General features: G+C 46.1%; 3 protein-coding genes across 6 annotated transcripts; 2 read left to right on the forward strand and 1 right to left on the reverse strand.

The window, feature by feature from the left end:
• Positions 1–10,309: 10,309 nt before the first annotated feature.
• On the forward strand, positions 10,310–13,134 carry LOC123090935 (tubulin alpha-3 chain). Its single transcript, XM_044512290.1, has 4 exons — positions 10,310–10,565; positions 11,499–11,733; positions 11,834–12,204; positions 12,318–13,134. The coding sequence occupies exons 1-4, from the start codon at positions 10,473–10,475 to the stop codon at positions 12,972–12,974; spliced, it is 1,356 nt and encodes a 451-aa protein (XP_044368225.1). The 5' UTR covers positions 10,310–10,472; the 3' UTR covers positions 12,975–13,134.
• Positions 13,135–18,408: 5,274 nt separating this feature from the next.
• Positions 18,409–24,825, forward strand: LOC123090936 (inositol-tetrakisphosphate 1-kinase 3). Of its 4 annotated transcripts, XR_006442667.1 has the most exons (11): positions 18,409–18,774; positions 20,461–20,542; positions 20,697–20,729; positions 20,892–21,012; positions 21,696–21,788; positions 23,165–23,272; positions 23,361–23,534; positions 23,645–23,700; positions 23,781–23,865; positions 24,255–24,345; positions 24,433–24,825. XR_006442667.1 is itself a non-coding variant. In XM_044512291.1 (10 exons), the coding sequence occupies exons 1-10, from the start codon at positions 18,581–18,583 to the stop codon at positions 24,540–24,542; spliced, it is 1,056 nt and encodes a 351-aa protein (XP_044368226.1). In that variant the 5' UTR covers positions 18,409–18,580; the 3' UTR covers positions 24,543–24,825. The 4 variants fall into 4 exon arrangements, 2 of the variants coding, with proteins under 2 accessions (XP_044368226.1, XP_044368227.1); XR_006442668.1 differs by lacking the exon at positions 24,433–24,825 and having other exon boundaries at positions 23,781–23,974; positions 24,173–24,343; XM_044512291.1 differs by lacking the exon at positions 24,255–24,345.
• Positions 24,826–26,949: 2,124 nt separating this feature from the next.
• On the reverse strand, positions 26,950–31,412 carry LOC123094394 (CSC1-like protein RXW8). Its single transcript, XM_044516409.1, has 11 exons — positions 31,152–31,412; positions 30,460–30,800; positions 30,196–30,342; positions 30,045–30,108; positions 29,728–29,937; positions 29,220–29,411; positions 28,743–29,041; positions 28,330–28,606; positions 27,937–28,212; positions 27,519–27,752; positions 26,950–27,427 (listed from the first exon to the last, which is right to left on the reverse strand). Exons 2-11 carry the CDS (start codon positions 30,741–30,743, stop codon positions 27,173–27,175), a joined length of 2,238 nt encoding a protein of 745 aa, XP_044372344.1. The 5' UTR covers positions 30,744–30,800; positions 31,152–31,412; the 3' UTR covers positions 26,950–27,172.
• Positions 31,413–71,932: the final 40,520 nt, after the last annotated feature.

Consider the following 71,932-nt stretch of genomic DNA (forward strand, 5'->3'; position numbering starts at 1 on the left):
TTCTAGCATGAATAATAAACATTTATCATGATATAAGGAAATAAATAATAACTTTATTATTGCCTCTAGGGCATATTTCCTTCAGTCTCCCACTTGCACTAGAGTCAATAATCTAGTTCACATCGCCATGTGATTTAACATCAATATTCATATCTGTATATGATTAACACCCATAGTTCACATCGTCATGTGACCAACACCCAAAGGGTTTACTAGAGTCAATAATCTAGTTCACATTGCAATGTGATTTAACACCCAAAGAGTACTAAGGTGTGATCATGTTTTGCTCGTGAGAGAAGCTTAGTCAACGGGTCTGTCATATTCAGAGCCGTATGTATTTTGCAAATATTCTATGTATTTAATGCTTTGCACGGAGCTACTCTAGCTAATTGCTCCCACTTTTAATATGTATCCAGATTGAGACTTAGAGTCATCTGGATCGGTGTAAAAGTTTGCATCGATGTAACTTTTACGACGAGCTCTTTTATCACCTCCATAATCGAGAAACATCTCCTTAGTCCTCACTAAGGATATTCTTGACCGCTGTCCAGTGATCTACTATTAGATCACTATTGTACTCCCTTGCCAAACCAGAACAAGGTATACAATAGGTCTGGTACATAGCATAGCATACTTTATAGAACCTATGACTGAGGCATAGGGAATGACTTTCATTCTCTTTTCTATTTTCTGCCGTGGTCGGGATTTGAGTCTTTACTCAATTTCACACCTTTGCAACACAGGCAAAAACTTTTTCTTTGACTGTTCCATTTTGAACTATTTCAAAATCTTGACAAGGTATGTACTTATTGAAAACTTATCAAGCGTCTTGATCTATCTCAATAGATCTTGATGCTCAATATGTAAGTAGCTCTGCTCAGGTCTTTCTTTGAAAAAACTCCTTTCAAACTCTCCTTTATGCTTTGCAGAATAATTCTACATTGTTTCCGATCAACAATATGTCATTCACATATACTTATCAGAAATGTTGTAGTGCTCCCACTCACTTTCTTGTAAATACAGGCTTTACCGCAAGTCTGTATAAAACTATATGCTTTGATCAACTTATCAAAGTGTATATTCCAACTCCGAGATGCTTGCACCAGTCCATAGATGGATTGCTGGAGCTTGCATGTTTTGTTAGCACCTTTAGGATTGACAAAACCTTCTGGTTGCATCATATACAACTCTTCTTTAAGAAAACCATTAAGGAATGCAGTTTTGACATCCATTTGCCAGATTTCATAAATTGTGGCAAATGCTAACTTGATTCGGACAGACTTAAGCATCGATACGAGTGAGAAAATCTTATCGTATTCAACACCTTGAACTTGTTGAAAACCTTTCGTAACAAGTCGAGCTTAGTAGATAGTTACACTACTATCAGTGTCCGTCTTCCTCTTGAAGATCCATTTATTTAACATGGCTTGCTGATCATCAAGCAAGTCAATCAAAGTCCATACTTTGTTCTCATACATGGATCATATCTCAGATTTTATGGCCTCAAGCCATTTCGTGGAATCTGGGCTCATCATCGCTTCCTCATAGTTCGTAGGTTCATCATGGTCTAGTAACATGACTTCCAGAACATGATTACCGTACCACTCTGGTGCGGATCTTACTCTGGAAGACCTACGAGGTTTGGCAGCAACTTGATCTGAAGTTTCATGATCATCATCATTAACTTCCTCACTAATTGGTGTAGTAATCACTGGAACTGATTTCTATGATGAACTACTTTCCAATAAGGGAGAAGGTACAATTACCTCATCAAGTTCTACTTTCCTCCCACTCACTTCTTTCGAGAGAAACTTCTTCTCTAGAAAGGATCCATCTTAGCAACGAATAACTTGCCTTCGGATCTGTGATAGAAGGTGTACCCAATAGTTACCTTTGGGTATTCTATGAAGACGCACTTCTCCGATTTGGGTTCGAGCTTATCAGGTTGAAAACCTTTTTTTCATATAAGCATCGCAACTCCAAGCTTTTAAGAAACGACAGCTTAGGTTTACTGCTAAACCATAGTTCATACGGTGTCGTCTCAACGGATTTATATGGTGCCCTATTAAACGTGAATGCAGTTGTCTCTAATGCATAACCCCAAAACGATAGTGGTAAACCAATAAGAGATATCATAGATCGCACCATATCTAGTAAAGTACGATTACGATGTTCGGATACACCATTAAATTGTGGTGTTCCAGGTGGCGTGATTTTGTGAAACTATTCCACATTGTTTTAGTTGAAGACCAAACTCGTAACTCAAATATTTGTCTCCGCGATCAAATCACAGATACTTTATTTTCTTGTTACGATGATTCTCCACTTCACTCTGAAATTCTTTGAACCTTTCAACTATTTCAGACTTATGTTTCATCAAGTAGATATACTCATATCTGCTCAAATCATCTGTTAAGGTCAGAAAATAATGATACTTGCCATGAGCCTCAACACTCATCGGATCGCATACATCAGTATGTATTATTTTCAATAAGTCAGTTGCTCGCTCTATTGTTTCGGAGAACGGAGTCTTTAGTCATCTTGCCCATAAGGCATGGTTCGCAAGCATCAAGTGATTCATAATCAAGTGATTCCAAAAATCCATCTTTATGGAGTTTCTTCATGCGCTTTACACCGATATGACCCAAACGGCAGGGCCACAAATAAGTTGCACTATCATTATTAACTTTGCATCTTTTGGCTTCAACATTATGAATATGTGTATCACTACGATCGAGATCCAACAAACTATTTTCATTGGGCGTATGACCATTGAAGGTTTTATTCATGTAAACAGAACAACAATTATTCTCTGACTTTAAATGAATAACTGTATTGCAATAAACATGATCAAATCATATTCATGCTCAACGCAAATGCCAAATAACATTTATTTAGGTTTAACACTAATCCCGAAAGTATAGGGAGTGTGCGATGATGATCATATCAATCTTGGAACCACTTTCAACACACATCGTCACTTCACCCTCAACTAGTCTCTGTTTATTCTGTAACTCCTGTTTCGAGTTACTAATCTTAGCAACCGAACAAGTATCAAATACTCAGGGACTACTATAAACACTAGTAAGGCACACATCAATAACCTGTATATCAAATATACCCTTGTTCACTTCGCCATCCTTCTTATCCACCAAATATTCAGGGCATTTCTGCTTCCAGTGACCATTTCCTTTGCAGTGTAAGCACTCAGTTTCAGGCTTTGGTCCAGCTGTGGGCTTCTTCGCAGGAGTGACAACTTGCTTGTCATTCTACTTGAAGATCCCTTTCTATCCCTTTGCCCTTTTCTTGAAACTAGTCGTCTTGTCAATCATCAACACTTGATGCTCTTTCTTGATTTCTACCTTCATTGATTTCAACATCACGAAGAGCTCGGGAATCGTTTTTTTCATCCCTTGCATACTATAGTTCATCACAAAGTTCTACTAACTTGGTGATGGTGACTAGAGAATTCTGTCAATCACTATCTTATCTGGAAGATTAACTCCCACTTGATTCAAGCGATTGTAGTACCCAGACAATCTGAGCACATGCTCACTAGTTGAGCGATTCTCCTCCATCTTTTAGCCATAGAACTTGTTGGAGACTTCATATCTCTCAACTCGGGTATTTGCTTGAAATATTAACTTCAACTCCTGGAACATCTCATATGGTCCATGACGTTCAAAACGTCTTTGAAGTCCTGATTCTAAGCTGTTAAGCATGGTGCACAAAACTATCAAGTAGTCATCATATTGAGCTAGCCAAACGTTCATAACGTCTGCATCTGCTCCTGCAATAGGTCTGTCACCTAGCGGTGCATTAAGGACATAATTCTTCTGTGCAGCAATGAGGATAAACCTTAGATCACGGATCCAATCCGCATCATTGCTACTAACATCTTTCAACACAATTTTCGCTAGGAACATATCAAAATAAACATATGAAAGCAACAACGCAAGCTATTGATCTACAACATAATTTTGCAAAATACTACCAGGACTAAGTTCATGATAAATTAAAGTTCAATTAATCATATTACTTAAGAACTCGCACTTAGATAGACATCTCTCTAGCCATCTAAGTGATCACGTGATCCAAGTCAACTAAACCATGTCCGATCATCACGTGAGATGGAGTAGTTTCAATGGTGAACATCACTATGTTGATCATATCTACTATATGATTCACGCTCGACCTTTCGGTCTCCGTGTTCCGAGGCCATATCTGTATATGCTAGGCTCATCAAGTATGACCTGAGTATTCCGCGTGTGCAACTGTTTTGCACCCGTTGTATTTGAACTTAGAGCCTATCACACCCGATCATCACGTGGTGTCTCAGCACGAAGAACTTTCGCAACGGTGCATACTCAGGGAGAACACTTCTTGATTATTAGTGAGAGATCATCTTAAAATGCTACCGTCAATCAAAGCAAGATAAGATGCATAAAGGATAAACATCACATGCAATCAATATAAGTGATATGATATGGCCATCATCATCTTGTGCTTGTGATCTCCATCTTCGAAGCACCGTCATGATCACCATCATCACCGGTGCGACACCTTGATCTTCATCGTAGCATCGTTGTCGTTACGCCATCTATTGCTTCTACGACTATCGCTACCGCTTAGAGATAAAGTAAAGCAATTACAGGGCGTTTGCATTTCATACAATAAAGCGACAACCATATGGCTCCTGCCAGTTGCCGATAACTTCGGTTACAAAACATGATTCTCATACAATAAAATATAGCATCACGTCTTGACCATATCACATCACAACATGCCCTGCAAAAACAAGTTAGACGTCCTCTACTTTGTTGTTGCAAATTTTACGTGGCTGCTACGGGCTTTAGCAAGAACCGTTCTTACCTACGCATAAAAACCACAATGATAGTTCGTCGAGTTGGTGCTGTTTTAACCTTCGCAAGGACCGGGCGTAGCCACACTCGATTCAGCTAAAGTGAGAGAGACAGACACCCGCCAGCCACCTTTAAGCACGAGTGCTCGCAACGGTGAAACCAGTCTCACGTAAGTGTACGCGTAATGTCGGTCCGGGCCGCTTCATCTCACAATACCGCTGAACCAAAGTATGACATGCTGGTAAGCAGTATGACTTGTATCGTCCACAACTCACTTGTGTTCTACTCGTGCATATAACATCAACGCATAAAACCTAGGCTCGGATGCCACTGTTGGGGAACGTAGTAATTTCAAAATTTTCCTACGCACACGCATGATCATGGTGATGGCATAGCAATGAGAGGGGAGAGTGTTGTCCACGTACCCTCGTAGACCGTAAGTGGAAGCATTAGCACAACGCGGTTGATGTAGTCGTACGTCTTCACGATCCAACCGATCCAAGCACCGAACGTACGGCACCTCCGAGTTCAGCACACGTTCAGCTCGATGACGATCCCCGGGCTCCGATCCAGCAAAGCTTCGGGGATGAGTTCCGTCAGCACGACGGCGTGGTGACGATGATGATGTTCTACCGGCGCAGGGCTTCACCTAAGCTTCGCGACGATATGACCGAGGTGGAATATGGTGGAGGGGGGCACCGCACACGGCTAAGGAATGATCCGTAGATCAACTTGTGTGTCTATGGGGTGCCCCCCGCCCCCGTATATAAAGGAGCCAGGGGGGAGGAGGCGGCCGTCCAAGGAGGGCGCGCCAAGGGGGGAGTCCTACTCCCACCGGGAGTAGGACTCCCTTCTTTCCTAGTTGGAATAGGAGAAGGGGGGAAAGAGGAGGAAGATGGGAAGGAAAGGGGGGGCGCCGCCCCCCTTCCCTTGTCCTATTCGGACTAGGAAGGGGAGGGGCACGCGGCCCCCTCCTGCCTCCTTCCCTCTTCTCCCTCGAGGCCCATGTAGGCCCAATAACCCCCCGGGGGGGTTCCGGTAACCTCTCGGTGCTCCGGTAAAATGCCAATTTCACCCGGAACGATTCCGATGTCCAAATATAGGCTTCCAATATATCAATCTTTATGTCTCGACCATTTAGAGACTCCTCGTTATGTCTGTGATCACATCCGGGACTCCAAACAAACTTCGGTACATCAAAACTTATAAACTCATAATAAAACTGTCATCGTAACGTTAAGCGTGCGGACCCTATGGGTTCGAGAACTATGTAGACATGACCTAGAACTATTCTCGGTCAATAACCAATAGCGGAACCTGGATGCTCATATTGGTTCCTACATATTCTACGAAGATCTTTATCGGTCAAACCGCATAACAACATACGTTGTTCCCTTTGTCATCGGTATGTTACTTGCCCGAGATTTGATCGTCGGTATCCAATACCTAGTTCAATCTTGTTACCGGCAAGTCCCTTTACTCGTTCCGTAATGCATCATCCCGTAACCAACTCATTTGGTCACATTTCTTGCAAGGCTTATAGTGATGTGCATTACCGAGAGGGCCCAGAGATACCTCTCCGACAATCGGAGTGACAAAACCTAATCTCGAAATACGCCAACTCAACATGTACCTTCGGAGACACCTGTAGTACTCCTTTATAATCACCCAGTTACGTTGTGACATTTGGTAGTACCCAAAGTGTTCCTCCGGTAAACGGGAGTTGCATAATTCTCATAGTTACAGGAACATGTATAAGTCATGAAGAAAACAATAGCAACATACTAAACGATCAAGTGCTAGGCTAACGGAATGGGTCATGTCAATCACATCATTCTCCTAATGATGTGATACCGTTAATCAAATGACAACACATGTCTATGGTTAGGAAACGTAACCATCTTTGATAAATGAGATAGTCAAGTAGAGGCATACTAGTGACACTATGTTTGTCTATGTATTCACACATGTATTATGTTTCCGGTTAATACAATTCTAGCATGAATAATAAACATTTATCATGATATAAGGAAATAAATAATAACTTTATTATTGCCTCTAGGGCATATTTCCTTCAGGTCATGTATGTGACTTGCTAGAAAACTATGGTGGACTTGCTAGAGTTTTATGTGTGACTTGCCTGTTGTTTAGACAAAAAGATTGTGAGTTTTCTGTTCCACATGCATAACTTATCTTCCTCCCTAACCCCCCTTCGTAACCCCTCCCCCCCCTAAAATGTGTGCCTGAGATGTCACTTACCTGACTTTTCTCTGCATTTTTATATTTGGTTGACTTCTATTTCTTCAAGTTGCTTGATTTGTGAGTACCAATTACCTGGTCTACGTATGTGGAGTTGCCTAACCTTGATGTGTATATGTTTTCTGAATTATCAGTATAGTGGGAAAACTGGTATTTTACTTCAATTGTATTAAGTTGCTTGATCTGTGTGTTTCATTTGCCTGGTCTAGATGTGCGGAGTTGCGTTGTAGCAAATAATTTATCATTGAGTATATAAATGAAACAAAAAGATGGCAAGTTTTGCACCATTTTGAGGCAACTTCAAACCAATGGTTAGGCAAGTTGAAAAAATGGACAAAACACAGAAAAGTCCATACTCCATGATAGGACAGAGATCCGGCAAAAAACTTGTTTTGCAAAACAGAAAAGTCCATACTCCATGATACACCTTTGAATTATTGTATGGTTTTTACATCACTATTTTCCTTTCTATGGTTTTTGTAGTGCACACTAGTTTTACTGTCGTCACTGGAAAAAATTGTAGGCAAGTTCTGAGGTTTTTGGCATGTATCGACTACCAAGATGAGGATCAACTGAAACCCCTATAGCCACAGTCTATCATCTAAGTATATAATGAAAAGAGATGGCAAGTTTGCATCATTTTGAGGCAACTATAAGGCAATGGTTAGGCAAGTTAAAAAAATCATTCCAATGTAATGTGTGTTGTGTTTGTGAACTTGGATACATGTAATGTGTGTGAGGTGCCTGAAAAAAAAACAATGGGGATGTTTAAACAAGGGGGAGAAAGTGCTTACCCGCAGCTTGCCCTCTGCTTGTTGGTCTTCAATGACAGTAAATGCATCATGGTCAAGAGCAGTCATAGGCTGTTCATGCCAATTCGGTTTTTTGCTCCTCCTGGCCATCTTTCCCACTAAAAACAGGAAAAAAACATCACCATAAATACATATTCAAGTGACGTGTATGAAACTTCCAATACACTAACTAAAAAGAACTAGCAAATTCTGAACCATATGATGAAATGCAGTTGGGCAACTCATGCCATCATCTCTGGCAACTCACTATCATGCGGTGCGCAAGTTTTAGATGCCTTCGGCTCAAATCATCAACGATTCTAGCCACCGCATCCCCAAGTCGTAAACCACCGCCACGCTCGAAATCATCGATTTTCTCAAAAAGCCGGGACCCTGCACACCCCTCTTCAACCTTCCTATCTAGCCTCTATCACATAGAATCATAGATTTGAGTAGAAGAACACGTGCTTAGGGGGTCGATTTCGAGATACTTACCAACGATTTGTGGTCCATTCCTCAACCACTGGTGACAACACTTTTTTGGCTCTAGCTCCTCCCCGCTAGGTGGTCGTAGCGCATGGATGGCACTGCCCTCTTGATTGTTCCTCTTGCCTCGCTTCCTGGTCGCCGACACTCTGACACCTCTCTCCTCCCTCACCTTGCTAGTTGCCGCAAATCCTATGCCAAAAAATATGGAAAATATTATAGGCAACTTTCTGACATTATTAGTCAAGTTAGTGTAGAAATCATTGACTACAAGAACGCATATTTTTGGCTAGAACTCAATGCTCAAAAAGGTTATAGATTGTAAATAAACACATACATGATGCATGCTCACGGCTTCACGAGCCTACAAATCCATTGGATGGTTAAGAAAAGAAGAGATACAAAGAAGAAGACAAAAGAATCACACTGAGTGTATCACCACATGACAAGAAATTCCATTGATTTGTTTTCCTCCTATACATGTAATTTGTCTCAGAATATAATCAAGGCTGGAATTAATGTAGCAGCAACAGCAAATCGAGCGCTAGGCCAAATGAAATGAACATAGCTAAAAATCGAGACCAGATGTGCTTACCAAAGGATTGCAGAGAAGGATTACTCGCCCTCTACGCGACTCTGCCCTCTGCGCCAACGGCACGTCGCTCGCGGCGGCCGTTCCTCCCGTGTCGCGCCTTGGCTACTGCTTCCCTTCCTCCGACCGGCTCCTCGCCGCAAACCAGGCTACCCTGCGCTTCTCTTCTTCCAGAAAATGCTGCACGCACCTGATGGTCGCACGCCCCTGGTCACCGAACAACCCTCTAATCGTGGCATGCGGTGAACCGCTCCACCTTCGGCTGAAAATCGGCCGCGGATTCGCCGAACTCATCGATGCCCACGGGATTGAACCTCGCCTGATTTGGGGGATCTGGGATGGGAGAAACGCATGAGGAGAGAGCACTGGAGGTTGCAGTTTCGAAATGAATGTCGGTAGTGGGAGGGGGTGGACGCGACGAGGAGAAGTGGTGGGCCCCGGAACCGCCGCTCCCACCCAACGGGCCACAGGCCGACCAGGTGCCACATGCGCGCGCGACGCGAATAGACAACGCGGTTCCTGGTGTACACGATGACGATCCGACGGTGCAGAGACGCGTGTGCTCTCTAAAACAAACGAGCCAACGCCCACTTTTTAGGATTTAGGTTTTTTTAAGGATGGAGGAAGTACTCCTCCTCCACGGCCGTTCACGGCGGGGCCACAGGGGCAGAAGAGGCTCCGCAGAAGATCCACGCAACGCGCTCAGTTCGTTCTCCCGCTCCCCCATTTCAAAAATCGAAATTTCTCGAACCTGCCCGACTCCCCACGGCGGCACGAACGGTGGCATGGAACCGTCCATCCCAACCACCACCGCCCGCACCGGACGGCTCATCACCTCACCGAACGGCGGGGCCCACCTCACACCATGGCCCACGGCGCAGGCGAGACATCCCGTCGTGGGGAACAGCGCCGGTGGTGTTTCAGTCTCACCAACGAGGATGACTGGACGAGGCGCCCCCGCTACCCACCGATTGTTTTTCACATTTTGAAAAATGCCAATCTCCTACATCAACCCAGCTCGACCGCACCCACAAGTGCACACACGCTCGCAACAAACCCTGGACCCACACGTCAGTAGCGCAGCGGGTGGGTAATCCCTCTGGCCAGGTGCTAACAAAAAGCGTGCTCTCGGCGCAAATAATTCCACCAAGCCCCCTAAGACTTCGCATATTTTTGTAACGGCACATGACAGCCTGATCCAACCCAACCACCCGACCGTTGCCAGGCACCGAGTAAATCGGGAGGGTGCGGATGCAAAAACGCCCACCCGTCCCATCCCTTCGCCCGCACTCCATCCAGCCTGTGCCGCGCTATATAAGGAGCCGAGTGTGGGCAGCGGAAACCCTAAGCAGAGCATCGCAGAGACCGGCGTCTTCGTACTCGCCTCTCTCTCGCGCTTCCGAGCTTTGTCCTTCGTCCTCCTCCCCCGACCTCTCCAGCAGCGTAGCGTAGCGCCCGCTTCCGCCGTTCCGACCCGCCGCCATGAGGGAGTGCATCTCGATCCACATCGGCCAGGCTGGTATCCAGGTCGGGAACGCGTGCTGGGAGCTCTACTGCCTCGAGCATGGCATTCAGGTACGGATCCGTTCGTTCCCTTTCCCCGCTTGATCTGCCATGCTTCGCCTTAGATCCGCGCTAGATCTGGGGGTTCTAGTGGTTGCTGGGCGTGCTCGGCGTGGATCTGACTGCGACTGGTCTGATCCTGCGTTTGCTAGAAGGGGAATTCTAGATCTGACGGAATGTAGGGGCATGCGGTTGCTTCTGTGGGTCTGTCTGGTGTTGTGAAGATAGCAGATAGTTCGAATTTGAATTTTAGGTGTAGATTTACTTGTATAGCGCTGCAGTTCACTGGATCCCAGATGGTTCGAATTTGAATTTTAAGGTGTAGGTTTACTTGTGTAGCGCTGCAGTTCACCTGTTTCGGGTTGCAATTCTGTATGCGATTGTCACCTGTTTCGGGTTGTGCTGTTTGTTCATGTGGCAGATCTGATCAGTGCTCTCTAAATTGAACTCATCGTTCTGAAATAGATAGATAAGAATGTAGACATTGTAGAAGGACATAACCTCTTCAATCTGTTACTTGTTACATTGGACGCTCACATGACGTAGATCCATTATTATTATGTTGCAAGCATCACTGATTGGCACACACTTGTTTGTTTGAAATGCCCTGTCCTGTACAATTTAGATCTGTTCGAAATCTGCTAGATACAGTGATATCTGTTAATGCATGTCGTGATATATCCTTACTGGTTAGATCTGTTCGAAATCTGCTAGATACAGTGATATCTGTTCATGCATGTCGTGATATATCCTTACTGGTGGTTCTGAAATGTACATTGCCTGCTCATATGGAAATGCATCTCTAATTAGTTATTACAATGCTGATGTTGCTATGAATTGATCTATAATGCAAACTGTTTTGTGAATGTTTTCCTGTTCTGTTGCTACAAAATCTAGTATATTTAGCTTTGCACCTTTTAACACTGTGTAATCCCCCTTGTGCAGCCTGATGGACAGATGCCCGGTGACAAGACTGTTGGGGGAGGTGATGATGCTTTCAACACCTTCTTCAGTGAGACTGGTGCTGGGAAGCATGTCCCCCGTGCTGTCTTTGTTGATCTTGAGCCCACTGTGATTGATGAGGTGAGGACTGGCACTTATCGCCAGCTCTTCCACCCTGAGCAGCTTATCAGTGGCAAGGAGGATGCAGCCAACAACTTTGCCCGTGGTCACTACACCAGTAAGTGCCGTGCTCTTTGTGTGCAGTGCACTTTGTGTGTAATGATGCCAATTATCGCTGTTGCTGATCATGTGGCTAACTTTTGGTGCCACTTGTGCAGTTGGCAAGGAGATTGTTGACCTATGCCTGGACCGTATCAGGAAGCTTGCAGACAACTGCACTGGTCTTCAGGGATTCCTCGTCTTCAATGCTGTTGGAGGTGGAACTGGCTCTGGCCTTGGTTCTCTTCTCCTGGAGCGGCTCTCTGTTGACTATGGAAAGAAGTCCAAGCTTGGGTTCACAGTGTACCCATCCCCTCAGGTCTCCACCTCTGTTGTCGAGCCATACAACAGTGTCCTGTCCACCCACTCTCTCCTTGAGCACACTGATGTGGCTGTCCTCCTTGACAATGAGGCCATCTATGACATCTGCCGCCGCTCCCTTGACATTGAGCGCCCAACATACACCAACCTCAACAGGCTCGTTTCTCAGGTATAGCCCTGTTTCTGCTTAGTACATGTTTTCTGTTTGAAGTTTGATATATGTTGCACTGTCTAATAATGTTATATTGGGATCTAATACATTGGTGAACAACTAATCTGCAGGTCATCTCATCCCTGACTGCTTCCCTGAGGTTTGATGGTGCTCTGAATGTTGATGTCAACGAGTTCCAGACCAACCTGGTGCCCTACCCAAGAATCCACTTCATGCTTTCCTCCTACGCCCCAGTGATCTCAGCCGAGAAGGCTTACCATGAGCAGCTCTCTGTTGCCGAGATCACCAACAGCGCCTTCGAGCCTTCCTCCATGATGGCCAAGTGTGACCCCCGCCACGGCAAGTACATGGCCTGCTGCCTCATGTACCGTGGTGATGTTGTGCCCAAGGATGTCAACGCCGCTGTGGCCACCATCAAGACGAAGCGCACCATCCAGTTTGTGGACTGGTGCCCCACTGGTTTCAAGTGTGGTATCAACTACCAGCCACCCAGCGTTGTCCCAGGCGGCGACCTTGCCAAGGTCCAGAGGGCCGTCTGCATGATCTCCAACTCCACCAGCGTTGTCGAGGTCTTCTCCCGCATCGACCACAAGTTCGACCTGATGTACGCCAAGCGTGCCTTCGTCCACTGGTACGTGGGTGAGGGCATGGAGGAGGGAGAGTTCTCTGAGGCCCGTGAGGATCTCGCTGCCCTGGAGAAGGACTATGAAGAAGTTGGTGCTGAGTTCGACGAGGGTGAGGATGGTGATGAGGGTGATGAGTACTAGAGCAGCTGAGATTGCGACCTGATGATCTGCCCGAGTGGCTTTATCTGTTTTCTGTCTGTTTGAATTGAATGTTTGCTGTGTGGTGTTTGGTTTACAACCTGTTGTGTTGTATGAACCTGCTTCGCACCTTGGTCAATATGCATGTTATCCGGTTTGCCTACACCATAGATCTACTGCTCCGTCACCATTTCCCTGTTTCAGTATGTGTATTGTTTCTTCGTGTGATTTGGTTTGGTGTCGTCGCCTGGATGATCTCTACTTCAAGGGTCACAGCGATCAGCGGTGTCTTTGAAATGCGTCTGTGCTATGCCTGTAACTGTTGTAGCTTCCAGTCTGTAACAACTGAGCTGAACTGCATAGCCGTCTGTAGTCCCTGCATCTGGTCTGTTGAACTTTGTCTCCAATACAGTCATCGTCCCATCTCCAAGCATATACGTCTAGTGCCTGTTGCCTTCGCTGTCGGTTGAAATCTTCCTTGTCTGATGCACCTTGCTTTCTCTCTTGTGCTTGTACTATGCGGACCTGTGCATCGGAGGAAAGTGGTAGCGGAAAACATGTGCCGTTTTCCCCTGTTTTCAAGTACTGAGACTGACCCCCTTCCATAAATCATTTCTACCACTCTTCTTTCACGTCCCTGCATTTCTCGAGATCCCGATAGTTCAGAGAAATATCAAAGATGCCGCGACATATCCCTGTGAGCACCAGCAAGCTTGTCGATAAATACCTTTCATCTTTTGGCCATGGGCACTGGTCATCGACATATCCCTGCAGGCAGCCTCTTCTGAAGGTCCACAGCGATCAGCAGCACACTACTGTTTCTGTTCTACGAGAGCTCCACCCAGGCAGTATTGTACTCCCACGGTTGGTTCCTTCCAGCCATAGCTTAGAGAGTAGACTATACTTCTTTAGCAATCACCAATCAGTGTGTGTGTGTCTCGGCATAGTTTAAGCAAGAAACATGTTTGTTTTGCCACAGTTCTCATGCTCCTGATTGACCCCCTTCCTATCCACAACAATATGACCTAACTTTGAGAGAGTGGATATGCATGCTTCTTGTAATCTTGTTGACAGCCCACTTCAGAAAAAGATGAACGGGATGGATAGGCATCCTGTGGGCGTGGCGAGGTCAAATCTCCCTGTGCGCCGAGATATTTGTTGTGCCACTCGCTGCTCTTCTCCCGGTCCACAGCCCAGCTCGGGCCGGGCTCGGGCTTCTCTTTTTCTATTTTTCGGGCCGGGCTTTCGGGCTTCGGGCCGGGCATGCACGTACACGTATTAAAAAACAACGTTCGGACCGGGTTTTCGGTCTTGATTTCGGGCCGGGCTCGGGCTTGAAATCAGGGAGTATTTCAGCCTTCAGGCCGGGCTCGGGCTTGAAATCAGGGAGTATTTCAGGCTTCGGGCCGGGCTCGGGCTTGAAATCAAGGAGTATTTCAGGCTTCGGGACGGGCTCGGGCTTGAGAAATGAAGGTCGGGCTTTTACAAGCCCGGCCCAAAACCCGGCCCGGCCCGACGTTTGCCCAGGTTTAGCCCAGCCCCCCTCCCTGCTCCGAGGGGCATGATGGCAACGCGATGATGCCATCCTGAGTTGGTGCAGCAGTTCCACCTTTGTCTACATCGCACAGGTTTAACTACTACGGACCCCACGGCCGTATTTTTGAATATATATAAGGTACTTCCTCCGCAAAAAAATATAAAAGTAGTAATCTAAACGCTCAGTGATCTAAATGTTTTTATATTTGTTTACAGAAGAGGGAGTAATACAGAACTTCTCTACGCTTCTGTTCAGTAAAAGAACAGAAAAAAAAAACAGGTGTATATTACAGTGTCAGACACTCCCCTTCCCACTCTGAATTCTTCCTTTATTTTCTGGGCGGTTTTCCGTTCTTGAAGTCTGGACGGGCGCTTTGCCTCTATCATTCTTCACGCAAATCGCATCCGAAGATCTTGATGGTGGTATGTTGGTGGGCCCAGAATTTCTCTACGCCTGAAGATCTTATTTTGTGAAACACATGGTGCTGCTCTACGTCCTCTGCCGTCTCATTCTTTGAGATGACTTGCGATCGAGAACATCCAGCAGGTCCACGTGAACTTAAAAATTCATGTCATTTTGTGCAGTCACCTTCACGTCTCTGCGGCAGACCCTTTTCCTTTACCGCGACTAAATCTACTGCAACTTGCCACCAGATGCTTGCTTGGGCGAAGGATGTGGGAATATAATCATTTAAAATCCTGTGATCGATATCTCCTGGTTAATTACAGCTCTCCCTCATCTTACCAGCTAGGTTTTTTTTTGTCTGGATGGTGGTCTGTTGCTAAACCCTGAAGCTCTGGAGCACTCCCATTTGAAGCCATGCCATGCATGATGCTTGGCACTCACGTCACGTACGCGTCACAGACAACCCGAAGCTGGAGGCGATAGGGATTAGCACAGGATATGAGAGGGGAGTGGGAGTGGCCGAGCCACTTGGGAGAAATTGCAGCTGCAGGGATCACATATATCTTGTTGCAGCCCTGGTCAACTCTCATCAGCCGACGGATATGGATTAGCTAGCGTGGTGCTCCTCGTCTAGAGAGATGGGTGTGGACGGATTTGCATGAGCTCCCATGGCGACGGATTTGCATCAACTCGGGGAGGAGACGTCCACGAAATCACGAGGCGAAGAAGCGCTGGCAATTGCTTCTAGGACACCCCGTACGTGGCAGCGGCAGCTTCCTCGTTGAAGATCTTCCACACAAGTTGGACCCCGGGAGGGGATAGCCGTGCGGTGACGCATTGTATGGTACCAAAACAATTTGTTTTTTTTACTGATCAGAAGCCACGGAGGCAGAAATTCGGCCCCAAAACAATTTGTTTTTTTACTTTTTTTTATACTAAAAACAGGCATTTAGAGAATAGATCCAAGTATGTGCGTTCGATTTTGAAACTTAAACATGACCATTTACGACTTGTGAAAAAAAATCACGATTTGGTTGTTTTGGTAGTACTCCCTCCGTCCGGAAATACTTGTCATCAAAATGAACAAAAAAAAATGTATATAGAACTAAAATACGTCTAGATACATCCTCTTTTATCCATTTTTATGACAAGTATTTTCGGACGGAGGGAGTAACTTATAACTTGCACTGTTTCTTGACCATTTTGTGAATTTCGCACAGGACGCAAAGACACCATACCTGTATCCATTATCGACATGCATGTTTTTTTTTCTGTACTTCCTTAAAACTTAAATAATGTGATTTTAGAATAATTTCCTATAGAGATCATACATGCCTACATTCTATAAATCTGCTCTAGTTCGGTGGACAGTATAATTCAAGCGGACGAAAGGCAATTCATATGATTATTCTCTACCAAGGAAAACAAAAGCACATAAAATTACAAATAGCTAAATCCAAACACAATGCTACAAGTTTAACATGTCCCATCGAGAAAAAGAACTCGATTTATGCCGTCATACCAATAATTGGAGTAAATGATTGTTTGTGCCGTGTCGCACAATTCAATTTTTTTAGTCCCCAAAAAAAATGTTTAGTTTCTTTTGTGCATAACACCAAGTAATTCAACATTGTGCTTCTTTTAGGACAAGTCTTACTATAAACCTAAGTACAATGCATACATGCCTAGGTGTTTTTTCATAATCTTTAAAAACATAAATAATGCGTTTATGGCCAAGTTTCATATAGGGGATCATACATGCCCAGGTTCTAATAATCCGCTCTAGTTTCGTGGACAATATAATTCAACCTGACAAAAGGCTCAAATTCATGTCATTATTTTCTAAAAGAGAAAACAAAATCCTAGATGATTACAAATGGATAAATCCAAACACCATGTTACAAGTTTAATATGTTCCATCTTGATTTATGCGGTCGTACCAAATAATTGGAGGAAACAATAGCTTGTGCCTGGCACACAAATCAATTTGTTCCTGCAAAAAATGTGTTTAGTTTCTTCCGTGGGTCGTGCTTCGTTTGGGGCAAGTTTCGCTAGAAACCCGAGTACCAGACATGAACACATTCACACATCGACTGTTGATGACTAGAGTCGCGGAGATTCAAGATTGACAAAGTCAATATAAACGTTTCGCACATCACCCCACACAAAAAAATCACTTTTAGTGAGACACATAAAGTGTCGTACCTAAATGTTAATCCATGGCATGACAACCTATGGATATAACCACTCTCTTAAACCATCCAACCCATGGTTGGGTTTTTTCCCAGTAATTTCCATCTTCGACCAGCCACCTTCACCATAGGAAGCCGATGATGACACTTATATTCACATGTAAAAAGTCCTAATGTAATGCAAATATACTATCTACTTCTACTACTTGTAAAAGTATGAGTTTGGTGAATCCAAATGATCTCAACCATTCAATCACCTATGTCCAACGTCTCATGCTGCTCCAATGATGTATCTATCACATCACTAGTATACTGGAAATAACAATTGCTCTTGGAAACACCATTAATTGCATTATTTCCAATTAATCTTGAAAAACAACACTAATTATAGAAATATTCTCCGTAATGGCATGCTCTAATGCTTTATATCCCCTCAATCGTACCAGGACACATCCAGTAATTTGAATAAGGACGGTGTGTGGAAGAGTCTTCCTACATCGATGCATATGATCACGGGGACTGTATGCCTCGCAAACCCCCAAGATCCAGCAGAAGTACTCGGTCGAGCCTTCCAATCGCCGGTGCATGTGGAGGCATCACCTAGAGCTCGACCGGAGTAGTTACGAAGCAGCATCGCCTCGACAACCCATATGTCGCGAGCCAGGACCTTTTTGCACTGGGGAGTGAGACTGAAGGGTGCACCACATCTTTTGAATGGAGAAACGAGGGTGCCGCGGCAGGTATGCATACGATGCAAAGTCAGGACAACCAAACCACCACACACAACATAGCTCGGATTCCAGAATGAGCAAACATAAGCAACATTCGTGCAACGAATGAGGAGAGTCGTCACAGTGGGCAATGACTAGGTAACGCCCCTTGACATGCTATTAAAGTGAATGCACAATCATCACTAGTTACCTTACGTGCGTGACAGGATGCGGGAGCCATGGTCCTAGAGGGACGGTAAGACATACACAATCTAAAGGCTTTATTTCACTGCTTTATCCACACATTTCGTTTCGAAGAACTCTTTCCCCGCAAAAAAAACAAAAACAAAAGATAAGACGTTTCCCTTGTAGTATGTTTGTTGGCTAGTAGTAGCAGCCAAGTAAAGAGAAACCTTAAGCATAAAGAAACTGAGAAAATATGTAGTAACAAGAAGGAAATTGAGAAGAGAAAGACAGAGAAAATAAAGAGAAAACGCCAGGGGCAAAACCGTAATCCGGCGACACTTTGTTTCCATGTCCCAAAGGCGAAGTTGCTCCCGTCCTCCACCTACAAATACGCACACGCCCCCCATCCGCACCCCCCTCTCTCTCTCTTCCTCCTCCCCTCTCCCTCTCTCTCCACACGGCGCCCTCACGCGCACGCACACACATACACCTGTCTCCGCCTCCGCTCCGCTTGTTCCCGAGTGCGCTCGCCGCATTCCGATCCCGCCGGCCAATTGGTTCGGCGCCGGCGCGGGGGCGATGGTGTCGGGCGGGTGCGTGGGGACGGAAGGGGGCGCGGAGCCGGAGGAGTCCGCGGCGGCGGCGGCGGTAGCGGCCGAGGAGGTGGTGGCGGCGACGGCGCCCGCGCGCGCCAGGGAGCTGGTGGTCGGGTACGCGCTCACGTCCAAGAAGGCCAAGAGCTTCCTCCAGCCCAAGCTCCGGGGGCTCGCCAGGTACCGACGACGTCGCCTGTAGATTTGTCCGGTCGCGTTCGTTTCAAGTCCATCTAGGTGCGGAGAGATAATCTGGTTGGAAATGCGCCGATTGTTTTTTGGAGACGATTAACATGTCCTGCATTGGGGGGAAAGCGCTTGGTGAGACGGCCCTTGTTGTTTGTCCGTGTGGGTTGGATGGAACAGGAAAAACAATCTTGCCCAGGTTTTCGCACAATTTGGAAGATATAGCGGAAATTCATGATCCTTCTGGTCACTCCGTCTGCAAGAGGAGAACTTACTGAATGATACATATATCGTTTCTTAATGTTATTGCGTTAATTAACACATCGTTCATTGACCTCTGTTCTTGATCGGAGCAGATTCCGGACACACGGGGCCCCCTTCTTTAATCTGCATAGGGACGGAAATGGCTAGTGCATATCATTGTCCCACCCATTAATTGTTTGTCCGAGTTAAGAGATTACAAAGCTGTTGAGCACAAAAGGAAGGGGAATACTTTAGCTTCAAATAGGATTAAAAGTGGGAAAACGTTTTTGTCAAGTTATAGTCCAAAAGGTGGTGAAAAGGGTTTCTTGATTGATACTCCCGATCGTGATATCCATTAGAGTATTATCTGCTTTGTTTACCTTGCACGGTATGCTTTATAGGCTTTTATTTTTGGTTTATTATGCATTATGGAGGTTTTCTTGGCATCTGTTTCAGTAATTACCAGCAATTTCAGATAATTTTAGAACACCTGTTTATTCAATCAATGAATCCGAGTCTCATTTTTGTGGTATCATTGTGCGCACTGACTGAAATTAGTCTATTCAAGCACGTCTTTGTATTGATGCTGTTTTCTTTGGGATAGGATAGTGACATCGATGCACTCCCTGTCTTATGGTAATATTATATTCGCTTCCAGTAGTGACCCTTTCTTAATTTTTTCACTAAACCGTAAATTAAGTAGATCCCTGAACTAATGCAGGAAGCTGCCACTGAAATGCTCTGTTTTGACATTCTTCAAGTAATTGTGTGTAACCTTATTACAAAATGTTTGTGTTATTGACTGGTGTGACCAAGTGTGTATGGTAAGCAACTGCAGGATTCCAAGTTGTCTTAAATACACCAGAGATCTAAAATATGTCATCATTTTGCAAATTGCAGTTACATGCTCAGTTTTTTACTTGGCAGCTTGTGCCATCCTCACATCACTAGGACAAGAGCAGGATGTGGATTGCCGAATATGAAAATAGTATAGGTCCAGCATGATAAGATTCTGATAATAGTTAAAGGATCCACATGATTTAACATGTGCAGTACCTTCTATCATGCAAATCAGCACATCACTACTGCTCAGTGTGGACTAAAAAATTCATTCTAACATAATTATCATTAAACTAGGTTCGTCTATCTTATATAGTGTTCAATATTCAATATAATATAACCCGTAAGCATTCATTTCAAGACAATTTACTGCTCATTTTCCGTTGTCTGAGCATTTATTAACGTACAAGAGGTTGGAGACTTTAAATATTTGCATTGTTTTAGGGGAAATGCTTTTAAGTTGTAATTTTAGAACTTGGGTTAATGTGTTGAAGTGTGGCTAGCCGCCAATTGCTTACGTTGGGCAACTGGTGCTGCAGACTTATTTCTTAGATTTTCCAGATTATTTGCTTCTCATCCTTACAAAATTTAATGCAGGAAGAAAGGCATTCAATTTGTTGCAATTGATCAAAAGCTTCCACTGTCAGATCAAGGCCCTTTTGATGTTATTCTGCATAAGGTAGCTATATGCGGACTATATTTAACTCCTACCCATGTATTTTATGTCAAGGGAGTGTTAAAACTTTTAGTACTGTTCTCTGACATTTCCTTTTTTCGCAAAAAGTATTTTCTTATTCATTAGCAACAAAATGATAACATTGTATTTTCTACAGTTGACTGGAAAGGAGTGGCAACGACGGTTGGAGGTCAGTAGCATACAATATGTTAAAACCACTGTTGAACTTCTCTTTGCAAGACATGTTCAATATCTTTGTAAGACATTTTCAATATGGTTATTTAAATATTATGCACCTTCTGTCTTTTTATCATTTTAAACTTCCACTGATGGTTTTGCATAATTTTAATAGGAATATAGAGAGACACACCCAGAAGTTACTGTTCTTGACCCACCAGGTGCCATAGAACATTTGCTGAACCGCCAATCTATGCTTCAAGAAGTTTCTAAACTGGACCTTGCGGATTGTCATGGTATTTTTTATGAATTTTCTTCTAACTCATGTTTGGAAGTAACCCATCATCCTTACTATGATTATACAGAAATTCACTTGCCTTTTCTGGTTGAACAAAATTAAGTTCGTTATATTTGGATTAATCTCGTATTAACATGTTGCAAATACTAGTTCAAGTAATGATATGGGTATGTTAAGCGTATTTGATATGCTATTAAATGTAGTATTAGGCAATGTGTTCCACTCTACTGTACATTTGGTAGACGTGAACCCTTTATTCTCTTGTAACCTGAACTATCATATTTTTTGTCACGCTGACCCCTTTACTGTTGAAGCTTGTGATCCTTTTTGATTGTTCATCTTTTATCTTTACACACTTTAATTGGCAGTAAGCTTTTATCTGCTTTCATCGAAAATTCCCTCCACTGTCAGTAGCTTGGATATCACAAATCATTTACATATAACGATTCACTACCTTTATGAAAAATCAATTACACCAGAGTGTTTCCGAGGGCGAATCCACTTTGAATTTGATAAATGTATTGCTTGTGAAGTATGTGTTCGCGTATGTCCGATAGATCTACCCGTTCTGGATTGGAGATTTGAAAAGGATATTAAAAGAAAACAATTGCTTAATACGGGTTGGTTCTTGGAACCTTCTCAAAGGCTGATTTGATCACCATGTGCAGTTGATTTTTGCAGGTAAAGTTGGTGTTCCGAAGCAGCTCTTTGTTAACACAGACCCACTGTCAATACCAGCTGCGGTTATGAGGGCTGGGCTATCGCTTCCTCTAGGTAAGTCTGCCTTATAAGGGCAGTCTTCCTCTTTTCAGCTACCATAAGACACTCTGTATCATAGAAACAAGATTCAGGTCACCATTGCCATCTCTCACAGGTGAATAGTCATGCTTTGTCCTATTGACTTCTGTGAGAATTTTGTACATGCTAGAGCAAGTGTTCATTTTCCAGCATCTTTCCTCCATTTCTTGCCTGGTTGATCGGTTCATATGATTGTCATGTTGAACTAAAACGACGACGAGTAAATCGGAACGGAGGGAGTAAATATTACAGCTAACATGACAATCATATGAACCGATCAACCAGGCAAGAAATGGAGGAAAGATGCTGGAAAATGAACACTTGCTCTAGCATGTACAAAATTCTCACTTCTGTAGTCTGTACATTTGATGGATAGGTAGTAGGTTGCAGATAGCTTGAAGGATGCAAATCCAATCCATGGTAAACTAACTGGTTAGGTCTTCTCTATGTAACCTAATAATAGACAAAATAAAAATGAAGGTCTATTAACATTAGACATTGCTATGCTTTTTGTATGGCTTGATCATTCCAAGGTGTCTCTAGGATTTTCTGTAAATCGATTGGAGTGCTCCCTGTTCTTTTTTTCTGTTCTGAATGAGATATAAGCAAGGCATCTTTCAGTCTGAAGAGTAAATTGCATTTCTCGCCAGATATCATGTCAGTACTCGTGAGTTCACCCTGTATGTTCACATCATGCACATAACATAAGTTGGCTTTCTCTAGTTTTGATACCACCCCTACAAGCACACCCAAATCCACAAAAAGAAAAAAAACCCCACAGAAACTGGCACAGATGCAGAAGCTTTCGAGGGCACTCCTCGAGCCATAACTTTCCTCCGGGGCCCTTCCTTTTGACCCATCGAGGATTTAGTGAGAGCTCTTTACATCTCTAGGCTCCACCGTGCGGCCTGGACAGAAGGAGCAGCAGTTTGACCCTTTTTAGGGTCTGACTTCATAGGCTGTTTATCCCGAGAATGCTTGACATGGACCTCCTCCTGCATGTCAACTCCACGTGTCACCTGACTGCTTGCGCCACTAGTTTTTCTCTTAACCTGGACTGTACCTGGTTCAAAGCACATAACTAGAGCGAGTTCAGTGGTGTTATATACCTTGTTTAGATGGCGCAACTCGAAATTAGTTACTCCATGCCTGCTCCAGGATGCAATTACTCCAAGTAACGACGGCGAGTGTTTGACATTGTTGTTTGAAATGAAGTTTAACATAAATTTAGGCTGAGTTAGTGTTTATACCTAACTGGAGTATTTAATTATTGGCATTACTGGGGTCTGTTTTAGATCTCCTGGCAATTTGTCTTTCCAATATGGCCTGTTAACCACTTATACTATGTGCAGTGGCGAAGCCTCTGGTGGCGAAGTCTCATGAGTTGTCTCTTGCTTATGACGCAGCTTCCTTGACGAAGCTTGAGCCTCCGTTGGTTCTTCAGGAATTTGTTAACCATGGTAATATACTTGAATTTTATCTGGTCGTTCCTACGAACATTTTTCCAGTTCTGTATTAACCTTATGTTTTTGTTTCTGTCATTTATAGGCGGTGTCTTATTTAAGGTCTACATTGTTGGAGATGCAATTAGGGTAGTGCGTAGGTTTTCACTGCCTAACGTGGATGAGGGTGATCTATCAAACGCCGGAGTGTTCCGGTTTCCGAGGGTCTCTTGTGCTGCAGCCACTGCGGAGGATGCAGATCTTGACCCCCATGTTGCTGGTAGACTTCCATTGGGTTCTCTTGTCTTAGAGTAGTTGTTGGCATGTTGCCCTTCTACATTGATTTCAGAAAGTACATTTGTCAACTGATGTTTTTACATATTGCATCAGAACTTCCTCCAAGGCCACTGCTTGAGATATTGGCAAGAGAGCTGCGGCGCCGACTGGTACCAGAGATTCTTGCACTTGTTAGTTCTGCTTCATTTGATGCCATATGATTAATATCATCTGTATACCTGATTGACAGGGTCTTAGACTGTTCAACATAGATATGATCAGAGAGCATGGGACAAGGGATCGGTTTTATGTTATAGACATGAACTATTTTCCTGGTATGTGATCAAACTTGTTTCAAGAGTGTCTAATTTATCTGATATCAGTTTGAGCTGTCTTCTGCTTACGAGTTTTGAATAGCACATGAATTTGTTAAAATAAATAAACATTATTACTTGAAGGGGAGCCTTGGCGCAGTGGTAAAGCTGCTGCCTTGTGACCATGAGGTCATGGGTTCAAGTCCTGGAAACAGCCTCTTACAGAAATGTAGGGAAAGGCTGCGTACTATAGACCCAAAGTGGTCGGACCCTTCCCTGGACCCTGCGCAAGCGGGAGCTACATGCACCAGGTTGCCCCCAAATAAACATTATTACTTCTTGGAGAACATTCTGGATTATCACTTTGGGCAGCCAAATGTCACATGGTTCCTTATTGTTGCATTCTCAAGAAATGACCGGTCTTGGATACACTGCGAAGTGAGATGTTTACCTCCCATGTCAGGCTGTCAGCTAACTCGTTGTATCAACGCAATCTGGCCAGTAGGTGCAGAATGAGGATAGGACCATTATGGCATTTTATTTTATCAAGTATTAGAAATTCCTCAGACGAATCTTTTTTGGTTGCAGGGTATGGTAAGATGCCTGGATACGAGCATGTTTTCACCGACTTCCTGCTGAGCCTAGACCAGCAGAAGGAGTTCAAGCGACGACCGGGCTATACCTCGGGCGAGGGGTGAAGAGTCGAGACCGACCAACTTCCCTCTGACCTTTGCCAGTATGTTGTCTCTTCGCATTCGCTGTGTGTACAAATGAATGTGCATATCAGGAGGAGAAGGATCATCTCATCTCATCTGTGGTAGAGTTGGGCATCAGCAGTAGCGATGATAAGGCAGCAGCGAGGACTGTGTTGAACTGTAATTATTAATCCGCATTTTGGCGCAACTGTGTTCTCTTCATGTTCTCGAATAATCTCGTTCGGCCTATCAATGGAATCGAGCGGGTATCGCAAAATTAAACTCAGGTGTAGAACAATCCACGCAAATTTCCCTACCGTTTGTGCGAGGAAGAACAGCATACTACTCGTTCCTAGGCTTGTAGCGCGCCTTCTTCGCCCTGACTATGTATGTCTGAAGCTTCTGTGGTGACACAATGTCAAGGTATGTCTGAAGCTTCTGTGGTGACGCATTGTGAAGGTATGTCTGATACTTGGGTGGTGATACAGTGTTAAGGTTTAGATGTGTATATATGTAGACTAGAACGAATTTAGCTAGCTGACCCCTTAAGCATGTACATGTGGTAGCCGTGAGTATTACTTGATGAGATGCAAGTGGGACTGGCTGGTGGACAACACCATAGTATGAATGCAGTATCAGTTTTAGGCAAGTGATAGGACTAATTTATGCCTACATAGTATGCCACTTGCACCCGCCGTGAGTACTTGCTTGGCGAGTGGTTCGGATAATTTCTGCTTGAAATCATTTCCAAATCTTAACAGCATATGTTGTGCAAGAGATTTGGACATCTGTTGTGTAGGCCACGGAATATCGGCACCGTCCTTCTGTTTGTGTGTTGACTGAACATAGTCCCCATTAGCAGCTCCGTTTCCTTTAATCGGGTCACGGCCACCATTACTCTGGAGCATCAACAACGAACTCATATAGCTGGCCAAGTGACTCCTTGTTACATTCACTAATGGTACTGGTTTTCCATGGAGTTGATCATTCCTCAGCTGCCAATTCCTCCAGATTAACATGATAACATTCTTCCTTTCCCTGTCATTTGTTCGGGCTAGAAGATCAAGCAGCCACTCCGGTCCAGAATTAACAAGTTCTTCCCGGTCCGGCAGTTCCCACTCCTCTCTCATCGCCTCCCACACTGCATGCGATCCAGGACACGTTACTACAGCATGAACATCATATTTGTATAGATGACGGGTTTTCTTCAACTGTCATGTGGGAAGTCATTCCTTTATCATTTCCAGGCACAGATCTTCATTTTTTGTGGCACTTGGATGTTCCAGAAAACCTCCAGGATAGGTCTAACTCCCTTTGGCCTTGAACTGCTCGCTGGGCCTCCTTGTGCACGGAACTTATCTTCGACCGCGAGGTGATACACACTCCGGATCGGACCGAAAACCTTCCATCTTTTGTCGGGTGCCACGCCACAAAGTCATCTCCCCGCTTCCTTGATGGCCGTATCCCAAGAATGACGTCCATATCTGCCGGTATAAAGAATTGACGAACCCTTTCTATGTTCCATGTCCCGTCTGGCAGCAAGAAATCAGCCACTCTTGTGTACCTACATACCCCTTTTTCCAACAATGGTCTTCTCGAGGCATCTCTAGGAAGCCATGTATCTCGCCATATCCGCACATTATCCCCATCTCCTATCCTCCATATAATTCCTTTCTTCAGAAGATCAAGGCCATATTCGATCATCGCTCTCCATCCCGGGGATGCAGCACCAGTAAACACTACTGTGTCAATTAAGCTTCCATGGCGGTGGTATTTTGCTACAGTATTATTAACATATGATGATATAATCTGATTTTTCTAGCTGGATTATCTAACTTTTTTAGATATGACTATTGAATTTACCTGTAGAATTTTAACTATTAACTTGTATCACATGAGTGTTATCTTTCTCCATGAGATGGCTCATGCTTGTTAGTGTTTCATTACGGATTTTTGCTTCCTATGTTCCACTGTTTTGTGTGTGTTGAATGTGCATAAGTATTACTACTTGCTCATTTTGTGTATAGTTTCAGTTTAAATATGTTAACTTATACACTGGTTGCATTCTGTACATAATGGTTGTCTTGTAAGATGTGAAGTTGAACACATCGGTTAAGTTGTGCCGCAGTTTTCTATTTATAATATGTTCGCCGTGTATGCATGTGCGATATGTCGTTTCTGACTTGAGGCTGTTACTCATCTCCGAATCCGACAAAACCAATATTCGAATCCGCATCCAACTGCTACCAAATCGAATTCACACAGGTTTCATCCCTATATTTGCGATTACTTGAAGTGGAAATATTTAATCGACGAGCTCGTTACAAATGTATCAGGTTCCCATCATTTCATTTGTGTTAACTCAAGAAGGTGAAATCGTAAGCCATTACCTCCTAATTAATCTGCACAGTTAGCAACTCGGAAACCGAAACAAACCTGTACCTACAACATACAGTACATAGGATCGAACAAGCCAGTTAGTTAGCTCCATCTTGATCATCATCGTCGTCGTCTACTTGGGCTAACCCACCCTACATACACGTATAATTAAGGTCGAGATTCATCGACCGTAAGCCACAGATCGGCCGGCGGTAGCCAAGGCACAAATAAAAGAGAGCCAAAACAGCACAACATCAGCGGCGTCCGCTGGAGCTCCCGTGCCGCTCCTCGATGTGCTCCTGGATGATGGAGCCCGCCACCTCCTGCACCGTTTCGCAGAGCTCCTGGCTCGAGTTGGACGCCTCCTGCGCCGGGTCCTCCATGATCATCTCCATCGGGATCTCGTCGGCGCTGCCCGGGGGCGACTGGCAGTAGGCGTCCAGCAGGTGCTCGTGGATCTCCCGCATCCTCCCGGACTGCTCGTCCTCTCTGTCCAGCTCGATGAAGTCCTGCGCACACGCACACACGCCCAACATTTACATTTTGTTTTCAAAGAGGAAAAGAAGTACTAATGAATGAATGAATGTATGATGATGAGACCTGGGCGGAGAAGGAGTTGAAGATGCGGGAGAAGCGCTGCCTGCAGTACTCGTTGAAGAGGATGGTGCCGATGAGGAGCAGGATGGTGAACCCCGTGGAAATCGGCGCCTTCTTGATGGTGAAGACACCCAGCGCGATGATCTGCGTGAGCACCAGGGAGAACACCATGGTGTTGTGCATGATCGGCCACAGCTTCCCTCCCATCTCGTACTTGGGGTAGTACACGTTCAGAATCTGCAAGCATTAGAAAAGATTGTTCGTTTGATGGATGAACGGAAGGAAGATCCTCCTAATGAATCAACAAACTGATCAAGTTATTAACATATACTCTCTCTGGAAAGAAATATAAGAGGGTTTAGATCACTAAAGTAGTGAAGTAAACGCTCTTATATTTCTCCACAGAGGGAGTAGTATATACCTGGTTGCGGTACACCAAGTAGCCGAGGCAAAAGTAGACGAGCAAGAAAGGCAGTATGAGAGGCGCCATGATCGAGAACGTGAAGCCGAGCACGTTGAACATGAGGACCTTGGGGACTTCGGTGTGGTAGGGGAAAGAGTAGACGTATTCTGGCTCGTCCTGGTAGCAACATATGAATTTCCTGAAGAAATTGTACACCAGGTTGTACACCTGCAGTATCTCCGAGCACAGACTGAACCAGCCTGATGTGAGGACGTAGGTCATGAAAAACGTTGCCTGCCATGCCCATCCAAAGGAAGCACACAGTTAACAAACCCATCATCAGTTAATTAATCCTTAGTCCTCCCTCAGATCCAAAATAAGTGTCGCAGTTTTGAACTAAGGTCAACCTACCTGCTTTGGCACGAGCTCGGCTAGCATAGACGGCATGTCCTTGGGTCTAGTGAGCACATTCAGCTGGTTGAGCACGGACCCTGATAGCACGTTCACAAAGAAGACATTCCAGATGTTGAAGATGAGAATCTTGGAGCACGCGCTCGTCTTCCTGCCGCTGCGAGAAATCGACCCCTCGATCGCCGAGAAGCGCATCATCAGGGGAGGAACGGTGTAGAGGGACAGCAGCAGGACCACGCTAGGGAGGTATCCCGTTACGACTCTCACGCAGAATGACCTGCATGAACAAGGGATTCTTTCTTTCAGGCTCGCTCAGGGCATGAAGCATGATGCAACAAGCTCGGTCGTCAGCTGCATGCAAACCTGTTAACAAAGTGAACTCTATGATTATTGATTAAGATTCTACTACTTACGTCTTCAGTGCACCTCTCAGGTTTGGGAACATTTGCTTGAGCTGTTCCAGCTGCATCATGCTTTGAACAAACGCGACGGGTACGATGAAGACAAACATGAAGAAGACACTAGCCGCGAGCGTCGCTATTTTCCGGAGCCAGATCTGCCTGTAGGGTATCCAGAGGTTCGACCAGTAGACGTCGCGCGGCTCCGGCGCCAGATTTGTCACCCATAGCATAGGGTTCGAAGACTGAAGAACTTGGGAGGCCACAATCGCCGCGTAGCGAGTCTTGAAGAACACTATAGCACCTGGGCAGTCCTGTTCGATCGGCAGTAGGACTAGATTTATTTACGAGGAGAGAATGCATAGAAATCGTAGTTTTATGACAGCATGCTACTGCTTCAGACAAAAAAGAATGAGATCATGCAATGTGCTGGCCAAAACTTTAAGACATGTAGTGATAGTAGTTTTAACTAGATCAAGCGACAACGATAACCTTTTGAGCCTCGACTACTTCTGGATCAGTGAGGTCTGACTTCTTGGCCTCGACGAACTTGTTGCGGTAAAGCTCAAACGAGGAAGCTTGTACTCCGCAGAGACCACATCTATTCAAGCTAGACCGCACGTTCTGGTCAAATACCGAAAGTTTTACTCTTACAAATTTCCTGTAAGCCCTCTCGGCACTATCCTGCAAAAACAGAGTTTGAGGAAATGATCTCAAGTAGTCAGTACAAGATATATATCCATATATGTATATATAGGGCCTCTTCGGTGTCAAGCTGAATTTGAACGGCAGGTGTAAAAGTAGTGCATACACATTTTACCAGTGCAGCGAAATTGAATCGAACTAACTCGGAAGTGCGAACATGCATCATAGAAATTCGATCATTTGGAAATGTAGAGAACATCAAAACCGTAGACTGGTTTCACAAGAATAAATTTCATAGAGAATAGGCAGATAATTTGAGTTCCAACTAATCATATTTGAAAGGCAGAATTCTTACCACAAAGTTCTGCAACTTTCCTTTTCGATAGATCATCTGATGTGACAGGTAACTAGATCCATGATAGTTAAGAAAGAAATTCCTGATGGTGTCATCGAGAAGCTCGTTGTGTGACTTTGGAATCGAGCGAACGAGCACAGCAAAATGACCCGGATTGGGTGTTGATCCAGTGATGTGTGCTAATCTCTTTCTTGAGATATACCTGTACTCCTGCAACATGAAGATGTATAATCAGCTGCGGCATATGGTTGCTCTGAACTTTTTTGGGTAAGAATCTTTTGGTAACAAACATGGACAGCACTGTGGACAGGTCTTACTTGGAAAAGAAGAATACAAGCTGAGATTGTTATAACATATAAAGCAGTACAATGCACCCAAAGCCTGTACAAAAACACAAAGGGCCGCGTGTCAGTCAGATTATTTGAATTCAGTAATTAAACGAGATATACAAATAGAGATGCAGCTTACTTGCTTGATCCTTCCTTGAGATTTGCAATGGTGAATACGTTGAGCGACTCCGCTGGGACCCGCACGTGGGCCATTTCTTGGCCATGGTAATTCACAGGGAGCACTCCAAAGACACAGATAAGGGTGGTTATGGAGAAGATGCGTATGCTGCATCAGTCCGCAACAAGCAAGCAAGCAAGCAGCATGTAATTGTAAGTAAAACAAACGGACAAGCAAACAAACAATGGCGGTTCATAAATTAATCAGAGGGAGATGGAATTTGACCTGAAGATGAAGAGGCGTAGGAAGACGACGGAGTCGAGGCCGGCGACGCGTCGGATCTCGTCCTCGGTGCACCAGTACGCCTTGACGAGCCAGCCGGCGGTGGGCAGGAGCCTCTCGAAGGAGAAGTAGTCCACCTGCTCCCGGAACTTCTCCTCGGCGAGCCGCCGGCCGAAGTAGACGCGGAAGTTGTGCGGCTGCTTGCGGAGGATGGAGTAGAGGGACAGATAGAGAATGCACAAGGCGATGTTTATGCCCGCCGAAGTCAGAAGGGCGGAAAATTCCATCCCCTGCCTCCTCTACCTTGTGCTCTTGGATCTCCTGACCATCTACCCATGAAAGAACTGCGCACGCACGCACGCAAACGTTTCATTCAGCCCACCGGATGATTAATCAATCAATTCTGCACGTTCGATGAATTAATCGACAGCATGCATCTTAAGAATTCTGCTGTTCTTGGCAGATTGCATTTTGATTTCCGATCAATCAATACCAAATGCGATCCTTTGAGATGCGAAATGACACACTGCAATAAATAATTCCCCAGACTGCATGCAATGCAAGAGATACGGCGGCAATCCAGAGGCCGGTCGGTCGGTCACGATCGCCGGAGCCAGGCGAACACGGCACACGGCGACGGTGGCCGGCCGGCCGGAGCGAGGAGGGAATTGAAATGACACGCGAGGGAGACATACGGATCGATCGCGCGTCACATGCAACCGGCCTCTGCCGGATCCAGCGCGCCTTGGTGTCGTCAGCGATCGCGCGGAGGAGGAGGCGGCGACGGCGGTGGGTCGCCGGCCGGCCGGTGCCCCTTGGCGACGGCGGCGCGGGGGAGGTGGTTGGCGGGGTTGTCGGCGAGGGGAGGGCGGGGCGGAGGCAACCGTACGCTCGCGGTTGTGGTGGGGAGCGCTGCGTCGTTCGCGTCGCGTCGTGCTGCATGCAGCCGTGGCCGTCTTTGGTTTCTTGGCGTCGTTTTTATTTTTTTGAGGGGGATGGTGGTTTCTTCGCGTCGTAACGCAAAGCGCAGCGCACGTCCCGGCCCGCAATGGCCCGTCACTTCTGATCCACAAGAGGCGCAATTTAATGGGCCAGCCCATCTTCTACCTTAGGCCGGAAATCGTCTGTGCTTGACTCCAAAAAAAGGTCCACAAGTGTGCTTTGCTGAGAAAAAAAGAGTTCAAAAAGTCTGGACTACAGAGAAGAAAAACACATTTTAAAGCAGGCAAAAGCTAATTTCCTGCCGACTGATCGTTTACGACAGATCCGGACGACTTGGATGTCGTTGGATATGAATCGCGCGGTTACAGTTTGTCTTGCACTGAGCGGCTCGCGATCCGCTTCTGCCGGGCAGATTTTTTTCTCCCACGATCGTTCTCCACGATCCGCTTCTCTCGGGCAGGAAATTTCTCCTCGCGGGATCTTTTCTGTTCGCGTTCCTCCTCTGTTAGGCAAAAATATACCAACAAAGAGGGACTCGAACTCAGGCCCCTAGGTTACAGAAGCAAGTGAGGGAACCAACTGGCCTAGGCTAGTATTGGTGTCAAGTTATGCGTAGTTATCTTTTCTATACCACACTAAACTATTTCTTCTCTACAACATCTACCATTCCAATCAAGAATTCTTGTGCTGGACTCTTGTTGACCTTGATTTTTCTGCTGAGCTGCACTCGTTCCTAGTGATTCGACATGGTGGAGCACAACGAATATACATACAATCTAGTATGGGCCAACATAAATATACCCGGTAGCTTATTTTTTCTAATAGCATGGTAATATAAACACTGCATACCTGATAACCTATATAAAAACACCATGATAAGTTTTGTCTTGGGATTTTTTTGGTTGAAAACATACCCGGTAAATTATGTGTAAATAATGTAATAATATAACACAGCAGACCCGATAACTTCGCACAAATACTATGATAACTTTTGACCGGAGAAAAAAAGTTGTTGAAAACATGATAACTTTTGACCCGGTAATTTATGTGTGAATATCTTGATAATTTACACATCGCAAACATGATAACTTCTCCCTCCGCTGGAGGGAGGGGTTTTGATGAAATATACCCTCGATAACTTCTGTGTAAATATGATGATAATTTACGCATCACTGTCCTGGTAATTTTTATGCAAATAACATGATAACTCATACATCGTAGACATGATAAATTATATACCCAGTCCTGATAACTTTGTCGGCGGGGGTAGGGATGAGGGAGTCGTTGAAACATACCATGATAACTTCTATGCAAATAACATGATAAATCACACATCGTAGACATGATAAATTATGTACCCAGTCCTGGTAAATTTATCGATGGGGGTAGGGGTGGGAGGAGTTGTTGAATCATACCACGATAACTCTTATGCAAATAACATGATAACTCACACATCACAGACTTGATAACTTATGTACCCGATCCTAGTAAATATGGCGACTGTGGCGAGGGGGGGTGATGCCCCGCTAATTTTTGTGTAAATAGCATGGTAATAAAAACATACAAAATTGATAACTCCCATACAAACACCATTGTAACTTTTGACCTGAAACTTTTTTGTTGAAAAACATACACCCGATAATTTCTGTGTAAATAACATGATGATGTATCATCGCATACTTGATAACTAATATCTTACGTTTAAATACCATGGTGTCTTTCATCCAAAGGGAAAAAGTTTTTGAAATATTTCACCGATAATTTCTATGTTAAATTACCATACTTCTCCATGCTTTTAACCTTCTCGTACTGTAGTTACCAGCCTTATCATGGTATAGTTATCATGTTGCTCAGACCATAGTCATCACGCTGGTCATTGCCAAAGTTACCAAGCCAAATTTTATTTTTTCTTCTGATATGGCAGAATAAAGAAAGGTTCAAATAACATTGTCATTCTACAATAGACAACAACAAAAGGTGGCTTAGTTGATTATTAGGCTTGATAGATATTACATAGACCTGGGTTCAAATCCTCTTTCAAGCATTATTATTTTCTTTTCATATTATGCAGCAAAAAAATGATCACGTACGAACTAGCCCTGCGGATTTGTCGCTAACGATCAGTCGACTAGTCGTTAGCACAGTCCTTTAAAGCATCTGCTCTCTGGTTTCGGGTGGGCTTGGGAGTTGACCGGGGTTCATGTTCAAGTTTTTCTTACTATCTTTTTTTGCGGGGTAAGTTCTTCTTATCTTTATCTCGAATCCTTCCTTTTTCTTTATGTTCATTTTCATTCGCAAAAGCAAAAAAAAAGAATCTATCATTTTCCCTTTCGGCCGTGGTGGCATAGAGTATATTTTCCACGGTCACTCTCACGTATCTGCGTGTCAGCACGAGCGATCTAAGCCAGGATAAGCCATTGACGCGGTACCGTGTGTTGGGTTCATCCATCTTATCCCGTCGATCGCATTCCCATGGAAGAGCAAAACTTTGACCACACCAGATACGTCCATGTGTACTACTAAAATCCCAAATACGTCGATGTGTCCAACATACTCCACAAAACGTACGAATCGGAGACACGCCTCCACGTATACTGCGGAAAACGTATTATGTTCCACCACGTCTCCGTCACGCAAAACTTGTACGGAATCCCTACGTTTACACCCTGCTAAAATAAAAAATAAAAGAAAATTTTGCGTTGTGTTGATCCCCAAAAGACTTGTGTTGTGTTGGCAATGAAGTTGTGTATTATTTTAAAAAAACTCCTTCCTCCTCCACAAGGAAAGCTCTTCTCCTCCCATTGGCGCCGCTGCCGATCCTCTCCATCTTCGATGGCCTCTAGGCAGGGAGGTGCGGAGGATCTCGGCCCCTCGCCGGGGGAGGGACTCCGTTCTCGTTCTTGTTAGATTCAACGTCTTGGTTAGGGCGGGTGGCGGCGTCGATGTCCCTTAATAGGAATAATGTCTCCCACGTTCTATCCCCATCCCGATGATGCGTTTACCATCGTCACAGGGGGTGTGGAGATTTGTCTCCGTCGGATCTCGCGGGATTCGATCGGTGCTGGTCTTCGGTGAATCTATTTGTATCCGGTCTTCGTTCGTCTTCGTGCGGGTGTTTACGAGTTTGATCCTTCTGATCTATGACTTTCTTCATGGTAATGGTTGCTATTGTGTTGCGCTGGTTCTATGGGGGCTTAGCACGACAACTTTCTGACTGTCTAGTACACCAAGGTTTGCCCGCCTCTGGTGAGGAAGGGGCGATGACGGCGGCACGTCATCGGCTCGCTCCAGTGCTTGTAGTCGTCGCTAGATGGTTCACGGATATGGCTGTAATTTTTATTACCTCTATTGTTCTTTGGGCTGGTTCTTTGGCTGACTTCTAGAATGAGCTCAGCTCAAAAAAGCCACCAAAAGAATTGACTCTTTGTACCGCCATGATTAAAGATTAATAGATTGAAAGTTTCTGAAAAAATATATTAGTGTATTATTTTGTGGTTATGTAGAAAAGGGAAAGGTCTGCAACAGGACAGGACAGGCCGGTTTTAATAGGCGTGACTGTCACGGACGTGAAGCCAAGAGGGCTGACGCGTACCCAAGTCAACCAAAAAACCGGGCCATGCCTTGGTTGGAATCAACTGCCACTTACAGTTAACGCGTCACTTGACTGGACTGGACTTGCCTGTGGATGGAACGGCAGTACAGTACCGCGCGTGATGCATAAGACAGCCGTACGTGTTACCATGTCGCTGGAGAGGTTGGTCATTCTGGTGGTGGGTGCCGATGCATGTCGACCAAGGTGACCTGACCAGTGACCACCGCACCAGCGCGCACTGCTAGACAGTCGGACAGGCACCGGGGGACCGAGTGCGGAGGGACAGATCGAGCCGGGCCACGCACCGCTCTCGTCTCGTATACGCTCTCGCAGTTTAGGGCCAGATTGATCATAGGTTTAGAGGGTTTGGTATGCGCTTGCTTTGTCTGCCTGCTACCGTTTCGCGGCAGCATGGACCAAGCGGGGGAAGACGCCCGCGCACGTCAAGAGTGTGCGTGTTAGAGGATGTGAACTTGCAAAACACCCTCTTTAGGCCATCTGCAATGCGGACCTGCACCTTGAAAACGGACACGATATCTGTTCGTGGGCGTGTTCAGACCTGTTCATGAACTGTGATATGGAGTTGACCATCCAACCATGCTCGCGTATATTTCAAAGCAAAATTAAATTTAATGAGAGAATTTCATTTAAACAGGACCAAATTTATTACATTTTTTGACATATTTCAACTAACAATAATTGGACTAGACTTTTCTAGCTAGTCTAAATGACCGCCAACCGTGATGGCGCACCTTTCCAATGACACATGTTCCCCATGTCCGGCAAAGCTCACCGGCCGTCCGTGAGCCCTGGAAAGCGAGCCACGATGACTTCCTACTCTTATTTGCTCGAGTCTATTGTGTTGACAATGACAGACGTGGACGTGGACGTGTCGGCCTCGTTATCGTGGCGGCGAGGCACGAACGGCGGTGGCGGCACAACTGACACGGAGCTGGCGCCTTCGCGCTCTCCTCCACCTCCTCTTCCTCCGCCACCGCGTCGATGTCCACGAACATGGCGTCTTTCTCTGCTTGCAAGACGCACAACATCCATTGCTTGCGGCGGATCTCGCGGGCGCTGCGTAAGACAAGAGGAGCACCCGTTGCTCATCCAGGAAGCCCGAACCATTTGCCACCATGGTCGTGACGGCATTGTCGGTCATGTGGTCACTGGAAATTTGTTCCTCCATGAGCCGGTGCTCGTCCAGGAGCCAGAGGTTGTACCTTTGGTCCTCCTGCGCCTGCCGGAACGCTGCATCATGCTCTTTTGCCATCATGTCGGTGAAGTGCGCCAGCGCCTTCTTCAAGGTGATACCGGCATGGACCGGCAAGAGCAATGGCGCCGACTCTTCGTCAGCCACATCATCGATCGTCTCATCATCGTCGCTACCCTTGGGAGAGCTTGCCGGCAAGCCAACCTATATCCGACTGGCTCGGCGGGCCTGCCAGCCGGCCACAATGCCGGAGAGTTCCTACTTTTGTTTAGTGAAGAGCATGTCCCATAGTTATTTGGAGCTTGAGGCCATGGCGGGCATGGTGCAAAGAGGAGATCGGGGGCGGAGGTGTGGTGCAGATCTTGCCGTACCTAACCACGTATGAATAGCGAGCACTGACCAAGCCAAACGATGGGCTATTTAATGCCAGTAGGCGGGCGGATGGGTGGTGTTATGCTACTTGTGATAGGTGCTAGGAGTCCCCGAAGAGGAATGGTGATGTAGTATAGCAGCAAATAGCATTTCCCTTGGTTAAGAATCAAGATTTATCGAACCAATAGGAGTCACTACACAAACAAGATGGGCGGTACCTGCACACATGCAAAGCAAATACTTGTACCCAATGGAGGCAAGAGGATTGTCAATCCCCTTGTTCTTGCCAATTGCAAGGATTAAATCTGATAGTGGTAGATATATAAAATAAAATAAAAATAAAATAAAAACAACGAGAAAATTTATGGTTTTAGTAAATATGGAGAATGGACCTGGAGGCCACAGGTTTGCTAGAGGAATCTCTCTCATAAGCATAACAATGGTGGGTCAACAAACTACTGTTGGGCAATTGACAGAATAGCAGATAGTTATGAGTATAATTCTTCATGGCATGATAAATATATAGGCATTATGTCCATGACAAGTAGACCGTACTCCACCATGAGATCCCTATCTAGCAATGCATCTCAAAGTTTTAAGTTCATAACAAACAGAGTAATGCTTTAAGCAAGATGACATAATCTAGACAAAGTAAGACCAAGCAATATCTTCGAACCCTGTCGTTTTATCCTTAATAGCAACAATACAGTACGTGCCTTGCAACTCCCTCTGTCAAAGAGTAAGGACATCGCAAGATTGAACCTACTACCAAGCACCTCTCCCACTAAAGATAAATCAATCTAATTGGCCAAAGAAGATGGATAGATCAGAGAGAAATACAAGGCTATAAAATCACACATAATAGATCTAAAAAAAGATCAAATACTTTCAATGAATAATTTGATTATAAACCCATAATTCATCGGATCCCAACAAAGACATCATGAGAATTACATTGAATAGATATCTGAAGAGATCATTGTATTGAAGATCAAAAAGAGAGAGAGAGATCATTGTATGGAGGTGATCAAGAGCTCGTCGTAAAGGGTTACGTCGATGCAAGCTTTGACACTGATCCGGATGACTCTAAGTCTCACACTGGATATGTATACATTCTGAATGGGGGAGGGGTAAGCTGGTGCAGTTCCAAGCAAAGTGTGGTAGCTGATTCTACATGCGAAGCAGAGTACATAGCTGCCTCGGAGGCAACGAAGGAAGGTGTCTAGATGAAGCTGTTCATGACAGATCTTGGAGTTATGCCTAGTGCACTGGACCCAATGAATCTGTTCTATGACAACACTAGTGCCATTGATTTGGCAAAGGAACCAAGGTTTCACAGGAGGACCAGACACATAAAGCGACGCTTCAACTTCATCCGTGATTACATCAAGGAGGAAGACATATAACTTTGCAAAGTACACACAGATCTGAATGTGGGAGACCCGTTGACTAAACCTCTTCCACGGGAAAAACATGATCAACACCAGAACTCTATGGGTGTTAGATTCATTCCCATGTAATACTGATTATTGACTCTAGTGCAAGTGAGAGACTGTTGGAAATATGCCCTAGAGGCAATAATAAAGTGGTTATTGTTATATTTCCTTGTTCACGATAATCGTTTGATTATCCATTCTATAATTGTATTGATTGGAAACTCAAATAAATGTGTGGATACATAGACAACAACATGTCCCTGGTGAGCCTCTACAAGACTATCTCGTTGATCAAAGATGGCTACGGTTTCCTAGTCATAGACATGAGTTGTCATTCGATAACGGGATCACATTCTTAGGAGAATGATGTGATGGACAAGACCCAAACTATGAATGTAACATATGATCGTATCAAGTTTATTGCTATAGTTTTCCGTATGTCAAGTATTTGTTCCAGTGACCATAAGATCATGCAACTCACTGACACCGAAGGAGCACCTTGTGTGTATCAAACGTCGCAACGTAACTGGGTGACTATAAAGATGCTCTACAAGTATCTCTGATGGTGTCTGTTGAGTTGGCGTGGATCAAGACTGGGATTTGTCACTTCGTATGATGGAGAGGTATCTCAGGGCCCACTTGGTAATACAACATCACAACGAGCTTGCGAGCAATGTGACAAAGAGTTAGCCATGGGATCTTGTATTACGGAACAAGTAAAGAGACTTGCTGATAATGAGATTGAACTAGGTATGGAGATACCGACGATCGAATCTCGGGCAAGTAACATACCGATGGACAAAGGGAACTACATACGGGATTAGCTGAATCATTGGCATCGTGGTTCAACCGATGAAAGATCTTCATGGAATATGTAGGAACCAATATGGGCATCTAGGTTCCACTATTGGTTATTTACTAGAGAGGTGTCTCGGTCATGTCTACATTATTCTCGAACATGTAGGGTCCGCACGCTTAACATTCGGTGACGCTAGAGTAGTATTGGGATATTCATGTTGGTGACCGAATGTTGTTCGGAGTCCCAAATGAGATCCCTAACGTCACGAGGAGCTCCGGAAGGGCCCGGAGGTAAAGATTTATATATGGGAAGTCATATTTTGGCTACCAGAAAAGTTTCGGGTTTTATGAGTATTGTATCGGGAAGCTTCTGGAAGGTTCTAGAAGGTTCCGGGGAGTCCGGAAGGGTCCCTTGATGATCCACAAGTATATGGGATCAATTGTGGCCTTTTCGATAAGTAAGCGTGTCTAACCCAATGAGGAGCAGAAGGAAATGCAAGTGGTTTTCAGCAAGGTAATGTCTGCAAGTGGCTAAATTGTAAGTAAGAGAGTAGTTTGATAGCAAGATAATTTGTAACGAGCAAGTAACGGTAGTAGTTGTCGGATTCCGGGCTCCGCCGACCCAAGAAAGGTTTGAACTCAGGGGCGTGTGCGAAGAACTCAACCTCTCAAGCCGATCAGTTCGCTGCTCTCACGACGTAGCTCGATGAACAAGAAGGAGAAAGACACGACAGTTTACCCAGGTTCGAGCCACCTTGCGGTGTAAAACCCTACTCCTGCTTTGTGGTGGATTAGCCTCGCAGGGGGCTGAGGATGAACTAGTACAAGTGGAAGAACAGCCTCAGGAGGCTTGTTCTTGTGATGAGCTCTTAGTGGTTCGATGAGCTGATCACCAGATGCGTTCTATGGTGGTGGCTAGGCTATATTTATAGTGGCCTTGGTCATCTTCCTCCAAAACTTAGGCGGGAAGGGATCCCATGTTGGGTAACGCAGCAATTTCAAAAAATCTCCTACGATCACGCAAGATCTATTTAGGTGATGCATAGCAACAGGGGGAGAGTGTGTCCACGTACCCTCGTAGACCGAAAGCGGAAGCGTTATGTAACACGGTTGATGTAGTCGAACGTCTTCGTGATCCAACCGATCAAGTACCGAAGGCACGACACCTCCGTGATCTGCACACGTTCAGCTCGGTGATGTCCCTCGAACTCTATATCCAGCTGAGGCCGAGGGAGAGTTCCATCAGCACGACGGCGTGGTGACGGTGATGATGAAGTTACCAGCGCAGGGCTTCACCTAAGAACTACGATGATATGACCGAGGTGAAAAACTGTGGAGGGGGCACCGCACACGGCTAAAGATCAACTTGTGTGTTATTGGGGTGCCCCCTGGCCATGTATATAAAGGAGGGAGGGAGAGAGGAGGCCGTCCAGGTTGGGCACGCCAAGGGGGGAGTCCTACTTGGACTCCTAGTCCAAGTAGGATTCAGCCCCCCCCCCTTTTTCCTTTCTTCCACCGGAAGGAAAGGAAAGGAAGAGAGAGGGAGAAGGAAAGAGGGGGGCCGGCCCCCTCCCCTAGTCTAATTCGGTTTGGGCAAGGGGAGGGTGCGCCCCTCCCTTGTGGCCTCTCTCCTCTCCTCCAATAAGGCCCAATAGGCCCATTACTTCTCCCGAGGGGTTCCGGTAACCTCCCGGTACTCCGAAAAAATGCCCGAACCACTCAGAACCATTCCAATGTCCAAATGCAACCTTCCAATATATGAATCTTTATGTCTCGACCATTTCGAGACTCCTCATCACATCCATGATCTCATACGGGACTCCGAACAAACTTTGGTCATCAAATCACATAACACATAATACAAATCATCATCGAACTTTAAGCGTGCGGACCCTACGGGTTCGAGAACTATGTAGACATGACCGAGACACATCTCCGGTCAATAACCAATAGCGGAACCTGGATGCTTATATTGGCTCCTACATATTCTATGAAGATCTTTATCGGTCAAACCGCATAACAACATATGTTGTTCCCTTTGTCATCGGTATGTTACTTGCCCGAGATTCGATCGTTGGTATCGTCATACCTAGTTCAATCTCGTTACCGGCATGTCTCTTTACTCATTTCGTAATACTTAATCCCGTAACTAACTCATTGGTCACAATGCTTGCAAGGCTTATAGTGATGAGCATTACCGAGAGGGCCCATAGATACCTCTTCGAAACACAGAGTGACAAATCCTAATCTCGATCTATGACAACCCAACAAACACCTTCGGAGACACATGTAGAGCACCTTTATAATCACCCTTTTACGTTGTGACATTTGGTAGCACACAAAGTGTTCCTCTGGTATTCGGGAGTTGCATAATCTCATAGTCTGAGGAACATGTATAAGTCATGAAGAAAGCAGTAGCAATGAAACTGTAACGATGATAATGCTAAGCTAATGGATGGGTCATGTCCATCACATTATTCTCCTAATGATGTGATCCCATTCATAAAATGACAACACATGTCTATGGTTAGTAAACATAACCATCTTTGATTAACGAGCTAGTCAAGTAGAGGCATACTAGGGACACTATGTTTTGTCTATGTATTCGCACATGTACTAAGTTTCCGGTTAATACAATTCTAGCATGAATAATAAACATTTATCATGAAATAAGATAAATAATAACTTTATTATTGCCTCTAGGGCATATTTCCTTCAGTCTCCCACTTGGACTAGAGTCAATAATCTAGTTCACATCGTCATGTGATTTAACATCTATAGTTCACATCTGTATGTGATTTACACCTATAGTTCACATTGCCATGTGACCAACACCCAAAGGGTTTACTAGAGTCAATAATCTATTTCACATTGCTATGTGATTAACACCCAAAGAGTACTAAGGTGTGATCATGTTTTGCTCGTGAGAGAAGTTTAGTCAACGGGTCTGACACATTCAGAGCCATGTGTATTTTGAAAATATTCTATGCCTACAATGCTCTGCATGGAGCTACTCTAGCTAATTGCTCCCACTTTCAATATGTATCCAGATTGAGACTCAGAGTCATCTGGATGGGTGAAAAGCTTGCATCGACGTAATTCTTTACGACGAACTCTTTATCACCCACATTACCTAGAAACATTTCCTTAGTCATCACTAAGGTAATTTTGACCGCTGTCCAGTGATCTACTCTTAGATCACTATTGTACCCCCTTGCCAAACTCATGGCAAGGTACACAATAGGTCTAGTACACAGCACATCATACTTTATAGAACTTATGACTGTGACATAGGGAATGACTCTCATTCTCTTTCTATCTTGTGCCATGGTCAGACTTGGAGTCTTACTCAACTTTACACCTTGTAATACAGACAAGAACTCCTTCTTTGACTGATCCATTTTGAACTCTTTCAAAAACTTGTCAAGGTATTTACTCATTGAAAAATCTTATCAAGCGTCTTGATCTATCTCTATAGATCTTGATGCCCAATATGTAAGCAGCTTCACCGAGGTCTTTCTTTGAAAAAATCATTTAAAACACTCCTTTATGCTTTCCAGAAAATTCTACATCATTTCCAATCAACAATATGTTATTCACATATACTTATCAGAAAGGCTGTAGTGCTCCCACTCACTTTCTTGTTAATACATGCTTCACTGCAAGTCTGTATAAAACTATATGCTTTAATCAACTCATCAAGGCGTATATTCCAACTCTGAGACGCTTGCACCAGTCCATAGATGGATCGTTGGAGCTTGCACAGTTTGTTAGCACCTTTAGGATTGACAAAACCTTCTTGTTGCATCATATACAACTCTTCTTTAAGAAATCCATTAAGGAATGCAATTTTGACATCCATTTGCCAGATTTCATCAAATGTGGAAATTGCTAACATGATTCGGACAGACTTAAGCATCGCTACGAGTGAGAAAATCTCATCATAGTCAACACCTTGAACTTGTCAAAACTTTTTGCGACAATTCAAGCTTTGTAGATAGTAACACTACCATCAGTGTCCATCTTCCTCTTGAAGATCCATTTATTCTCAATGACTTGCCGTTCATAGGGCTAGTCAATCAAAGTCCATACTTTGTTCTCATACATGGATCCCATCTCAGATTTAATGGCCTCAAGACATTTCGCGGAATCTGGGCTCATCATCGCTTCCAGTTCGTAGGTTAGTCATGGTCTAGTAACATGACTTCCAGAACAGAATTACCGTACCACTCTGGTGCGGATCATACTCTGGTTGACCTACGAGGTTCGGTAGTAATCTTGATCTGAAGTTTCATGATCATCATCATTAGCTTCCTCACTAATTTGTGTAGGAATCATTAGAACTGATTTCTGTGATGAACTACTTTCCAGTTTGGGAGAAGGTACAATTACCTCATCAAGTTCTACTTTCCTCCCACTCACTTCTTTTGAGAGAAACTCCTTCTCTAGAAAGGATCCATTCTTAGCAACAAAGTTTTTGCCTTCGGATCTATGATAGAAAGTGTACCCAATAGTTTCCTTTGGGTATCCTATGAAGACGCACTTCTTTGATTTGGGTTCGAGCTTATCAGGTTAAAGCTTTTTCACATAAGCATCGCAACCCCGAACTTTAAGAAACGACAACTTTAGTTTCTTGCCAAACCACAGTTCATAAGTCGTCATCTCAACGGATTTTGATGGTGACCTATTTAACGTGAATGCAGCTGTCTCTAATGCATAACCCCAAAACGACAGTGCTAAATCAGTAAGAGACATCATAGATCGCACCATATCCAATAAAATGCGGTTACGACGTTCGAACACACCATTTTGTTGTGGTGTTCCAGGTGGCGTGAGCTGTGAAACTATTCCACATTGTTTTAAATGAAGGCCAAACTCGTAACTCAAATATTCTCCTCCATGATCAGATCGTAGAAACTTTATTTTCTTGTTATGATGATTCTCCACTTCACTCTGAAATTCTTTGAATTTTTCAAATGTTTCAGACTTGTGTTTCATTAAGTAGATATACCCATATCTGCTCAAATCATCTGTGAAGGTCAAGTTATAATGATACCCGCCACGAGCATAAACACTCATTGGATCGCATACATCGGTATGTATTATTTCCAATAAGTCACTAGCTCGTTCCATTGTTCCGGAGAACGAAGTTTTAGTCATCTTGCCCATAAGGCATGGTTCGCAAGTATCAAATGATTCATAATCAAGTGATTCCAAAAGCCCATCAGCATGGAGTTTCTTCATGCGCTTTACACCAATATGACCTAAACGGCAGTGCCACAAGTATGTTGCATTATCATTATCAACTTTGCATCTTTTGGCATCAATATTATTAATATGTGTTACAACGACTGAGATTCAATAAGCCTTCAACATTGGGTGTATGACCATCGAAGGTTTTATTCAAGTAAACAGAATAACAATTATTCTTTGTCTTAAATGAATAACCGTATTGCAATAAACATGATCTAATCATATTCATGCTCAACGCAAACACCAAATAACATTTATTTAGGTTCAACACTAATCCTGAAAGTATAGGGAGTGTGCGATCATATCAGTCTTGGAACCACTTCCAACACACATCGTCACTTCATCCTCAACTAGTCTCTATTTATTTCGCAACTCCTGTTTCGAGTTACTAATCTTAGCAACTGAACAAGTATCAAATACCCAGGGGTTACTTCGAGCACTAGTAAGGTAGACATCAATAACATGTATATCAAATATACCTTTGTTCATTTTGCCATCCTTCTTATCCGCCAAATATTTGGGGCAGTTCCACTTCTAGTGACCATTTCCTTTGTAGTAGAAACACTTAGTTTCAGGCTTAGGTCCAGCTTTGGGCTTCTTCACGGGAGTGACAACTTGCTTGCCATTCTTCTTGAAGTTCCCTTTCTTTCCCTTTGCCCTTTTCTTGAAACTAGTGGTCTTGTTTAATCATCAACACTTGATGCTCTTTCTTGATTTCTACCTTCGTCGATTTTAGCATCATGAAGAGCTCGGGAATCATTTTCGTCATCCCTTGCATATTATAGTTCATCACGAAGTTCCAGTAATTTGGTGATGGTGACTAGAGAACTCTGTTAATCACTATCTTGTCTGGAAGATTAACTCCCACTTGATTCAAGTGATTGTAGTACCCAGACATTCTGAGCACATGCTCACTAGTTGAGCAATCCTCCTCCATCTTTTAGGCAAAGTACTTGTCAGGGATCTCATACCTCTTGACACGGGCATAAGTCTGAAATACCAATTTCAGCTCTTGGAACATCTTATATGCTCCGTGATGTTTCAAAAACGTTTTCGATGTCCCGGTTCTAAGCCATAAAGCATGGTGCACTAAACTATCAAGTAGTCATCATATTGAGCTAGCCAAACGTTCATAACGTCTGCATCTGTTCATGCAATAGGTTTGTCACCTAGAGGTGCATCAAGGACATAATTCTTTTATGCAGCAATGATGACACACCTCAGATCACAGACCCAGTCCACATCATTGCTACTATCATATTTCAACTTAGTTTTCTCTAGGAACATATAAAAAACATAGGGAAGCTATAACGCGAGTTATATATTGATCTACAACATAATTTGCAAAATACTACCAGGACTAAGTTCATGATAAATTAAAGTTCAATTAATCATATTACTTAAGAACTCCCACTTAGATAGACATCCCTCTAGTCATCTAAATGATCACGTGATCCAAATCAACTAAACCATGTCCGATCATCACATGAGATGGAGTAGTTTTCAATGGTGAAAATCACTATGTTGATCATATCTACTATATGATTCACGCTCGACCTTTCTATCTCCAGTGTTCCGAGTCCATATCTGCATATGCTAGGCTTGTCAAGTTTAACCCGAGTATTCTATATGTGGAAAACTGGCTTGCACCCGTTGTATGTGAACGTAGAGCTTATCACACCCGATCATCACATGGTGTCTCAGCACGAAGAACTGTAGCAATGGTGCATACTCAGAGAGAACACTTATACCTTGAAATTTAGTAAGGGATCATCTTATAATGCTACTGCTATACTAAGAAAAATAAGATGCATAAAAGATAAACATCATCAATCAAAATATGTGATATGATATGGCCATCATCATCTTGTGCTCATGATCTCCATCACCGAAGCATCGTCATGATCTCCATCGTCACCGGCGTGACACCTTGATCTCCATCGTAGCATCGTTATTGTCTCGCCAACTATTGTTACTATGACTATCACTACCACTTAGTGATAAAATAAAACAATTACATGGCGATTGCATTGCATACAATAAAGCGACAACCATATGGATCCTGCTAGTTGCTGATAACTTTGTTACAAAACATGATCATCTCATACAACAATTTATACCACATCATGCCTTGACCATATCACATCACAGCAAGCCCTTGAAAAACAAGTTATACGTCCTCTACTTTGTTGTTGCAAGTTTTACGTGGTTGCTACGGGCTTCTAGCAAGAACCGTTCTTACCTACGCATCAAAACCACAACCTTTTTTCGTCAAGTGTGCTGATTTAACCTTCAACAAGGACCGGGCGTAGCCACACTCAATTTAACTAAAGTTGGAGAAACAGACACCCGCCAGCCACACCTGTGTGCAAAAGCACGTCGGTAGAACCAGTCTCATGAACACGGTCATGTAATGTCGGTCCGGGCCGCTTCATCCAACAATACTGCCGAATCAAAGTATGACATGCTGGTAAGCAGTATGACTATTATCGCCCACAACTCTTTGTGTTCTACTCGTGCATATAACATCTACGCATAGAACTGGCTCAGATGCCACTGTTGGGTAACGCAGTAATTTAAAAATAAAATCCTATGATCACGCAAGATCTATCTAGGTGATGCATAGAAACAGGGGGAGAGTGTGTCCACGTACCCTCGTAGACCGAAAGCGGAAGCATTATGTAACGCGGTTGATGTAGTCGAACGTGTTTGCGATCCAACCGATCAAGTACTGAACGCACGACACCTCCGTGATCTGCACAGGTTCAGCTCGGTGACGTCCCTCGAACTCTAGATCCAGCTGAGGCCGAGGGAGAGTTCCGTCAGCATGACAGCGTGGTGACGGTGATAATGAAGTTACCGGCGCAGGGCTTCGCTTAAGCACTACGACGATATGACCGAGGTGGAAAACTGTGTAGGGGGGCACCACACACAGCTAGATATCAACTTGTGTGTTATTGGGGTGCCCCCTGGCCACGTATATAAAGGAGGGAGGGAGAGAGGAGGCCGGCCAGGTAGGGCACGCTAGGGGGAGTCCTACTTGGACTCCTAGTCCAAGTAGGATTTGCCCCCCTTTTCCTTTCTTCCAACAGAGGGAAAGGGAAGGGAGAGAGAGGGAGAAGGAAAGAGGGGGGCCGGCCCCCTCCCCTAGTCCAATTCGGTTTGGGCAAGGGGAGGGTGCGCCCCTCCCTTGTGGCCTCTCTCCTCTCCTCCAATAAGGCCCAATAGGCCCATTACTTCTCCCGGGGGGTTCCGGTAACCTCCCGGTACTCCGAAAAAATGCCCGAACCACTCGGAACCATTCTGATGTCCAAATGCAACCTTCCAATATATGAATCTTTATGTCTTGACCATTTCGAGACTCTTCTTCATGTCCGTGATCTCATTCGGGACTCCGAACAAACTTCGATCATCAAATCACATAACTCGTGATACAAATCATCATCGAACGTTAAGTGTGCGGACCCTACAGGTTCGAGAACTGTGTAGACATGACTGAGACACATCTCTGGTCAATAACCAATAGTGGAACCGGGATTCTCATATTGGCTCCTACATATTCTACAAAGATCTTTATCGGTCAAACCGCATAACAACATACGTTGTTCCCTTTGTCATCGGTATGTTACTTGCCCGAGATTCGATCGTCGGTATCGTCATACCTAGTTCAATCTCATTACCGGCAAGTCTCTTTACTCGTTCCATAATACTTAATCCCATAACTAACTCATTAGTCACAATGCTTGCAAGACTTGTAGTGATGAGCATTACCGAGAGGGCCCAGAGATACCTCTCCGAAACACGGAGTGACAAATCCTAATCTCGATCTATGCCAACCCAACAAAAACCTTCAGAGACACCTGTAGAGCACCTTTATAATCACCCTTTTACGTTGTGACGATTGGCAGCAAACAAAGTGTTCCTCCGATATTCGGGAGTTGCATAATATCATAGTCTGAGGAACATGTATAAGTCATGAAGAAAGCAGTAGCGATGAAACTGTAACGATCATAATGCTAAGCTAATGGATGGGTCATGTCCATCACATCATTCTCCTAATGATGTGATCCTGTTCATCGAATGACAACACATGTCTATGATTAGGAAACATAACCATCTTTGATTAACGAGCTAGTCAAGTAGAGGCATAGTAGGGACACTATGTTTTGTCTACTTATTCACACATGTACTAAATTTCTGGTTAATACAATTCTAGCACGAATAATAAAACATTTATCATGAAATAAGGAAATAAATAATAACTTTATTATTGCCTCTAGGGCATATTTCCTTCATCCCACAACGGCCAAATTTGAAAGGGGACAAGAAGTACATGTGATCTTGATGAAAGGTGGTCTTCACCTGCAAAGCTTCTGATCATGACGTCGTGGTGGGCTCGGCGATGACATCCACCCTGCCATTTTGGCGGTCCTGGTCTTGTTGCATGCAAATGGCAATCTTTGGCTGATTCCTTGGAATCCACACCTGCGCTTGCCCCCTTTGCACCAAGGAGGAAACCTGCCGCACTGCGCCCGCTGGCGCGCGCCTGGCCTAGGTCGTCATGGCTGATGTCATTTCAGCCTCGTGAGGCTGAGTCTTGCATAGAAATCTCCACTCTATCAAGAGGCCACCTGAGGAGGCCACTCCCTCGGGAGGTCTTGATGTCATCCGCCTCACGAGGCTTGGCCCCTTGCGAGGGTCTTGTCTTACCGTATTTGAAGATGGGCTGTATCAGGCCATCGATGGAGCCACGTTGTGGGCCGCAGGCAGGCAAGTCTAGGTACCCTGGTTCCCAGAACACAGACATAAGCCCTTGGGCCCAATGCACGCTCGCACTTGGTTTTGAGGTGAAGCCAAATGGCAAGTGTGGAGCACCGCGGGGCCCAATCGCCTGCGGACCGGGTCGACGCGTGGTGCTTGATAAGTCATGGGCGTCTCCGCTTCCCCACATTTCCTCGGCAACCATTCTACTTGACAACTGACTTCTGCATGCAGAAAAAATCATCATTACTTGAGATCGCGGGAGACCGAGGATTTACCTTCCATGGGCTATAAATGCGGGAGCGGGCGGAGCCCCCTGCCCATCTTCGTCCTCTTGATTATTGCTCCTCCTTCTCCTTGATCCATTGTCTTGCCAGAGCATCCATGGCACCAACGAGGAGGCTCTCAGCCGCGGAGAAGGGAAGGCCCTCAAGGAGGGGCCTGGCTCACCCTCGCCCAAGAGGGGCTGCGATCGTCCTCGCAAGTATGCGGCAACACCGGCAGCGGCTCCCCGCGGGCGTGGGCGCCCACTCGCAAAGGCTGGCGCTGCCTCCGGCGGTCCTGTGGGTGCGTCTTCTTGCGGTGGAAGCCTTCGTGATCAGGGGAGCTGCTACGAGGAGGCGAGGCATACGGTGGCCATTCGGCCACCACGTCGTGATCCCACTCAGCCGACTCTCCCCCGGAGTTCGTGGTGTGGGCGGAGAAGCCTGCCGGCACCTGGCTCCAGCTCCCGCGTTTCTTCGCGGGCGCGCTGCCGGCCGAGGGATTGGACGGCTTCTGGCTTCAGGCCGACGGCTGCTGTAGCAAGGCCTCATGGGTGGAGGCCGAGGTCACGGCCGCCGGCAATGTGTTACTGAACAACGGGTGGCAATCGTTTGCCCGCGGGCAAGACCTACGCACGGGGTGCATCCTCCACTTCAGGTATGACGGCGTCATGACCCTCTATGTGAGGATTTTCGGGGAGGATGGACCGTGCTTAGAGTGCTGCCTGAAGAGCGACAACGACGACGATGACGAAGATGACGGTGGACGGAGGGGCGGCATCGTCGCTGGTGATGACCTCGCCCTTGGCGACGGTCATGCTGCCTCCAGCAGCGGCGGCTTATCCTCCGCGGAAATCTCCAGCTACTCTGACTCCGATGAGCCACCACGTCGCCGAGCCCGGATCGGGAGGGGAGACGAGCCGCATCGCTGCCACGCCCCGGTGAAGCGGGAGAGGGCTCTGAGTGAGCCCGGGTACTGCTGGAGCCTGACCTCAGGAGCTATCATCGACGCGCACCTGCCTTTGCTTTGGTTTTTTCTTTCTTTTCTTTTGCTGCAAAAAAGAAGAAATAGGAGGCCCTACTGGGGTGTGTAATGGACAATGGTGCTTGTGCCGTTATGTTATTATTTCTATGCTTCCTCGTGATGCTTGTCTTGTTATTGAGTGTGGTTGGGATAACTTATCTTAGAGTTCCTATGATGAACTTCGACACCGCGGGAGCGCTCCTTGTCGAGGGACGCCCCTGTGGTCGCCAGGCTTCAGGAGGGGCCCCTCGTAGTTGTGGGACTAGGAGGCCCCAGGGGCGCTGTCGGTGTCAAAACCGGTGGATCTCGGGTAGGGGGTCCCGAACTGTGCATCTAAGGCTAATGGTAACAGGAGGCAGGGGACATGATGTTTTACCCAGGTTCGGGCCCTCTCGATGGAGGTAATACCCTACTTCCTGCTTGATTGATCTTGATGATATGAGTATTACAAGAGTTGATCTACCACGAGATCGTAGAGGCTAAACCCTAAGAGCTAGCCTATGATTCTGATTGTTCTTGTCCTACGGACTAAACCCTCTGGTTTATATAGACACCAGAGGAGGCTAGGGTTACATAGAGTCGTTTACAGAGAAGGAGATCTAACATCCGAATCGCCAAGCTTGCCTTCCATGCAAAGGAGAGTCCCATCCGGACACGGGACGAAGTCTTGAATCTTGTATCTTCATAGTCCAACAGTCTGGCCAAAGTATACAATCTGGCTATCCGCATACCCCCTAATCCAGGACTCCCTCAGTAGCCCCTGAACCAGGCTTCAATGACGATGAGTCCGGTGCGTAGATTGTCTTCGGCATTGCAAGGCAGGTTCCATCTCCGAATACTCCAAAGTAAATCTCAAACACTTAAATCATGTCCGACTCTGCAAGACGAATTTCACATACCACCGTAGAGAGAACAATATTCCACAAATCTAATCTGCTGACAACTTTAGATAACGTGACATCACACCATGGCCGAGTCATTATTCGAACCGTTTTCCCACAACCAGCCACCGCACATATCGCGAGGCGGTTTCCTTGGCACGTCTTGTCGAAGTAGAGATCGTGTCCCCTTATCACGGGATTCTCATTAATACGGGTACGGGTAACCCAACCGTGCCATTTAACGTGGCACTTGGAAAATAAGCGATTTTATCAGGCAAGCGGGGAGGCGCACAATTTTCGCCACCTCTATAAAGAGACAAGGATCCCCCATTTTTACCCACGCCTTCTTCCTCCTTTGCTCATCCATTCTCGCACTCTCGAGCCCCAGCGCCCAAGTTCTCACCTTCTCCGTAGGACCATTCACAACATGTCCGGAGCGGGAGGCAAGTGGATGGTCTCCTCCATCACGGAGGAGGACATTACCAAGCTTCGGGCGACCGGATACCTGGCCGCAAACGTCGCGCACAGGCTTCCGACGGAGGGACAGATCACCCCCACTCCAAAGTCTCAGGAAAGAGTAGTGTTCCTCTCTCATTTCATCCGCGGACAAGGATTTCCACTTCACCCATTTGTCCGCGGGCTCATGTTTTACTGTGGGCTAGACTTCCATGATCTAGCCCCAAATTTCGTCCTCAACATCTCGGCGTTTATCGTCGTGTGCGAGGCCTTCCTCCGTGTCAAGCCCCGCTTCGGCCTGTGGCTATGAATCTTCTACGTGAAGCCGAAGATAGTGAGCGGCCAGCAAGCGGAGTGCGGAGGCGCCATGGTGGGCAGAATGCCCAACGTTACCTGGCTTGACGGCTCCTTCATGGAGACCGTGAAAGGGTGGCAATCGGGGTGGTTCTACATCACCAAGCCGTGCGATGCCAACTGGGCGGCGGCCCCCGAATTCCGATCCGGAATCCCCATGCGGCTCACCTCCTGGAAAAAGAAGGGCCTGGCCTGGGGCGAACCTGCGGAGCTGACCAGACTTCAGAACTGCATCAAAAACATGATGGACAAGAAGATCAAGCTCGTCAACATGGTCCAGGTCATGCTCTTCCGCCGGATCCTTCTGTGCCAAAGACGGGCATTCAATCTGTGGGAGTTCGATCCGGCCAAACACCAAACGCTGTGAGAGCTTTTCGACACAATGCATAAAGACGGCTGGAAGGTGCTGTTCAAGGCCACTGAAGTACCTCCTCCCACATCCGAGGACCGCGGACTCAGCGCCACACGGCTTGCCAATCCGGTAAGCTCTCTGAACATCACTAGATGTACCTTTCCCAGCATATTCATGGGAGGATTTTAAGTCACCATGTTTATCAAACAGGATTACGTGGTGACGGCGGAGCGGATCGACTGTCCGGCTCGACTGCCGGAAGATCCAGCAACCGCACTCCTGAGGGAGATGCTAGTTCCGGCGCCTTACAAGGTGCCAGAGAAGAAGGCCGAAAAGAAGGCCACAGGGACCAAGAAGGGTCTCCGGCGCAAGGTTGCACCGGACGCCTCGTCCGAAGACGATGGGGCGTGCTCCTCCCACGAAGGAGAGAGAAGAAGAAGAAGGCCGCCCCATCCGGGGAGGCCGAAAGGTCCAAGAAAGCGGCCGCGGGGACCAGGAAAGGTCTCCGGCGCAGGGCCGTACTCGACTCGTCATCCGAGGACGGCGAGGCAGATTCCTCCCACGGAGACAGGAGGAAACATGAAGAAATTCCCCCTCCCCGCATTGGGGAGGAGAAGAAAAGAAAAGCCGCCCCACAGGGGGAGGCTAGGACGCTGAAGAAGGGAAAGGCATCCCTTCCGGATCACTCCAGCACGGCCGCCTACAGCAAGGAGGATTCGCTGCCCAGGGGCAAGCCCATGGCAAGATCGTAAGTGTCCGCACTTTGTAATACTTTTCATGCGCCTTAACTTCATAGTTTGTAATAATGCCGAACATGCGTATGCAGTCCGGCCGGGTCCCATCTCGAGGTGTCCTCTTCGGATGGGTCTCTTAGGGAGTCGGAGATGAATTTACTCCCGACGGCCACCTCCCCTCGGCCCGCGGATGACACTGAGGTGTTATCCCAAAGGATACCGGAACAGGGGGCGATGCTTCTAGAGACGCCCCAAGGCGAAATTCCAGATGCTGGGCACATGGGGGGTAAGATCCCCATAGGCTATGCTGACGAGAGCCGCAGCAAGTCGGGCCCCCAGCCGGACGCTGCACCGGAACCTCCAAAGGTTTCGGGTTCAGGTAGGCAGCCCCTCGCTAAGGAGGGCGAGCCGGCCGTGCCGATGACCTCTATCCCATCGGAGGCATCGGATAGTCTGCTGGAAGTGCTTCGCGGCGCTTCCATTGATGAAGAGTACCGTGCTCTTATGAGTATGGTGATTCAGAAGGTTCGATCTGCCAAAAGTGGATTGACCGAAGCCTGCACCAGCCTCCTAATAGGCTTTGAGGTAAGTAATCAAGAGTGTGAGAAATTATCACCCAATATGTTGGGGAACGTAGCAGAAATTCAAAATTTTCTACGCATCACCAAGATCAATCTATGGAGAGACTAGCAACGAGAGAGAGAGAGAGGGAGTGCATCTTCATACCCTTGAAGATCGCTAAGCGGAAGCGTTACAAGAACGCAGATGAAGGAGTCGTACTCGTAGCGATTCAAATCGCGGTTGATTCCGATCTAAGCACCGAACAACGGCGCCTCCGTGTTCAACACACGTGCAGCCCGATGACGTCTCCCGTGCCTTGATCCAGCAAGGGGAGAGGGAGAGGTTGGGGAAGACTCCATCCAGCAGCAGCACGACGGCGTGGTGGTGGTGGAGGAGCGCGGTACTCCAGCTGGGTTTCGCCAAGCACTACGAGAGACGAGGAGGGAGAGAGGTAGGGCTGCACCTTGGGAGAGAGAGACTCATCTATTAGGCAGCCCCAAAACCTCCACTATATATAGGGGGAAGGGAGAGGGGGAGGCGCCCTAGGGTTTCCTAAGGGGGGGCGACGGCCAGGGCAGATGGGATCTCCCCTTTGGTTGACTTGGCCCCCAAGCAAGGAGGTGGGAACCCTAGATGGGGCGCCCCAAACCCCCTGATCACGTGGGAATAGGTGAGGGGGGCACACAGCCCCTTAGTGGGCTGGTTTGCCCCCTCCCCTTGGCCCATGAAGCCCCCCCAACACTTGCCGGGGCTCCCGAAACACCTTTCGGTCATGCTGGTCATCACCCGGTACCTCCGGAACACTTCCGGACTCCAAAACCCTTCGTCCAATATATCAATCTTCACCTCCGGACCATTCCGGGACTCCTCGTGATGTCCGGGATCTCATCCAGGACTCCGAACAACATTCGGTAACCGCGTACATACCTTCCCTATAACCCTAGCGTCATCGAACCTTAAGTGTGTAGACCCTACGGGTTCGGGAACCATGCAGACATGACCGAGACAACTCTTCGGTCAATAACCAACAGTGGGATCTGGATACCCATGTTGGCTCCCACATGTTCCACGATGATCTCATCGGATGAACCACGATGTCAAGGATTCAATCAATCCCGTATACAATTCCCTTTGTCTACCGATATAGTACTTGCCCAAGATTCGATCGTTGGTATGCCGATACCTTGTTCAATCTCATTACCGGCAAGTCTCTTTACTCGTTCCGTAACACATCATCCCATGATCAACTCCTTGATCACATTGTGCACATTATGATGATGTCCTATTGAGTGGGCCCAGAGATACCTCTCTGTCACACGGAGTGACAAATCCCAGTCTCGATTCGTGCCAACCCAACAGACACTTTCAGAGATACCCGGAGTGCACCTTTATAGCCACCCAGTTACGTTGTGACGTTTGGTACACCCAAAGCATTCCTACAGTATCTGGGAGTTGCACAATCTCATGGTCTAAGGAAAAGATACTTGACATTTAGAAAAGCTTTAGCATACGAACTACACGATCTTGTGCTAGGCTTAGGATTGGGTCTTGTCCATCACATCATTCTCCTAATGATGTGATCCCATTATCAATGACATCCAATGTCCATGGTCAAGAAACCATGACCATCTGTTGATCAATGAGCTAGTCAACTAGAGGCTCACTAGGGACATGTTGTGGTCTATGTATTCACACATGTATTGCGGTTTCCGTTCAATACAATTATAGCATGAATAATAGACAATTTTCATGAACAAGGAAATACAATAATAACCATTTTATTATTGCCTCTAGGGCATATTTCCAACAGTATCCCACTTGCACTAGAGTCAATAATCTAGTTCACATCAGTATGTGATTGTAATGAATCGACACCCATGGGGTTTGATCATATCTCGCTTGTGAGAGAGGTTATTAGTCAATGGATCTGAACCTTTCAGATCCGTGTGTGCTTTGCAAATCTCTATGTCATCTCCTAGATGCAGCTACCACACTCTATTTGGAGCTATTCCTAATAACTGTTCTACTATACGAATCCGGTTTACTACTCAGAATAATCTGGATTAGTGTCAAAGTTTGCATCGGCGTAACCCTTTACGACGAACTCTTTTACCATCTCCATAATCGAGAAAATTCCTTAGTCCACTAGTTACTAAGGATAAGTTTGACCGCTGTCCTGTGATCCATTCCCGGATCACTCTTGTACCCCTTGACTGACTCATGGAAAGGCACACTTCCGGTGCGGTACACAGCATAGCATACTATAGAGCCTACGTCTGAAGCATAGGGGACGACCTTCGTCATTTCTCTCTCTTCTGCCATGGTCATGTCTTGAGTCTTACTCAATACTCACACCATATAACACAGCCAAGAACTCCTTCTTTGCTGATCTATTTTGAACTCCTTCAAAATCTTGTCACGGTATGTATTCATTTGAAAGTACTATTAAGCGTTTTGATCTATCCTTATAGATCTTGATGCTCAATGTTCAAGTAGCTTAATCCAGGTTTTCCATTGAAAAACACTTTTCAAAAAACCCTATATGCTTTCCAGAAATTCTACATCATTTCCGATCAACAATATGTCAACAACATATACTCATCAAAAATGCTATAGTGCTCCCACTCACTTCTTTGGAAATACAAGTTTCTCATAAACTTTGTATAAACCCAAAACCTTTGATCATCTCATCAAAGCGTATATTCCAACTCTGAGATGCTTACTCCAGTCCCTAGAAGGATTGCTGGAGCTTTGCACACTTGTTAGCATCTTTCAGGATTGACAAAACTTTCTAGTTGTATCACATACAACCTTTCCTCAAAAAATCATCGAGAAAACAATGTTTTTGACATCCTATCTGCAAGATTTCATAAATAATGCAGTAACTGCTAACATAATTCCAACAGACTCTTAGCATCGCTACGAGTGAGAAAGTCTCATCGTAGTCAACTCCTTGAACTTGTCAGAAAACATCTTAGCGTCAAGTCGAGCTTTCTTAATGGTGATACTTACCATCATTGTCCGTCTTCCTTTTAAAATCCATCTGTACCCAACAGCCTTACGACCATCAATTAGTTCTTCCAAAGTCTACACTTTGTTTTCATACATGGATCCTCTCTCAGATTTTATGGCCTCGAGCCATTTGTCAGAATCCGGGCCCACCATCGCTTCTCCATAGCTCGTAGGTTCATTGTTGTCTAGCAACATGACCTCCAAGACAGGATTACCGTACCACTCCGAAGCAGTACGCGTCCTTGTCGACCTACGAGGTTCGGTAGTGACTTGATCCGAAGTTCCATACTATCATCAGCTTGCACTTCAATTGGTGTAGGTGCCACAGGAACAACTTCCTGTGCCCTTCTACACACTGGTTGAAGTGATGGTTCAATAACCTCATCAAGTCTCCACCATCCTCCCACTCAATTCTTTTGAGAGAAACTATTCCTCGAGAAAGGACCCGTTTCTAGAAACAATCACTTTTGCTTCCGGGTCTGAATTAGGAGGTATACCCAACTGTTTTGGGTGTCCTATGAAGATGTATTTATCCGCTTTGGGTTCGAGCTTATCAGGATGAAACTTTTTCACATAAGCATCGCAGCCCCAAACTTTCAAGAAACGACAGCTTAGGTTTCTCTAAACCATAGTTCATACGGTGTCATCTCAACGGAATTACGTGGTGCCCTTTTTAAAGTGAATGTGGTTGTCTCTAATGCCTAACCCATGAACATTAGTGGCAATTCGATAATAGACATCATGGTATGCACCATATCCAATAGGGTGTTGCTATGATGTTCAGACACACCATCACACTATGGTGTTCTAGGCGGTGTTAGTTATGAAACAATTTCCACAAGGTCTTAATTGTGTACCAAACTCGTAACTCAGATATTCATCTCTATGATCATATCATAGACATTTTATCCTCTTGTCATGATGATCTTCAACTTCACTCTGAAATTACTTGAACCTTTCAATAATTCAGACTTGTGTTTCATCAAGTAAATATACTCAGCATCTACTCAAGTCATCTGTGAAGTAAGAACATAACAATATCCACTGCGTGCCTCAGCACTCATTGGACTGCACACATCAAAATGTATTACTTCCAACAAGTTGCTTTCTTGTTCCATCTTATTGAAAACAAGGTTTTTCAGTCATCTTGCCCATGTGGTATGATTTGCATGTCTCAAGTGATTCAAAATCAAGTGAGTCCAAACGATCCATCTGCATGGATTTTCTTCATGCGTACATACTAATAGACATGGTTCGCACGTCTCAAACTTTTAAAAAACGAGTGAGTCCAAAAAATCCATCAACATGGAGCTTCTTCATGCGTTTTATACCAATATGACTCAAATGGCAGTGCCACAAGTAGGTGGTACTATCATTACTATCTTATATCTTTTGGCATGAACATGTGTATCACTACGATCGAGATTCAATAAACCATTCATTTTAGGTGCAAGACCATAGAAGGTATTATTCAAATAAACAGAGTAACCATTATTCTCCTTAAATGAATAACTGTATTGCGATAGACATAATCCAATCATGTCTATGCTCAACGCAAACACCAAATAACAATTATTTAGGTTTAACACCAATCTCTATGGTAGAGGGAGTATGCGATGCTTGATCACATCAAGCTTGGAAACAGTTCCAACACATATCGTCATCTCACCTTTAGCTAGTCTCCGTTTATTCTGTAGCCTTTTATTTCGAGTTACTAACACTTAGCAACCGAACTGGTATCTTAATACCCTGGTGCTACTAGGAGTACTAGTAAAGTACACATTTAACTCAATGTATATCCAATATACTTTTGTCAACCTTGCCAGCCTTCTCATCTACCAAGTATCTAGGGTAGTTCTACTTCAGTGACCGTTCCCTCATTATAGAAGCACTTAGTCTCGGGTTTGGGTTCAACCCTGGGTTTCTTCACTGGTGCAACAACTGATTTGCCGTTTCATGAAGTACCCCTTCTTGCCCTTGCCCTTCTTTGAAACTAGTGGTTTCACTAACCATCAACGATTGATGCTCCTTCTTGATTTCTACTTTTGCGGTGTCAAACATTGTGAATATTTCAAGGATCATCATATCTATCCCTGATATGTTATAGTTCATCATGAAGCTCTAGTAGCTTGGTGGCAATGTCTTTGGAGAAACATCACTATCTCATCTGGAAGATTAACTCCCACTCGATTCAAGTGATTGTTGCACCCAGACAATCTGAGTACAAGTTCAACAATTGAGCTTTTCACCCTTAGTTTGTAGGCCAAGAAGCTCGTCGGAGGTCTTATACCTCTTGACGTGGGCACGAGCCTGAAATCCCAATTTCTGCTCTTGGAACATCTCATATGTTCTGCGACATTTCAAAAATGTCTTCAGTGCCTCAATTCTAAACCATTTAACATTACCCACCGAACTATCATGTAGTCATCAAAACGTGTATGTGAGATGTTCGCAACATCCACAAATGACGTTCGAGGTTCAGCACACCGAGCGGTGCATTAAGGACATAAGCCTTCTACGCAGCAATGAGGACAATCCTTAGTTTGCATACCTAGTCCGCATAATTGCTACTATCAACTTTTGACTATATTTTCTCTAGGAACATATCTAAAACAGTAGAACTAAAGCGCGAGCCATGACATAATTTGCAAAGACCTTTTGACTATGTTCAGGATAATTAAGTTCATCTAATGAACTCCCACTCAGATAGACATCCCTCTAGTCATCTAAGTGATACATGATCTGAGTCAACTAGGCCGTGTCCGATCATCACGTGAGACGGACTAGTCATCATCGGTGAACATCTTCATGTTGATCGCATCTACTATACGACTCATGTTCGACCTTTCGGTCTCTTGTGTTCCGAGGCCATGTCTGTACATGCTAGGCTCGTCAAGTCAACCTAAGTGTTTCGCGTGTGTAAATATAGCTTACATCCGTTGTATGTGAACGTTAGAATCTATCACACCTGATCATCACGTGGTGCTTCGAAGCAACGATCTTTCGCAACGGTGCATAGTTAGGGGGAACACTTTCTTGAAATTATTATGAGGGATCATCTTATTTACTACCGTCGTTCTAAGCAAATAAGATGCATAAACATGATAAACATCAAATGCAATCAAATAGTGACATGATATGGCCAATATCATTTTGCTCCTTTTGATCTCCATCTTCGGGGCTCCATGATCATCATCGTCACCGACATGACACCATGATCTCCATCATCATGATCTCCATCATCGTGTCTCCATGAAGTTGTCTCGCCAACTTATTACTTCTACTACTATGGCTAACGGTTTAGCAATGAAGTAAAGTAATTACATGGCGTTATTCAGTGACACGCATGTCATACAATAAATAAAGACAACTCCTATGGCTCCTGCCGGTTGTCATACTCATCGACATGCAAGTCGTGATTCCTATTACAAGAATATGATCAATCTCATACATCACATATGTTTCATTCATCACATCCTTCTTGGCCATATCACATCACATAGCATACCCTGCAAAAACAAGTTAGATGTCCTCTAATTGTTGTTTGCATGTTTTACGTGGCTGCTATGGGTTTCTAGCAAGAACGTTTCTTACCTATGCAAAAGCCACAACGTGATATGCCAATTGCTATTTACCCTTCATAAGGACCCTTTTCATCGAATTTGATCCGACTAAAGTGGGAGAGACTTGCACCCGCTAGCCACCTTATGCAACAAGTGCATGTTAGTAGGTGGAACCTGTCTCACGTAAGTGTGCGTGTAAGGTCGGTCTGGGCCGCTTCATCCCACAGTACCGTCGAAACAAGATAGGACTAGTAACGGTAAGCATATTGAACAAAATCAACGCCCACAACAACTTGTACTCGTGCATAGAATCTACGCAATAGACCTAGCTCATGATGCCACTGTTGGGGAACGTAGCAGAAATTCAAAATTTTCTACGCATCACCAAGATCAATCTATGGAGAGACTAACAACGAGAGAGAGAGGGAGTGCATCTTCATACCCTTGAAGATCGCTAAGCGGAAGCGTTACAAGAACATGGATGAAGGAGTCATACTCGTAGCGATTCAGACCGCGGTTGATTCCGATCTAAGCGCCGAACAACGGCGCCTCCGCGTTCAACACACGTGCAGCCCGATGATGTCTCCCATGCCTTGGTCCAGCAAGGGGAGAGGGAGAGGTTGGGGAAGACTCAGTCCAGCAGCAGCACGACGACGTGGTGGTGGTAGAGGAGCGTGATACTCCAGCAGGGCTTCGCCAAGCACTACGAGAGACGAGGAGGGAGAGAGGTAGGGCTGCGCCTTGGGAGAGAGAGACTCATCTGTTAGGCAGCCCCAAAACCTCCACTATATATAGGGGGAAGGGAGAGGGGGAGGCGCCCTAGGGTTTCCCCTAGGGGGGGCGGCGGCCAGGGAAGATGGGATCTCCCCTTTGGGTGACTTGGCCCCCAAGCCAGGAGGTGGGAACCCTAGATGGGGCGCCCCAAACCCCCTGGTCATGTGGGAATAGGTGAGGGGGGCGCACAGCCCCTTTGTGGGCTGGTTTGCCCCCTCCCCTTGGCCCATGAAGCCCCTCCAACACTTGCCGGGGCTCCCGAAACACCTTTCGGTCATGCTGGTCATCACCCGGTACCTCCGGAACACTTTCGAACTCCAAAACCCTTCGTCCAATATATCAATCTTCACCTCCGGACCATTCTGGGACTCATCGTGATGTCCGAGATCTCATTCGGGACTCCGAACAACATTCGGTAACCGCGTACATACCTTCCCTATAACCCTAGCGTCATTGAACCTTAAGTGTGTAGACCCTACGGGTTCGGGAACCATGCAGACATGACCGAGACAACTCTCCGGCCAATAACCAACAGCGGGATCTGGATACCCATGTTGGCTCCCACATGTTCCACGATGATCTCATCGGATGAACCACGATGTCAAGGATTCAATCAATCCCGTATACAATTCCCTTTGTCTAGCTATATAGTACTTGCCCGATATTCGATCATCGGTATGCCGATACCTTGTTCAATCTCTTTACGGGCAAGTCTCTTTACTCATTCCGTAACACATCATCCCGTGATCAACTCCTTGATCACATTGTGCACATTATGTGATGTCCTACTGAGTGGGCCCAGAGATACCTCTCCGTCACACGGAGTGACAAATCCTAGTCTCGATTCATGCCAACCCAACAGACACTTTCAGTGATACCCGTAGTGCACCTTTATAGCCACCCAATTACATTGTGACGTTTGGTACACCCAAAGCATTCCTACGATATCCGGGACTTTCACAATCTCATGGTCTAAGGAAAAGATACTTGACATTTAGAAAAGCTTTAGCATACGAACTACACAATCTTGTGCTAGGCTTAGGATTGGGTCTTGTCCATCACATCATTCTCCTAATGATGTGATCCCGTTATCAATGACATCCAATGTACATGGTCAGGAAACCATGACCATCTGTTGATCAACGAGCTAGTCCACTAGAGGCTCACTAGGGACATGTTGTGGTCTATGTATTCACACATGTATTGCGGTTTCCGGTCAATACAATTATAGCATGAATAATAGACAATTATCATGAACAAGGAAATACAATAATAACCATTTTATTATTGCCTCTAGGGCATATTTCCAACACAATAGACAGTAGCCCCTGATGCTCTGTTTGGTGTTCGAAAAGAAAAGCCAAATGGAGGGTTAATTTTTAATCCGCGGGAGTCTAACAATGAATGTCTGTGTGAATAAGCAGGCGTTGCTGCTGTCCACTGTTGCCCACACTGCCGAGGTCGCCGGACTCAAGCGGGACCTGAAGCAGGTCGAAGAGGAGCTCAGCCTCACTAAGAGGGATCTTGAGGAGAACAAGGGTAAGTCATGCCCCGTCCACGTGTCATATAAAAGAAAAATTAATGATGTTAACAAAAGACATACTGATTTTTAATAGGGGCCACAACCAAAGTGGCGGCCCTGAAGAAAGCGCTATCCGAGGCCGAAGATAAAGCGGCCATGGAGCGCACTGGGAGTGAAAAGCAAGAAGCTCAGGTGAGTGAGGTACAACAAGAGCTCCAGGAGTTGGGCAAGAAATTCGAGTCCTTGGAGCGTGACTTCAAGACGCAAGAGTCTGAGCTTGCAAAGGCCCTCCAGAGCGTCAAAGACACCAAGGCCAAAGCCCAAAAGGCCCTCCAAGAAATCCAGGCAACCAAGAAGATAGCGGCGGGTAAGGCATTCGTTACACAAAGCAAGCATGTGGAGGAGACATTTCTTTTACTTACCCGAATTTGGAGCTCTCCAGGGGCATTCACAGATCTGCCATGCAGCATATCGGATGCCACGGAGTTCTACCGTGCCGAAGAGGGGAACTCAACGGAGAAGCTGTTCTGGTCCCAGTATATTGGAGACGAACACCCAATGCCTCTAAGTGACCAACTGAAGCAATTGGTCGAACTCCACAAGGCGACTGAATTGGCCATGAAGGACCTCATAGTCCGGATGTGGCCTGGAGAGCCCCTGCCCGATAGCTACTTCGGCCTTATAAAGCCGATGGTAAATGCCTATCCGCGGCTTGAAGTTATTAAGCAGTCCGTCTGTATTGAGGGTGCTCGCCAGGCCTTTGCCCATGCAAAGATGCATTGGGCCAAACTGGATGCAGAGAAGCTGGTGAAGGATGGACCACCAGAGGGTAAGGCGCATCGCTACCCCGAGAATATTATGATGGCGTTATGAAAGGCGCTCGCCTTGTGGCCGATGAATGTACCAAGGACATAATTTTTGAGTGAATGTACCCATGTTCTTCTGCAATATGAAAACGAATTCGTGTGCATGATGTAACGCTTTTGGATTTAAAATATTACCTTTTGTGCGGCTGTTTATAAAATTCTGAAAGTAGGCCAGTCGTCGGCTTCCGCCCCCACGTAACTAGTACTGGGGTGTTCGTGGAAAACCCAAACACTCTTTATCATAATTCTTGGTCCTTTAAGGAGGTGTTTAGCGCAGCGAACCAGGCAATTGGACTATGCGGCTTTATAACTCTCACTTAGCCATAGAAGTCTATAATTTTAAATTTCGGCGACGCTCCTAGCAGTCGGAAGGCCGAACTTGGGGTGCTATACACGCCTAAATCGGACAAGGCCGATTCCTCGCCTGATGCGGAAAAAATCTTTAAGGATTTAGTACCTCTCGAACAGCGACCAGCTCTCGCCGCATCATGACAGTCAGTTTTTGGCTTTCTCTACTGAGGTGCTCGTCTGGAAGAACCGGTACACAATCGCAGTAGTTCTCCCTGCGCTACCTTAGCCAATATAACGGAACGTAAGGTACCAAAACAAGGGAGCCGGGCAAACCCAACTATTGACCCAAGACATGATTCGGAGCTAATGCATATAATGCTATAAGTTTGGGGTGCCGCACCGTCGAAAGTGTTCGGACTTTTCTTGCCGTGTTATGGGGCACAATAAGAAGCCCCTGGCAAACTGATCGTACCAGAGTGTACGGATGCAATATTAAATAAACATTCAAGGGAAAATATGAAGATAGTAATAATGAGCTTACACTGTATATTGTTTCCCGTTGTTTATAAAATAATATGTCGAAGCGTATGTGCATAATTAATGCATTAAGCAGAAACAAATTGGACTATTTAACATGTCCTATCCAAGGGCAGGCCGCATGCAGGTATGTAAAACAGGTATAACGATCATTAACAGATACCACCCGGGTATTCCCTTTGTGAGCAAAGCCTCTTGCCTCCTTGGTTTCCCTCCTGTGATGAGTCCGATGATCAGGTTCTCTGAAGGGGCTGCCCGAAAGTAGGGTCCTGAAAGAGAAAGAAGGTTATAAAGGTATGCGGGTCTCGTGGCAGTTAAACCGCACTGTGGACCACATTGTTGTTGTGCCTCCGCCTATGCCCATGGTATTTTGAGTGCATAATTGTGTACGCACGGCAGAAATGCTGCCTGAATGGGGCTGGGGCGCAGGCCAGATTGTTAGTTGCGCTCTTGGCGTGCCTGACGGTCCTGTTGCAGGGTACTCCGGACTCACTTGACGGTGTTCGGGGTTGGCATCGCCGAATTGGCGGTCTGCCGAAGAAGGCTGCTTTGTACTTCTGCAGAGAGGGCCGCAGTGTGCTCTTCCGTACGAAGAGAGCGGTCTGTGTTTCCATTTACTGTTATAACGCCGCGAGGTCCTGGCATCTTGAGCTTAAGGTATGCATAGTGTGGTACCGCATTGAATCGAGCGAATGCAGTTCGTCCAAGCAGTGCATGATAGCCACTGCGGAAAGGGACGATATCAAAGATTAGCTCCTCGCTTCGGAAGTTACCCGGAGATCTGAAGACCACTTCCAGTGTTATTGAGCCTGTACAACGGGCCTCTACACCTGGAATTACACCTTTGAAGGTGGTTTTTGTGGGTTTGATCCTTGAGGGATCAATGCCCATTTTGCGCACTGTGTCCTGATAAAGCAGGTTCAGGCTACTGCCACCGTCCATAAGGACTCGCATGAGGTGGAATCCGTCGATGATTGGGTCAAGGACAAATGCGGCTGAACCGCCGTGACGGATGCTGGTAGGGTGGTCCCTGCGGTCGAAAGTCATCGGACAGGATGACCATGGGTTGAACTTTGGGGCGACTGGATCCATTGCATAGACATCCCTTAGTGCATGCTTTCGTTACCATTTGGGAATGTGGGTGGCATAGATCATGTTTACCGTTTTCACCTGGGGAGGAAATTTCTTCTGTCCCCCTGTGTTCGAACGTCGGGGCTCCTCGTCATCATCGCTGTGCAGCCCCTTGTTTTCGGCATTCAATTTGCCGGCCTGTTTGAACACCCAACAATCTCTATTAGTGTGATTGGCTGGCTTATCAGGGGTGCCATGAATTTGGCACGAGCGGTCGAGTATGCGGTCTAGACTGGACGATCCCGGATTGTTTCTTTTAAACGCCTTTTTCCGCTGACCGGGTTTTGAGCCGCTGAATCCGGCGTTGACTGCCCTTCGGTGTTGTCACCATTGTTCCGGCGCTGATGTCTGTTGCGCTGTGGCTTGCCGCTACTATCATGGACATCTGAAGTGCCGGAGTTTCTTGGCGTGGTGCTACTACGAGCCAGCCAGCTATCCCCGCCCACGCAAAAGCGGGTCATGAGTGTCGTGAGGGCCGCCATGGACTTCGGTTTTTCTTGGCCGAGGTGTCGGGCGAGCCACTCATCGCGGATATTATGCTTAAAGGCGTCCAGGGCTTCGGCGTCCGGACAGTCAAAAATTTGGTTCTTTTTAGTTAAGAACCGAGTCGAGAATTTCCTGGCTGACTCTCTGGGCTGTTGGGTAATGTGACTTAGGTCATCAGCATCCGATGGTCGCTCGTAGGTGCCTTGTAAGTTGTCGAGGAACACATTCTCCAGGTTTTCCCAACGGCCGATGGAGTTTGCCGGCAGGCTATTCAGCCAGTGTCGGGCTAGTCCTTTGAGCTTAAGGGGAAGATACTTGATGGTGTGTAGGTCATCACCGTGGGCCATGTGAATGTGGAGAAGGAAATCTTCGATCCATACCACGGGGTCTGTTGTGCCATCGTATGATTCAATGTTTACAGGTTTAAACCCTTCTAGGAATTCGTGATCCATTACTTCGTCAGTGAAGCAGAGGGGGTGTGCGGCGCCTCTATGCTGGGCTATGTTACTACGCAGTTCGAATAAGTCTGGTCAGTTATGTTCGGCTCGGCCGGACTTGTTGATAGTGTATCCGGCATGACGATCATCGTCATGTGTTGGGGCGCGCCCCCATGATCCATAGATCGATCTTTGCTGTCCTGCTTTTCGTTTTCCAATATGTCTCGCAGGTCCTGCTTATTGCCCCGGGCCGTAGTGTATTGGTGTGGGGGTGCGGGCTGTTATTCGGGCTGATACACCGTTTTATCCCGACCACGAGGTGGCCGGTCAGCCTCGTCCTGTGCTGGTAGTGTGGGCTTTAGGACCTCCTCCTCGAGTTGAGGTAGCAACTTGTGCTTTGGGTAACCTTTGGTGGGGCGCTCGAGTCCGTATTCCTCAGCTGCCAGGACCTGAGTCCATCTGTCTGTGAGCAGATCTTGATCAGCTTGGAGCCGCAGTTGCTTCTTTTTCAGGCTTCTTGTGGTGGCTATAAGCCGGCGCTTGAAGCGCTCCTGCTCTACGGGATCCTCAGGCACGCCAAATTCATCATCTCCGAGGCTGACCTTGTCTTCGAAGGGATGCATATAGTTGTCATCCTCCAAGGATCCGTCCGTCGCCTGTTCATCTAGGCTAACTTGCCCGTCTTCCTGTTCGGCCTGATCGGGATTGTATTCATCTTCGGCACCATCCAGATTGTTCTCGTCTCCTATGTCGGTATTGCTGCGGCGGGGCTTAGAGCGGCGCCGATGACGCTCATGCTTTGATTGCTTCCCTAAGGGGTTATCCTTTATTGCCTCATCGCCATTGTTTTCTTTGGGGGTGTCCACCATGTATATATCATACAAGGATGTGGCTGTCCAGCGCCCTGTGGGCGGTGGTTCCTGTTCTTCTCCTGCATCGTCGTCCATACCATCGATGTCTTCGGAGTCGAATTCAAGCACGTCGGTTAAATCATCGACAGTGGCAATGAAGTGGATGGTGGGTGGGTAACGAATTTCTTCATCATCTGCTTCCACTCGAGCCGGACATAGTTCGACCAAGAGTCTCCTGACAAAGAGAGAGACTTTAATGAATTCAGTACGTCGCCGAAGGGCGAGTGCTGAAAGATATCCGCAGCGGTGAACTCCATTACCGGAGCCCAATCGGATTCAATGGGTCCGGATGCACGCGACCCGGAACCTACGGCCGGACACAAGTCCGGGGGTCCAGTGACACATGTTTCCTTAGAGGTGGAGTCTGTGTTCGGCTCTATCGCTGATGGGTATGCGACCTCCGTGGAGGGGTCCATCCACCCGTCCTCGGGCAACGCAATCTGCTCCGGATTTAGGTCCGAAACTACTGCAGGTGCAATATCCCCAATACTGTCCGACAACAGATTTAAGTCATGCTCGTCGTGACCATTGGATGCTCCTGGCGCAGGCCCGAATCCGTCAAAGATCAAGTCTCCGCAGATATCGACCGTGTAATTCAAGTTTCCGAATCTGACCTGATGGCCAGGGGCGTAACCGTCGATGTGCTCCAGATGGCCAAGCGAATTGGCCTGCAGTGCGAAGCCTCCGAACACGAAGATCTGTCCGGGGAGAAAAGTCTCACCCTGGACCGTGTTGTTGTTGATGATTGAAGGAGCCATCAAGCCTTGCAGCGACGACACAGTGGAACTCTCAATGAAAGCACCAATGTCGGTGTCAAAACTGGCGGATCTCGGATAGGGGGTCCCGAACTGTGCGTCTAAGGCTAATGGTAACAAGAGGCAGGGGACACGATGTTTTACCCAAGTTCGGGCCCTCTTGATGGAGGTAATACCCTACTTCCTGCTTGATTGATCTTGATGATATGAGTATTACAAGAGTTGATCTACCACGAGATCATAGAGGCTAAACCCTAAGAGCTAGCCTATGATTCCGATTGTTCTTGTCCTATGGACTAAACCCTCCGGTTTATGTAGACACCGGAGGAGGCTAGGGTTACACAGAGTCGGTTACAGAGAAGGAGATCTAACATCCGAATCGCCAAGCTTGCCTTCCACACAACGGAGAATCCCATTCGGACACGGGACAAAGTCTTGAATCTTGTATCTTCATAGTCCAACAGTCCGGCCAAAGTATATAGTCCGGCTGTCCGGATACCCCCTAATCCAGGACTCCCTCAGGTGCAGTGCCTGCGAGCTTGTTCGAGAGCGTCACGCGAAGATAGATACACCAAAGGGCCAGGGACTGAGGCTTTGGCGAGGTGTGTTCGCGGGCAATCCCAAAGCGCGGACGCGCGAGGAGGAGCGACGAGTAACTGGCACTCCTCTAAGGTCTCCTGAGGCAGGGTCTGAGAGAAACGAATGAGGCAAGAAGAGAGATTCCCAAACCCAAGAAAGAGACGCTGAAACTCCAAATTCTATTCAAGAAGTCACAAATCAGCTACAGGAAGCAAGCAAAAGAACAGCCTCGTCCAACACCTATACTAGTCTTCTCACCAGCATGGAGCTAAGTGCTGCCACTAGGACGTGGGAGGGATCCCCTATGAGGCCCAAGAGCAACGCTCAGGAGAATCCGAGGCCTGTACAGCCCCAACTCATTATTACGTGAGAGTGTCACGAGCGGAGACCTTCACAGGCGCGAAGCCTTCTTTACGGGTAGAACTTCCGGAGGTGCTGAATGTTTCAGGCATTTTGGATGGTACCACGTCCTGCGTCTCCAGGCGCGTGGCGCCAGGCCTGGAGACACGAGCAATCCTGAACGGGCCCTCCCACATGGGGGAGAGCTTATGAAGCCCTTCCCTGGAAAGCACCCACCTCAGGATGAGGTCACCCACCTCGAGGGTCCTGGAGCGAATGTTGCAGGGGTGGTGCCACCACAGCGCCTGCTGGTACCTCACAGCTCGGAGCGAGGCCTGGCGACGGTGTTCCTCCCCCAACACGAGGTCCATCTCTCGCACGACGTCCTGACGTGCCTAGTCGAATGCCAGAACCCACGAGGAGCGATGCCTGACCTCGTGAGGGAGGACCGCCTCGGCTCCGTAGATGAGGAAGAACGGGGTCTCGCCTGTAGGCTTGGTCATAGTGGTGCAGATGGACCACAACACAGACGGAAGCTCGTCGAGCCAGCCTCGGTCGTAGGCCTCAAGATTTTTCTTGAAGCTCCTTGCCCGGAGGCCCCTCAAGACCTCCGCGTTAGCGCGCTTGGCCTGGCCAATGCTCTGCGGGTGCGCCACCGAAGCATAGCATATCTGCGTTCCAAGGTTAGTGCAATATGTTTTAAAGAGGTTGCTCGTGAACTAGGAGCCGTTGTTGGTGATGATGCGGTTGGGCACCCCGAAGCGGCTTATGAGGCCCTTGATTAAGTTGACTGTAGAGTCGGCTGGGATGGTGCAGAGAGCCTCCACCTCCGCCAACTTGGTGAACTTGTCGATGGCGACGTAGAGGTAGAGATAGCCCCCGGGAGCTCAAGGAAACGGGCCCAAGATGTCCACCCCCCAAACCGTGAATGGCCATGAGAGCGGGATGGTCTAGAGGCCCTGAGCAGGATGATAAATCTTCTTAGCATGGAATTGACAGGCCTCACAAGATCTTACCAATTTAGCGGCGTCGTTGAGCGCTGTGGGCTAGTAGAACCCGCTGCGGAATGCCTTTCCCATGAGGGTGCGTGATGATGAGTGATGCCCACAATCCCCACCATGAATGTCGGCCAGCAGCTCGCACCCCTGCTCCTTGGAAATGCACCGCAAGGATACGTTGTTCGGGTGTCTTTAGTATAGCTTGCCATCCTGGACTCAGTATGCGGTGGCCTGGCGGGCCACCCGCTCTGCGTCCTCTTCCTTCTCCAGCAGGGTGCCCTGTAGAAGGTACGCCTGGAATTCCTCAATCCAGCATCCCTCCTAAGACTCAATCGCGAGGAGCAGATGGGCCCCTAAAGCCGGGCCCCAGGCCGGGGCGCCCGTGGCGGGTGCTGCATGTAGTTCCTCCCGAGGCGGTGCTGGATCGACAACAGGGAGAACCGCCGATGGCCTGAAGAGCCGCTCCTTGAAGACGTCAGACTCCTGGGGGAGGTGCCAGGACGCCCTTCTGGCAATGTCGTCCGCCTCCTTGTTCGTGCCGCCTGGCACATGCTGCAGTTCCAAACCTAAGAATTGCTTCTCAATTTTGTGTACCTCCTTGAGGTATGCCTCCATGTGCTCGTCCTTCGGCGTGTACTATGATGACCCACAAGTGTAGGGGATCTATCATAGTCCTTTCGATAAGTAAGAGTGTCGAACCCAACGAAGAGCAGAAGGAAATGATAAGCGGTTTTCAGTAAGGTTTTCTCTGCAAGCACTAAAATAGTAGGTGATAGATAGTTTTGTGATAAGATAAATAGTAACGAGCAAAAGTAAATAAAGTAAATAAAGTGTAGCAAGGTGGCCCAATCCTTTATGTAGCAAAGGATAAGCCTGGACAAATTCTAATAATGAGTAAGGAGCTCCCGAGGACACATTGGGAATTATCGTCAAGCTAGTTTTCATCACGCTCATATGATTCGCGTTCGGTACTTTGATAATTTGATATGTGGGTGGACCGGCACTTGGGTACTGCCCTAACTTGGACAAGCATCCCACTTATGATTAACCCCTATTGCAAGCGTCCGCAACTACAAAAAGGAGTATTAAGGTAAACCTAACCACACCATTAAACATATGGGTCCATATCAACCCCTAACGAAGCGACGCATAAACTAGGGTTTAAGATTCTGTCACTCTAGCAACCCATCATCTACTTATTACTTCCCTATGCCTTCCTCTAGGCCCAAATAATGGTGAAGTGTCACGTATTCGACGTTCACATAACACCACTAGAGGAGAGACAACATACATCTCATCAAAATATCGAACGAATACCAAATTCACATGGCTACTAATAGCAAGACTTCACCCATGTCCTCAGGAACAAACATAACTACTCACAAAGCATATTCATGTTCATGATCAGAGGTGTAACAATATGCATTAAGGATCTGAACATATGATCTTCCACCATGTAAACCAATAAGTATCAACTACAAGGAGTAATCAACACTACTAGCAACCCACAGGTACCAATTTGTGGTTTTGGATACAAGATTGGATATAAGAGATGAACTAGGGTTTGAGATGAGTTGGTGCTGGTGAAGATGTTGATGGAGATTGACCCCCTCCCAATAAGAGGATCGTTGGTGATGATTTCCCACTCCCGGAGAGAACTGTCCCCGGCAGAACAGCTCCGCCAGAGCCCTAGATTGATTCCGCCAAGGTTCCGCCTCGTGGTGGCGGAGTTTCGTCTCGTAAGCTTGCCCATGAATTTTTTCAGGACAAAACCCTTCATATAGCAGAAGATGGACGCCGGAGGCCCACCAGGGGGCCCAGGAGATAGGGGGGCGTGCCCTGGGGGGGGGGGCGCCCTCCTGTCTCCTGGACAGGGTGTGGGCCCCCTGGCCTATTTCTTTTGCTCATAATTCCTTAATAATTCCAAAATGTTGTTTCATGGAGTCTCAGGTCTTTTGGAGTTGTGCAGAATAGGTTTCCAACATTTGCTCCTTTTCCAGCCAGAATTCCAGCTGCCAGCATTCCCCCTCTTCATGGTAAACCTTGTAAAATAAGAGAGAATAGCCATAAGTATTGAGATATAATGTGTAATAACAGCCCATAATGCAATAAATATTGATATAAAAGCATGATGCAAAATGGACGTATCAACTCCCCCAAGCTTAGACCTCACTTGTCCTCAAGCGGAAACCGAAATCGAAAAATATGTCCACATGTTTAGAGATAGAGGTGTTGATAAAAATAAAAATACGAACATGAGGGCATCATGATCATTCTAATAAC

The sequence above is a fragment of the Triticum aestivum genome, chromosome 4B (assembly GCF_018294505.1).
Source record: "Triticum aestivum cultivar Chinese Spring chromosome 4B, IWGSC CS RefSeq v2.1, whole genome shotgun sequence".
Lineage (NCBI taxonomy): Eukaryota > Viridiplantae > Streptophyta > Magnoliopsida > Poales > Poaceae > Triticum > Triticum aestivum.

Excerpts from the sequence above, each read along its gene's own strand:
- LOC123090936 (XM_044512291.1), top strand. The coding sequence starts at position 18,581 with ATGGTGTCGGGCGGGTGCGTGGGGACGGAAGGGGGCGCGGAGCCGGAG. Across the intron at positions 20,543-20,696 it reads TTGATGTTATTCTGCATAAG|TTGACTGGAAAGGAGTGGCA; the intron begins GTAGCTATATGC and ends TATTTTCTACAG. Across the intron at positions 20,730-20,891 it reads AGTGGCAACGACGGTTGGAG|GAATATAGAGAGACACACCC; the intron begins GTCAGTAGCATA and ends TAATTTTAATAG.
- LOC123090935 (XM_044512290.1), top strand. The coding sequence starts at position 10,473 with ATGAGGGAGTGCATCTCGATCCACATCGGCCAGGCTGGTATCCAGGTC. Across the intron at positions 10,566-11,498 it reads GCCTCGAGCATGGCATTCAG|CCTGATGGACAGATGCCCGG; the intron begins GTACGGATCCGT and ends CCCCTTGTGCAG. Across the intron at positions 12,205-12,317 it reads TCAACAGGCTCGTTTCTCAG|GTCATCTCATCCCTGACTGC; the intron begins GTATAGCCCTGT and ends ACTAATCTGCAG.
- LOC123094394 (XM_044516409.1), bottom strand. The coding sequence starts at position 30,743 with ATGGAATTTTCCGCCCTTCTGACTTCGGCGGGCATAAACATCGCCTTG. Across the intron at positions 29,042-29,219 it reads AAGTAGTCGAGGCTCAAAAG|GACTGCCCAGGTGCTATAGT; the intron begins GTTATCGTTGTC and ends CCGATCGAACAG. Across the intron at positions 28,607-28,742 it reads CTGAGAGGTGCACTGAAGAC|GTCATTCTGCGTGAGAGTCG; the intron begins GTAAGTAGTAGA and ends TTGTTCATGCAG.